The sequence below is a fragment of the Chaetodon auriga genome, chromosome 13 (assembly GCF_051107435.1).
Source record: "Chaetodon auriga isolate fChaAug3 chromosome 13, fChaAug3.hap1, whole genome shotgun sequence".
NCBI lineage: Eukaryota > Metazoa > Chordata > Actinopteri > Chaetodontiformes > Chaetodontidae > Chaetodon > Chaetodon auriga.
The window spans coordinates 19,188,516-19,248,124 of NC_135086.1; the positions used below are offsets into that span (position 1 = coordinate 19,188,516).

The following is a 59,609-nucleotide window of genomic DNA, read 5'->3' on the forward strand; positions in this document are numbered from 1 at the left end:
CCGGAGTCATTGATCAGAAATGAGAAGGGGTTTTATGTCCTTTCCATTTAACGGGTGTTGTGTTTGCTGAGCTGCTGTCCGTTGCGGTGCAAACCAGCTCATAAACAACGCTAACTGCTGGGAGTTCACGCAGTCTTCTGGCCCGTTTTACTGAGCAGCATTTGTGTCCGACTGCGCTTCCGCCATGTTGAACTGATTCAAGTTGTGAGTGACTGCTGGGACCGAAGTGACAAGCCCCAGAAATCGGACGAGATAGAGTTAGGGGGCTGTTACCGCGCCGGTGACGCAGGAAAAACACCCAGAAGCAGAGGAAAAAAACGTAGGAATTAGATCTTTCTAGTAACAGGTTTGTGTCCAGCGAAACGGTCACCGATATAGGCCACGTTTATGTAATATACGACGACACCATCGTTCAAGGCTGGACGTAGCCCGTGAATAGAGGGGGAAGTCATATCAAATTCCTGGTGAGTTGTTAGCTAACTAGCGCGATACCCTGGCTGGTGATTGTTAGCTGGCTACTGCTAGTATTAGCGTCAGCTGGTGGTGGATGCAAGGTAACATTACTGCATTTGGTTTACGTGTGTTATTCATAAGTAGTCGGATTTTTCTCTGTTAGCTACTGCCTACTGCATCTTTGACAATGTCAACGCGATTAAACTGCAATTCATGGTCTTAACAGTACGTGTAGTCTGATTAGCTTATCCCGCTAGATACACTAACTCCAAGCTAGCGCTAGCTACCCGCAAATAGTACTCGACACTGTCTACAGACTGAGAAGGAACATTTCCTTTAAACGTCTCATGTTTACAAGTTACTGGAATCTGGTTATCGTCTACACACATTTTTGTATTTCTCATGGACGCTAGTTTTATAAAAGCCACCTTGCCGTTAACATTTTATATGAGTTGTGCTTCCAGTGTCTTATTTTCAGTTTCTTTTAGCAAGTTATAACTTGGCGTTAGACGATACAGGACAGAACCCTCACTCACTAAATTTCAGGAAATAGACGACTCCCCTGTCACTAACATTCTACGCTATCTAAGATAGCTAGCTAGGTTATCGTATTTTGAATGCTGAAATGGCTGCAAAGTGACGTTAAGCTTAATGGCAGTGCTCGTTTATTACATGGAAAAACAAGTTAATTGTCGAGCCATATCAGCAAGCCGCTTGTCAAAATAGAAACGTTAACGCTAGCTAAATGCACGCAAGATAGCTAGCATTAACTAGCTAGGACAGCTAACATCAACTTTTATCTAGATTGCTCCTCGTTAGCACGTTAGCACGACCGATGTTCATTGTAAATGGCGTTACAGCAACATGGTTGGTTAACAATAACGCCGGGCAAAGTGATGTTAGATCGATATTGATTTTAGTTATTAAGCAAACTCTCTGCGTGCTTCAGCTGTTCTGTAAGATAGAAAGGGTTTGTTTGGGTAATCATAACGTCAGGCCTGATCGAATATTGAGGCCTGTGTGTCTCAGTGCAATGGGCTTTGGACGACAAGGCCGTCACTGCTCCGCTGTCTGGGCGGATCGCCTTGCAGGCTAACCGAACGTTAGTTGCCGCAGCTAGCTAGCAGCAGGCGTTAACTAACTAAACCACCAGCTGTTAACGGTTGTTGACGGCGCTAGTTTGTAATGATGGTTACGTAATGTCACCGTGTACTTTATGTGCATCTGGACTGTCTAATTTTGAAGATACTCCAAGGGAACGCACGTAATGTTACATGGCTGATTTCCCCGTCTGTTGGATATATTTTTTAATAACACTATTAGCTAGTGTTAACGTTTCAAAGCCGGTTCAGTCCAAAAGGCCGCACTTGCACCTAGCTTAGCTCCTCTCTTAATAGTGTCTGTTATTAACCTGTGTCTGACTTTTTTGACACTGTTGATAGAACATAACATGTTTTTTGTGCGTCATGAAAGTAACCCACCATATCCCCCCACTCCATTAGTAAATGGTTTGAAACTGAGTGGTTTCACAGTTAGTAGCTTATTATACATGATGTGACATTTCGTTCTCAGCATGCCAGATTTTGCCAATAATAATGACTGTAATGTAGTGTGCTGTCTGTGATGACAGCTGCAACCCAAATTGCTGATGCTGAAGCAGATGTCAAAGGCCACCTGTAAAATAGGAAATAATCAAGTTTCACTACCCTTAAATTAAGAAAAAAAACTAACGGTAGATAAACCAAACATGCGTTTTAACTGTTAACTCTTTCACCCAATTCATATCTCAATAAGGTTTGAACTAAACGGATTCATAGTCACCAGAAGTCAAATCAGCCGCTTTAGGACAGCCATGTTAAGTTATTACAAGGTACATACTTGTTAGACTGTAGTTTTTACTAGTCATTCTTGTCCAAGACAACAGAACAGCACCAGTTATGGTTCCTAAGGATGTTTATATTCTCATGTTGTGGGTCATGTCTATTTCATTTTTTCTGTAATGCGCATTCAACATTCTACTTTAATTCTGTTCTAATTTCTAGCCATTTGTTGATCTGGTAAACTATTGAGACAGTGGAGATGGGATTTAAGAGAAATTGCGATCGTAATGACTCATGAGCGCCTGTCCGTTAGAGCTTGGTTTTACAGCAGACATTGTCATTTCCAACTTCATTGAAGCTTTCAGCTGATTAAACAGCATAGATGATGTCTTACCTTTTCTTTTCTTTCTTTTTTTTGTATTTTGTCTAAGCACCATCAAGTCATGTTCCCTTAACTTTATAATGCCCTTCACGTCATTAACTTTGATCATTGGAATCACTGTGAAAGAGGGTTCTGCCTTCATTGCCAGTTTCTAAAACTTGCATAATAACCCTTTCCCATGTTGAATTGGAAAATGAGTTTTAAACAGCATTCACTCTGAGTCAACATATAGCCTAAATGTTGATTTTTATGACCGGAAGCCTGAAAGGTGTGGTGTTTATTGCTTTGACCGAGGTGCAGAATGTAATTGGAAATGAATATAGTGTATCCTGTCCTTTGACATTGAATTTGGAAATGTTGTGTTAAACTTTTCTGCTGCTGATATGAAGGCATGTGTGCTAATGCATTGGTACAAAACATCATAGCAGTTCCATCGAAGTTCGATCATTATACATTTATCCTGGCCAAAAATATCTTTTTATACATTCTGATATTGTAGTTCTTCGCGAGTTTTGAATCTATTCTTTATGGAGAGGTGTCAAAACAGGTCACATACTTATTTCACTTGATAGGCAACTATTTTGATAAGTCATTTTTCATGTTTCATTGTTCGAGTTTCAGAAATACGAAGACTTGCTGTTTTTCAACATATTTTCATAATTTTAGGTTTGTACTTTTGGTTGGACATAATAAGCATTGTGAGGGTGTGGCTTTGGATTCTGGGTAATTGTGACAGCATTTCTCACCACTTTCAGAATTTTGCAAAAATAATTAGTCGATTAATGGAGAAGATAAAGTGTTAATACATCAATAATAATCTAATGATATAATAGTAGTATAACGGTCGGGGGGCAATTTTTCTGCATTGAATACGTAAGAACTTACTTCATGCAATAAGGGGTAGTTAGGTTACTTTAGTCAGTTACTAAACTCTACTAGTTACTAAAAGGCTCATGTAGGTTTTAAACAAATCTCTAGATTAGACAAATGTATTTGGAATAGAAATTGAATACAAACAGTCTTACCTAAACTGCCTGTGTTAAACATCTTTCACAGGTTACAGACCAATTTATTGGCTTAACTTTGACCTGTAGTACTTACTGCAGTTACATGTGCACACAGTTTTCTTATGCAGCAAGGGAGTATTACATACCTCCCAATAAAGTTAGATCATCTGACTGAGCTTGTTTGAAACAGTCTGACCCCTTGGGAGTCTTGCCCCATCGAACTGTAGCATGTAGCAATGTCATCATTTCCCAGATCACAGCACTTCACTTAATGAGCACTATTTTATTATAATCGATAAAAATAATGGCCAAAACAGCAATAATTAAATAAATAAAAGAGGTTGCAATTAACAGAGCCAGTGAAGACTAAGGTAATCAGAAAAAGTATGACAGTGTTCAGAGACTGTTCTGAGGTGTCTTATTATTGTGGCAATTATCACTCTTCTCACAAATTAGTACAGTTTATCAGGCACAGATCAGAATTTGATGATATGCATTACTGATGACTAAGTCTCTATTATTTCAATACAACAGTCAAAAAACAAAGTAAATGTAAAACTTGTGTTTTCACTTCACAGTCCATCATAGATGGATTCAGGCAGGCAGTATCCTCTCACTACCTGTTCAACTTGTTCATACCGACTGTTTGCGGGCTCCCGTTAGCATGATGTGACAGAATTTCAGGATTATTATTACTTTTGGGGTGTATCAGAGTTTGCTATGTCCCAAGGGTTGGCCAAAGTTCAAGACATGCAGTCTTGCAGTTGCTGTGTCAATGAATGTAGTGACATGAGATGCAGTAAGTTTGAGATAGCATGGTTGTTGTTCGGCTTGGTGGGTTGGTGTAGAGACTGACCACTGCGGTGTTTCTGGTTTGGCAAATTTGAAAGATATAAAAAATATCTTTCAGTAATACCAGTTGACCTATAAAGCTTCTCTGTGATAATTTACAAGAGCATGAAGGTGTGAGAGACATATCAAGAATTGTGGATGTAAGATGATGCGGTTGTAATGACTCAGGAACAGATCTTTGCTGTGGCACTGGATACTCTGAATCTGATTTAAAGCAGTGACACATATCAGCCCTCCAAAGACTGACTTGAGCATCCTAGTTAATAACACATCAAATTTCTTATTGATCACAGAACTTTTGTGATGTAGCTTGCCAGAAAAAGTGTTTCCCAACAAGATGATTTAGATGGTAATTTCTGTAGAAGTTTATGACCACCTAACCTCTTTTGCTTGTGTAGTACAAGTAACTTAACCAGCCTGCTGATAATTCTGACCTTTACTCCTTCTCCCCTGCTCCAGGTTATGCAATGGTCTCAGCGGCACATCCAGATCTCCAGGTGCTTGTGTCCCTCTCTGGTGTGTTCGGGCTCTCTTCCCTCTGCTCTACAGCTGAGGTGGCTGTGATTTCCCTCCTGGCCAGCGCTCCCTAAGAGGCCAAGATTGCCAAGATCTGCCCTGTGGCGAGCATGACGGCCACCACGCGTGGCTCTCCGGTGGGGGGCAATGACAGTCAGGGCCAGGGCCAGGCACCTGATGCTCAGAGCCAACCCCCACTGCCACAGAACCAGGTCAGCATCATTTTTAACACTGGACCTTTACTTTCTGTCTGTCAATACACCCACTGTATTTAGTCCTTTGAGTATTTCTGATATTGGCTGGCTTCTGCTTTCTTGTATGTGTAATCTTGTATTTCTTTTAAATGATGATATGCATTACACATCCTTTCTGACGGTAGACACATGTAATTAAATTAACCTCTAAAGGGAGAGTGAACGGAGTGTGTTTTGATAGCTCTCTTTTTGTCAGTCCAGACACTGCAGCACAGTTTTTTTGAACAGATATTGCTCGTACCTAACCACACACAGATGCCAAAGGGGACAAAAAGGGAGGGGAAGAGGGAGCGGAAAAGAGGGAGAAAGAGAGTGAAGGCAAGGCATCAATGAACAGAGCCTCCTGAGTGATGGATAAAGGATGAGTGTGTATGTGCACGCGCGCACACACACACGTGTGTGCGGGCCTGTGTTGGTTAGAGATGAGCCGTGGTGAGACGTGAGAGGCAAGCTGCCTATGTAGGTCAGCCAAGCAGAAGGAGCCTTCACCACACACCCCCACATTTCATTTTTCTCAGTTGTGCATCTCTCTCGATTATGTGTATCCCTCTTTTACTCTCTCATCCACAGCTGCTCACACCACCACTGATGTTCATACTCACTCATTAGATGAGGAAAGAAATGAAGAAGGGAATGGTCACATCGGTGCTTAAATGCACATTTATAGATGTACATCATTGCCTTTGTTTCACAGACACTCTTCCATATAAAATTTCTTTTTGATAGTGCCGTACAGAGATACACCCACGTACTAACACATTTATAATTCTAACACAACCTTGTCAGGCCTCACTTTTTGTTTCCTCCAGGTAGATAAGGATCAAAAGAGCATTTCTTTGTATGCCAGATACTATGAGTATAATGACTTGAATGGCTCTGTGGAAAGGCCTTTCAGGAGAGACACCTGCTTCTTTATACCTACATGCATATTCACTTGGTGACTAGAACAATACAAACCCTACCCTATACAGGAAGTGGGCCTTGGCTTTCCATTGGTATATGTCACTATAGAAACAGATGTGTACTGCATAGCAGCGAGTGAGGTTCGAGGCTTGCTTTGCAGGTCAACAAGGGAGTTCCATGTGGATCTTGCACTTTATTTATTTGTTTGATTGATTAGTATCACCTACATAAAGCCAGTCCTATTTCTGATCTTTTGTTTGTATGCTCTGGGTACACCAATGATCAAAAATGCCCCAATGGGCTCCATCAAAACACTGCAGTTGCACAAGCTTGTTTGAGTGACCAGATGAGCACACAAATGAATTAAAATGCAGTTTCAGTTCATGATATGACAATAATGTCTGAAAATAGTGGTTGCTTTGCTACTCAGCATTTCTCCTCACGTGTTAAAATGATATTGTAGGTTGAAAACTGCATTTGAACTTGATGTCTGGTCATGCTGGAGATGAAACAAAGCTCTCAAAATCCCTTTTTTGTTCTTCTTCTAAGTTATAGCTAAGTCACATTTTATCATGCATTTTTTAATAGACACAAAATCAAAACAGATCAAATCAAACAGTGCGAGGCTTCTGCATGGTTGAGAGGTTTCATGCAATCCTGACAACAAAAAAGTTGGGCTGGGTAAAACATAAATAAAATAAAATGCAATGATTTGCAAATCCTTTTTACTATATTGTCAATTGACAATGGTACAAAAACAATACATTTAATGTTATACTTCACCAGCTTCAGTATTTTTTGTAAATATAGTCTTAGTCTGAATTTGATGCAGCAACATGTTTCAAACAAGTTGGGACAGCAACAAAAGACTGGGAAAGCTATATAGTTAATGCAACTATCATCTTCAAAAGGACATTTTCCCTTGGCTTTCCCATGAATGTCGAAGAATGGTCGAAATGTTCCAAGTGAATATCAAATACTGGTTTTGCTTGAAATGCTCATTCCCAGTAAATAGGTTCATTTTCAACACATCACCATAGACTTGGGTTTATTTATAAATCATTACTGAAGATTAATGCTATAAAAAGCAACCAGAAGTCATATGTGTCAGTCACATTGCATTGTCCAGGTATTTCAAATAAATGATACTGTGCAGTTGTTCATATTTTTCTGTCCCAGTACTACATAAAGGATGTACAGAGGTTTTATTTTTATATCTGTGTTGGATTCTGAAGGATTGAATCTAGTCAGCTGCAATCCTACTTGGATTTTTGTCTTTGGTCTGACATTGTATTACTGTAAAATTTTGGTTGAATGTTACATCTACATAGATCAACAGGCATTCTATGATTCTGATTGTCTGGTTTTTCTAGACATCATCTCCGAACTCATCTAATGAGAACTCTCCAGTGAGCCCACCAGATGAGCAGGGCCAGGGGGATGGACCCCCTCAGCTGGAAGAGGAGGAGCCCGCCTTTCCTCACACTGACCTAGCCAAGCTGGATGACATGATCAACAGGTATCAGTTCACTTGCCGACACCGAGGCTGCATCGTCATTCAACCCTAATTCAGCACACAAGACACAAACCCTTCGTCAGAAATATTGCTGTGCTGTGCTGTTTGTCAAAAAGCACAGGGTACCTTTGCTTGGATTTGCTTGTAAAGTTAAGAGTCAAAAGCCAAATAGCTCACAGTGAGTGAAGTCTGTACATTCAATACGTACAATACGATGATTAGCAGTTTTATGACGTTCAGACAGTTTGTGACAGACGCAAATTTTTTGAGTCAAGTAAAAACATTTTTCACAACAGTCACATACACGGACAAGGTTTTTAACAGCAGGGTAAACTGAGCTCTTTGGGGGGGGGGGGGGGGGGTAGACACAACATTGTGCCTTTTACATTTGTATGGTGGTTTGTCTGTTGACTTTCATTTCCTGTCTAACTTTCAGGCCTCGTTGGGTCGTTCCAGTTTTGCCAAAAGGGGAGTTGGAAGTCCTCTTGGAAGCTGCTATAGACCTGAGTAAAAAAGGTAGGAAAATACATTATGTTCTTTTGTGTCTATACAGATGCTCTGTAGCATTCACATCCTACAGTCGTTGCTTTAAAGGCAGCTTGAAGCCTGATCATGTAGTGCAGATTGTTCATCATCACATTTTCAAGCGTGTGGAGTATTTTTCTGATTATTTAATGAACATGATTATAGTTTGGACCATAGTCTAAAAAATAGAAAATAGTGAGTAATGGAGTGTGGTCGTCTATTACTCACCACAACCAACAGTCCAAAAGATTTTCAGTTTACAGTGACATAAAACAGAAAACAACAAGTGTTTACCTTTGAGAAGCTGGAAACAGCAAATGCTTGCGTGTAAAAAAACAAACAAAACAAAACAGAAATTTCTGTCAGTTGAATAATAATGTAATGATTGAACATTTCACCACCAAAATCAAGGCTCTTTCCATATGATTCATCACTTTGTTCTCAGGTTGTAAAAATTGACCAAAGACACATGGGTTTACACCATTTGAACATATGTTTTCCTGCAGTATGCCCATAAGAGATCAAGCCAATACAACGAAACACATAATACTTGTTCAAGTATGTTTATTTCAACAAAACATGTCTTTTAACAGATGTACATACCTACATAATAAACAAATACATCACATTTCCAATGAATGAAAGTAACGCTGTGCAGAGTTTCCAGTTGGTTCAGGTCCACGTGTCTGAGAAGATTTTCTCAAACAGGACAAACAGGAGAATATCATCTTATTAAACTGAACAGGGCTCAGAAGACAGCCCCAGTTTTAAACCCACAGCAGAATTTCTCCTGCCGAGACCATTTGTAACTTGAAACCTTTATGAATGAATCTTAATATAAAGACAGTTAAAGATACCGGATATATAATTCTCTGCATATTATATATGAATGGCGTGGTATTATGTGATGGATGTCTTTCCTTGCAGGACTGGATGTGAAGTGTGAGGCATGTCAGAGGTTTTTCAGAGATGGTCTGACCATCTCCTTCACAAAGATCCTGACAGACGAGGCTGTCAGTGGCTGGAAGTTTGAGATCCATGTGAGTTTTCATTGCTGCATTGTATTTTGGTACTGAAAAAGTTAGCCTCTGTAAAGGTCCAAAATGTAGGATTTAGTGGCATCTAGCATTGAGTTCGCAGGTTCCAAATAACTGAATTTCCATTTCTGCCAGTAGATCCCCCAAAATCCTACACGCTGGACATTTAAACCATGGAATCAGTGTGATCATTAATAATCAACCCATAATACATTTACAACTTAAGTTTTTGTGAAAGGGAATATGGCTGGTGTATGTGAGGCATATACAAGCTCAGTTTTAGAGGTAAAGACTTCCCCGATAACGGATGCACGTCTTTGAAATCTGACCCCACTTTCAGCTCCCACAGAACTGCTCTGTAGTGGTTTAAATGGAAGGGATCAAATGTGTTTTGAAAGGTTGATAAAAATCTATATTATTGTCAGGTGGCATGACTCAGCATAGTCATCTTAGCTTTATTTATTCTTTTCCATCTTTGCCCTTCTCTCATTGGACGCTTGTATTGTTCAGATTGAGTCTTGCATGTAAATTGAGTTTTTGGTTTGGTTTACAAAGAGCTGAGGGAAAGAGGCAATGCCAGCAGTGATCAATGATCTTTTTGTTGGAAGTAGCTGAGGCCGACTGTTGTGTTGTATTAGGGAGATTGATCTCTCGAACCTTTTCATGGTAAACCAGTGAGACAGACAAGGACGTAAAGAGCAAAGTGTCTTTATTTCTCCTGTTGTCCTTAAAATAATCGTTGACTTTCATGTCCTGATGCTGCTTTTGCTATTCTCATCTGGAGACCACCAGATTCTTGTAAACTACATGACTGACGTCTCTGAAAGATCTTTGGAATGCTATGATGAGTCAGTCCCATATTGATTGCTCTTATCTAGTTCTTTCAGGTCTGTGAACCGGTCAGGAGTCACGCACAAAGGGCAGTCAATATGTCATTTTATTAAACTTACAATTAGCAGGCAAACACTTAATTTGTATTTGTGTGGAAATAGTTTTCACATCAAATATGTTGATGTCAGATGCTGGTGAAGCCACCAAAATATAAGTCTGAGGACTAAAACATGAGACCTGACAAGTAGGCTTGTTTTAGTCTGTAGCCGCGGCTCAAGGCCTGCTTAACTGCAGGGTAACAGAGCAGAATCCAGGAACAATATAGCATTTCTCGTATTTCCAGGTATTGTGTATTTAATGTAAATGTATCAGGCGTAGGCTATGTGTGGAGTTTCAGGTAGAAATTAATCATTAATGTTATGAAACCAGAAGTGGATGCCAACATTCCAGAGCAAGGATTTTCCAGTTGCCCTTTAAATTCTCTTTCTCACCCACTTTTGTTTTAATAATCTGTGTCTTGTATTCAAAGGCTTAATATGTTTTTTTTTTGTTTCACAGAGGTGCATCATCAATAACACACACCGGTTGGTGGAGCTGTGTGTGGCCAAGCTCTCTCAGGACTGGTTCCCTCTACTGGAGCTGCTGGCCATGGCCACCAACCCTCACTGCAAGTTCCACATCTACAATGGCACACGGCCCTCTGAGACTGTCCCTGCTGGAGCACAGCTGGCCGACGATGAGCTCTTCGCCCGACCACCAGACCCACGCTCTCCTAAGGTGAATCACCACTGCAACAGTTGACCAAACGTGTATGCTTGATATGTTCACCAAGTTTTGAAGTCAGTCATAGACACTTTCATCCTTTCAGGTGGCCAGGTTTGAACTGTCCTGAAAACAGACTGTTTTGCATAGTGCCCTACTTTCTGCGATCAGACAAATGTTCGTATTACACTTATGATAGTTAAGATTGTTTATGAAGTTACTCATTTATTTCTCTTATATAATAAGTGGTTAGGCTATAGAAAATTAAAAATCATCTTGTCAGGGACAGTCACTCGGAAACAGGCTGTTTCTTCCTCCAGAGGACAGTTGGCCTGTCTTTCTTCCGCCCAGACAGAATCCATGGAGTGGCATTTTCGTCTCACCCTAAGGGCCTTTTATGAAACAAAGAGAATCCCTCTCTGGAGTCGCCTGATAATGAAGAATATGGCACTCAGAGTCCATAAGACACTTAGTGCTTGTCTCAGAAAGCAGATTGTATAAAAGAGAAGGTGGATACACCAGAGACTGGGAATTTTACAGTGAAAGAGTGATGAATACAGCGTGGGCATGGGGTCAGTGTGAACAGCACTGCAGCACTGCTCGCCTGTCTGCCTCTGCTGGCAGGGGCCCAGGTCTACTTAGGGTTCCACAGTCCAACTATGAAGTCAGATTTGCTCCTGTTTTGTTTTTTAGAATTGAAATCTAATCAGTAATTCCTAAATATTGAACTACATCACAAACTTTTTATTATATTCAAGTTAATTGTTGGCCTAAAAGAAGCAGCTAAATATCTGCTCAGGTAGACCAGCTGTCTGATGCCTCTCCTAGCCCCCCTCTAATACTGTGTCTCATATGAGGAGAAAAATATGCAAGAAAATATTGTTTTTCAAGTTTGTAATTGTGGGCTTAGTCGGAGGATAAAAACCAAGAAATATTTACATTTATCTGAGGAAATGAACGTCCGTTATAATCCCACCATAAAATCTCTTTTAAATGGACATGGAGGACAATTTGTGAAACCATTTCCTAGTCAACGGATTAAGGCAATTTCTTCAATGTATTTTTCTCTTGTTCTTTTTTTATCACAGGGCTGGTTGGTGGACTTAATAAACAAATTTGGCACGTTAAACGGGTTTCAAATGTTGCACGATCGCTTCATGAGCGGCCAAGCACTGAACGTCCAGATCATCGCTGCACTTATCAAGTGAGCTACTATTCAATGGAAATGCACAATTTTCTCCAACATGTCAATGGGCTTTCTTAACATTTTATGGGCTTAGTGTAATGTTGATGTTCTTACAGGTTGTGTGAGCTGACTTTGTCTTCTCTTGTGTTCCAGGCCTTTTGGCCAGTGTTATGAGTTCCTCACATTGCACACGGTAAAGAAGTACTTCCTTCCAGTCATCGAGATGGTTCCTCAGTTTCTAGAGAATCTCACAGATGAGGAGCTGAAGAAAGAGGCCAAGAATGAAGCCAAAAACGACGCACTGTCCATGATAATCAAATCTCTGAAGAATCTGGCTTCTCGCGTACCAGGGCAGGAGGAGACCGTGAAGAATTTAGAGATTTTTAGGTTAAAAATGATTCTTAGGTGAGTATCATCTCATCAGAGTAAGGACAATTTCAGTGCAATTGTCATCATACTGGACACATTTAAATTGATTTCATATTAATGAAATCATCTCTTAATTTTTGTCACCAGGTTATTGCAAATTTCTTCTTTTAATGGCAAAATGAATGCACTAAATGAAGTGAACAAGGTGATCTCCAGTGTGTCCTACTACACTCATCGACATAACCCTGAAGAGGAGGAATGGCTGACTGCAGAGCGCATGGCGGTAAGATCAGCTCAGCCCTTAACTTTTGTACTTTGCTTCAAAGATTTCTCTGTATCTAAAATCCTCTTCGGCTTTCTGTGTCTCCTTATTCTACCTCAGGAGTGGATCCAGCAGAACCACATCCTGTCCATTGTGCTGAGGGACAGTTTGCACCAGCCGCAGTATGTAGAGAAACTGGAGAAGATCCTTCGCTTTGTTATCAAAGAGAAAGCGCTTACAATGCAGGATCTGGACAACATCTGGGCTGCACAGGTACACTGCACCTCACAATATATTTAGTACAAATGGCCAGTGCAAGTTAAAAGTTACTCTAAGATCATCTGATATGACGCAAAGCAAGCTAAGCCAGCAGAGGTTGGGTGATGTTCTGGAGTTTTGTATTTACCTCACGCTACATCCCAGAGATGATGTCAGTTGTTGCTGTTCATTTTATGGTCTGATTATGTGGATATATGATATTGAGTGTTGGTGTATTTTATTTGGATCAAAACAGGCAAAATTGGATTAGGTCTCAACAGATGCCATCTCCTTCAGAATGAACAATACAGCACTGCTGCTTGAGTGATTGTGAGATGACATAACGCAACGTGGCTGAAGTGTGTGGTTCTGCGGTTTTGTCATACACTGGACAAACTTGGAGTTTTTTAGAAAGTTAAATGGAAATATCTTGGGGCTATTGTAGTTAATATTGTACATTTTGGACTGGTGTGAGTGCAGCAGTTGAACATTCAGGTATTTTTCCAGTCAAGTTTTTCATCATTACCACATTTTCAAGAAACATTGCAAACAATTACATCAGTCAAGTTTTCTTGCCCAGTTATGTTTTTAGACTGGAAATGATCCTCATCATCTGCTTTTCACCAGAAACTGAGCTGATGCTGCTAGTGTTACTGACCATGGCAGTACAGGCTGTGCCTGGATGGTGTGATCACAACACACACTACTGTAGATTTGGCTCTAGTCCTATGTACAGTGAAAATGGAGTAGGGACTTCTGGTACATCTTAACCTACTTCCAAGCTGCATGGAGAAGGGAAATGGTTTGAAGAGGTCAAAATTCCACATGTAGTATAAAGAAAGACTTAACTGTGACACTAACACTTTTCAGATTGGTCATAGGGGTCAGATGAGGACTCATCAGATGGCCCTGATAAAAAGCCAAAGCCTTCGTCTCACAAAGTGTTCTTTATACTGCAGGGGCTGCTGGAGTTTTGACCTCGCTACACCAAGAGTAGAGCAATATTACATTAATATTAAACTGTATTTTTTTGCATTTGTTTTCAGAACAACATCTCAAATAGACTAGATGGTACGAATCATGGCTCGCTTCCCTTTAACTGAAACACAACTGCAGTTGTGCATTGCAAACAAAAAGCTGGCTGCTGCAAAAAGTACATGGCCTTACTGTTGATCTCCAGTTGTGCGCATTACAACTGCAGCACATCCCTGACACTGCTCAGACATGGCAGACATTCAAGGTATTTTGTTAACCAAACAATCGGGTTGTTGTATCTGTGTATCTGCAGGCTGGTAAGCATGAGGCCATTGTGAAGAATGTCCATGACCTCCTGGCCAAGCTGGCGTGGGACTTCTCACCTGAGCAGCTTGATCATCTTTTTGACTGCTTCAAGGTGAGTAAGAGTTTTATTAAGCAGTCACTCGATCACAGATTCTAAAGGGTTTTTGTACACAATACACTGTACCATTTCATTGGGTCCTGGCTTAATCACACTGCAGCTGAATTGTTGCATCACAACAACACAGTATTGTTTGCACTCTTTAACATGTGGACTTGATTGTTGTTTTTGTGCAGGCAAGCTGGACCAATGCCAGCAAAAAGCAGCGTGAAAAACTGCTGGAGCTTATCCGCCGCTTGGCTGAGGATGATAAGGATGGGGTGATGGCCCACAAGGTCCTGAACCTGCTGTGGAACCTGGCACACAGTGATGATGTGCCTGTAGACATCATGGACCAGGCTCTTAGTGCTCACATCAAGATATTGGATTACAGTTGCTCCCAGGTACATGTCGGGCTGTTATTGATGAATATGTTTCTGGTGAATGCCATGCAAAATAACACAGGCCTCATTTGATTCAAAAAACTGAGGATGTTTAATTTTCACTCACAGGACAGAGACACACAGAAGATTCAATGGATAGATCGCTTCATAGAAGAGTTACGAACCAATGACAAATGGGTGATCCCTGCCCTGAAGCAAATCAGAGAAATCTGTAGCCTCTTTGGAGAAGCCCCTCAAAACCTTAGGTAAGGTCATGGTAAAAATGAGCTTTATATTACAACAACATAAACAGGACAATTCTAATGTTGGCAAGTGTGAATATGAAGGAGTATTTAGTAATGTTTTACAGTATTTTTTCTGATATTTCCTTTGCACATAATGCATGAACACCCCCAAGAAAAGCAATAAGATGCTTAATATTCACATATTTGACCAGCTTACATTCATTCAGCATGTCAACTCATATGCTTAGTGCCCAAGAGAGTGAATGGCCCAGCAGTTAGTTGTCATATCTTTGCAAGATAACATCAGAATTGTCCTCTGCAACTCATCCCAGTGCACTAATTAACCAACAGGACTGGGCAGTACATACAAAATTTCTACATTTTGTTGAATCCATCTCACAAAATCAAATTTCACTCTCCACTTCCTGATTGTATTTTTTTCTGTATGCTCTCAAAAAGTGTGTGGCCTCCAGGCCCCTTCAATCAAACATTACAGATACTTGGCCATTATTTCTTTATTAGGATTATTTGAGTCAAAGAATGATCATTTTTCTTTGGACCTACTATGTTTGCTTTGTTATCCTGGAATAAAGCAAACTCTAATTGTAGTTTAAAGATGGCACTGGACAGTGTTGATAGATTCAGGCCGAACTTTAACCACTCAGGTCTGTGCCTTAAGTCAACAGCCATCCAGTTGAAATGCCCACTTCTGTTTACATCTGACTAGCTAGCCATCTGTCAAGTCTGGTAGCTAGCTTGTCAAATAAGTGTTTAAAGTTACTGTTTGTGTTTATGTGAATGTTTGTTTTTTTTAAATCCTAGTCCCTTTTTACAGCAAACATTTTGACTTATCGTAATAGTAAAAACACAGGTATTACTAAAGAACCTTAGTTGGCTCCACTCTATTCAAACGTCCCAATGAGTCGTGAGATCAGGAACCAGCTTGCGCAATACCAAACTCCAGAAGCCAGTGCTGGAATTCAGGCACCGTTATTTTTATTTTTTACGATTGTGCTTTTCCCACTGTGACACATCAAAATGTCTTCAATTAAAAAGGCCTGTTGCTGTACATGATGATGAGAAGCGTAGGTTTAGCAAAATTCAAAACCTGTTCTGTTAGTCAATCATGTTCTCAGGATTTAAAGTTGTTAGGGAACTGTAGTAGTTAAAAAACAGAAATTTTGACTAGAGACTACAGTGCTAACAAACACGAGGATTAATTCAATGTTACCATGTTGAATTTGTGAAATTATTGTAAGACTGATTTGAAATGAAATCCTAATGTTCAGCATTAATCATAAATTATTTCATCATGAAGTAGTGTTTCTTTCTAGTCAATGTAGAAAATATGTAGCATACATGCCTGTTGTTTTTCAGAAAGAAAATGCCAATTAACATACAAACGAACTTAGTGGGGTAAGTTGAGAGCTAATTCCAGGGTTCTACCTATTTCTGTGTTCCGTCAAGTCTAACTTTCTCTTTGACATGTTAATGATACATGCTATATAAAATGTAAATGTCTGTCATGAATCTGCTTAAGCAATTCTTTCTTGGGTTTCATCTCAAATGACTGATTCCTCATCCAGTCTCCTCTTCAAAGTCTGGGACGTGTATTTCAGTGAAGCAAGAGACAAGACTGATATAAGATACTTATGTTCAGACTAATGGCTAAGCAATGAGCTCTACATTTAGGGTTCCGAGGAACACTAAATTATACCTTCTCTGCTCTTGTTATAAGCCTTGGCAACCCAGATGCTTATCCATCACATTCTTTGTCACACTTGACCTTCGGTTTAAGAAATTGGAAATGAGGCTTGAAGAGAAACTAGATCTTACATCAGTGGGACTAAAAGCTGTGGTTATAGGCATGTAATGAAAAATATGCATAACGCAGTAGGCTCTAATAAATAATGAGTTCTTAATGATGATAATCATTAATGATTGGCATTATGTTTATTGTTAGATGATAGGTTTATGTCATGATTTCGTTATTAAGCAGTTATAATTAGAACATTTCCTGGGGCACATAATTTTTTTAATATGAAATGCAATTTCAAGTTGGATAAAATCAAGGTGTGGTTACTAAAAGCCAAGGCCAAAACATTCATGAGGTGTGGTTACCATGATATCTCAAAAGCAGACATCTTTGGGTGAACTCTGATATGTGTAATTTCTCTGGAGGTGCTTTGTGGGAGTTTCTGTGCAGTTTTTCACTACTGAACATAAGCCGTAGTACAAACACAGAATAGTTCTTAAATCTAGACAGTAGAGCAACCAATGAAAGGTCCTTTGAGATGGAGCCCCATTCTTCCTGATGCCAGCTCCTTTCAGCGCAAATCACTTAATGCAAAATATCAGGGGTATTTCATGCCTTGAACCCACATATTCAAATTTATGCTAATACCGTTCTCCTGCATTTGATATGCATATAGATTTTTTTTAAATTCAAGAATGTAACAACACTTCAGTGTGTTTTGATAGGAGCTCTATTCAGGGCAATCTAGCCAGTGCCAATAAGCAAACTGGAGTCATAATGTAACTGATTTGACATTGGTAATTCAACCAGATTTAAGTATGTTCCAGATTCCCATGTGGCACTTTTTAGCGTGGCAGCTATGAAAACTTAATCATGGACTGTAGGCTCGTTGGGTCCTTGAGTTTAGTTTTCAAGCTAAAAACATAATTTTATGTGGAAAACAAGGCAGGAAATGCTTATTGATATGACTTCTTCTGCTGGTTATTCTATTGACACACACACACACACACACACACACACACACACACATACATACAACAATACATTAAAAGCTGCTTTCTCTATGTCTAGAAACAAATGAGAAATCAGTCATTCTATGTTTTCTTAATTAGAAGATGTGTTACTTTAGTCTTGCTTATTTCCTCACTGAATTTCTGTTTTTGTCTCTTCTTACAACCTCCACTCCTGCTGTTCTCTCTTCAGTCAAACCCAGAGAAGTCCTCATGTGTTTTACCGCCATGACCTGATCAACCAGTTGCAGCATAACCACGCTTTGGTCACCCTAGTGGCTGAGAACCTCTCAGCCTACATGGAGACCATGAGGCAGTTCTCCAAAGGTACAGTGTTGTGTGGCCGGAAATAGAACCCTGTGTTCGTCTGACATTTCATTTTCACAGGTACAGCTGTGGGCTCAGTGATGTGCACTGTCTGCGCTCTTACCATGTGTGTTTGTGTGCTTTAACAGAAGAACAAGCTGAGTTTGACCCCCAGACGGTCAGGCCAGGAAGCCGCTACAGCCATGTCCAGGAGGTACAGGAGCGACTCAACTTCCTGAGGTACAACATTGCCTGACACATGTCACAGTTGAATACGTCAAATAAACAAAGGTTTAAGAGAAGTACACCTAAAAGCTGAGATGACGAATAGGAATGGAAGAAATGCTAATATAAAAACATAATTGTCTAACATTTTCTGCTTTACAGGTTGCTGTATTTTAAGTGTGGGAAAAATGTGTTGGCTCAAATCAGCTATAATAAATTGCCATTGCGTTTCATCCAATAACTCTCATGCCCATTTGAAAACAAAGTCTGTCAGTTTTATGAAAGTAACTGTTCACCAACGGCACAGAGAAAGCTGAAAAATGTTTAAAGCAGAATATCAGTGGGAGATTATTAAAAAAAAACTATACTGTTGTGTTTCAGTTGGTACATGCACGACAGTTCCTAGTTGGTTTTCATATGTTATGATTTTGCATCTTTGTCAGCCTATGGTGATTTTTATGCACTTAAATATTGTAATATAGAGAGGAAAATGTAGAATACACAGTTTGATGTGGACCCAATTTGTCACACACACACAACCCATGGGAGCTACACAGGCCATCCACAGTGGTGCCTGCCAGCCACTGAGCTGCTCAATTGAAGTAGCTTGTTCAAGGACAACAGTGGGTAATTAGGGAGGAGCAAGTGGTACCCAGTGAATTCAGCCCCACCATCAATTATGATGCAAGTCTGGGACCAACTACATGACCTTCACAAGCACATTTCTCTAACCAACAGGCCCCCAGTGTCCACTATTGATTTTCTTTCTTTGTTCGTTTTTTTTTTTTTTTTTTTTCTTTTTGTCAGGTTCCTGCTAAAGGATGGTCAGCTATGGTTGTGTGCCCCTCAGGCCAAGCAGATCTGGAAGTGTCTGGCTGAGAATGCAGTGTTTCTCTGTGACCGTGAGGCCTGCTTCAAATGGTATTGTTTGATTCGGTTTAATTGAATTCCCCTAGATTTGTTAATCAACAAGCATCTGTTCTGAATGCTGCTTCTTTCCTGCCACCCAATAGGTACTCCAAGCTGATGGGTGATGAGCCAGACCTGGACCCGGACATCAATAAGGATTTCTTTGAGAACAACGTTCTGCAGTTGGACCCATCTCTGCTGACGGAGAATGGCATGAAGTGCTTTGAGAGGTTCTTCAAGGCTGTCAACTGCAGGGAGGGCAAGCTGGTAGCAAAGCGCAGGGCCTACATGATGGACGACCTGGAACTTATAGGCTTGGACTACCTTTGGAGGGTGAGAAGATTTGTTGCAACAGGAACACATTAACAGATATTTTAGTTTATTTGGAGGGAGGCAGCTGTTTTCTTTTGTGTTTTGTGCTATGCACTTTTATAATAGCTTGAAGAAACAAAATTGAATGGCTTGAAACCTGGTCACCTTGAGCACCACTTAAGTCCCTGGAACAAACAGATGTCTGATTTTAAAAGGTTCTGGCTCGATAATTTATTGGTTTGTGTGTGTCAGAGAGGGAGAACAATGCACTTTGTTGAGAAACACATTGAGATCTGTGGAGGCTGTGGTTCTATATGAGAGACCGGTTGGTCTGTGTGGTCTTGTATGTTGCTTTGGACAAAACCGTCAAATGCCAAATGAATATATGTAATTGGTTATGCTCACATTCCACACACACTCTGTGCTCTGACTTTTAAAACGTAGATATAATCGTGGTAATTGCATTGTTAACAAAAGAGGAGTTGACAGTGGACACAGCTGTGACTGGCACCATTCATGTGTTTTTGAGATCCTCTCTCCCCCCACCGCCATTTGTGCTTGGTTTTGTCATTCTATTCAGCTGCAAAAGGAAAAGACTGCAGTCCTGTAGTAGATAGTGCCTTGCCCCCCTTGTGTTCTGAGTGGTCAGTAATGAGGCTCCTCTTAACTTTAGTGCTTCAGACCTCTGCAGACCTGTTTGCATGAAAGTCAGACTCTCAGCTGTGATGGAGAGTCTGAGTGTGATGGAGAGCCCATATTCTCCTCTCTCCCAGGTGGTAATTCAAGGAAGTGATGACATCGCCAGCCGGGCCATAGACCTGCTGAAAGAGATCTACACCAACCTTGGACCAAAACTACAAGTTAATCAGGTACATTAACTGTTCTGCTTCTGTTTGAGCAGAAGTTTCGTCTGATTCAGTCTGTTCTCTTTTCTAGTCCACATTTATTGTTTGGTGTATTGAGAAGTTACTTGTCTTCATTGTTGTACCTGTGTTCTCTCCCTACAGGTCGAAATTCATGAAGATTTCATCCAGTCTTGTTTTGACCGTCTGAAGGCTTCCTACGACACCCTGTGTGTGTTAGATGGAGACAAGGACAGCATCAACTGTGCCCGTCAGGAAGCTATCCGCATGGTGCGGGTTCTCACTGTGCTCAAGGAGTACATCAATGAGTGTGACAGTGACTACCATGAGGAGAGGACTATACTGCCTATGTCAAGGTACAGTTGCATTTACATTGTGCTGTCATAAATGGTTATTAACATATTGCTTTACCTCACCTGGTTGAGGCTTTGACATTACAATAGACTCCAAGTCACCAAAGATGCCTCTTTGTACCATGTTCAGTTTGACAACATTACAAGAATAAACAAAATCAACATTATCACCATCTCAGACACTGCAGTACATATTTTTACACGTCACACATTGAGAGTTCATGTACATTATCTTCCTCATAATAGTATACTGCAGAACAAGACAAAGTCTATTTGCTTTATTAATTTATTGCTGTGTTCCTCCCAGTGAGATAAATAAGGTGATTTCTGTTTCACTCAAACCTCTTTCTTCTACATCTCTTCCAGAGCTTTCCGTGGGAAGCATATCACACTGATCGTCCGTTTCCCGAACCAGGGCCGTCAGGTAGACGATTTGGATATCTGGTCACACACCAATGACACAATCGGCTCGGTTCGGCGTGGCATCCTTAACAGGATCAAAGCTAATGCTGCACATACCAAGATAGAGCTGTTTATTGGTGGGGAGGTTGTTGATCCAGCTGATGACAGGAAGCTGATTGGACAGCTCAATTTGAAGGACAAAACGGTGAGAATGTTGGACTGGTGTTGTTATTTTGCCTTAAAAATATTATTTTCATTGAAGGTGCTGTGTTGCCTCCTCTGTGCTTTTGATTGTGTGTACATATAAAATGATAGCACTTCTATTTTTTGTTAATATTCATTAAAATTGCATTAATACCATTGATCCTAACCACTGTGTCCATGTCAGAAGAATTTATTTTGAAGCCAAAATGAGTGTCGAACTCCTGCACACCAGAGTTAGTTTTTTCACCTCTTATACCAGCATTAACTCACAATTGTTGGTTTTTTAATATAGCTCATCACAGCCAAGCTGACGCAGGTGAGTGCCAACATGCCCTCAAGCCCCGACAGCTCCTCGGACTCATCCACTGGCTCTCCTGGTAACCATGGCAACCACTACAGCGATGGGCCCAACCCTGAGGTGGAGAGCTGTCTTCCTGGTGTGGTGAGTCTACATTACAGACACTGTGTAAACTGAACTATCTCCATATTACCTCCAGATACTATACTTGTGCCACGATAAACAGGGCTGAATGATGTTTTGATTAAATCAATGGTGACGTGTGACAGATGTTATGTATAACAATTAGATTTTCTGGGATTTTTGGAAGATGCAGCAGTGTGTCACAGTGTGTTCAGCGGCATGTAGGCAGCAATACTCTAACACCTTATGCCCTATTTCACAGATTATGTCGCTGCATCTGCGCTACATCTCCTTCCTGTGGCAGGTGGCTGATCTGGGCTGCAACCTCAACATGCCTCTCCTTAGAGATGGAGCTCGAGTTCTCATGAAACTCATGCCCCCAGGTATACATGCAGCTGTGCTCTCAAAACTATCCAGCCAATTTACTTGATGAAAACATACACCTATACAGATTCACCCAGGCAATGCTCGCTCCATGGTCATTTTTGTGTCATTTCCGTGTCCTTAGACAACACTACAGTGGAGAATCTGCGAGCTGTGTGTTTGGATCATGCTAAGCTCGGTGAAAACAGCCTCAGTCCTTCACTCGACTCACGCTTCTTCGGCCCATCGCCCTCACAAGTGCTCTACCTCATTGAGGTGAGTCTCTTTCACAAGTTGCGATAAGTGACCTGATTTTTTTTAAGTGACCTCTTTTTTTTTTTCACATTCTCTGCTTGACGTCCCTTTCAGTCTGTGTAGTGTACCATTGTGAGTTTATTTAGTGTATGAACAGCAGTACTTCATCTTCATTAGCAATCGTAACATAATATATGAATATGTGGCATGATGGACAAGGAATCAAACGTTTTAACCATGTGCTACATTTCAGAGTTCCAGCTAAGATGCCAAGATAAACCACTAATCCTGTAGTATGAGACAGGTCCATGGTTGATTTCACACTGTTCTTGCCCATGTTCCAGGTTGTTTATGCTTTGCTGATGCCAGCCAGTGCCACTCTGGGTGAGGATGCCAGCGACTTCCAGTACAACTTCTTGAAGAGTGGTGGGCTACCCCTGGTGCTGAGCATGCTCACCAGGAACAATTTCCTCCCATCGGCGGACATGGAGACTAGGCGTGGGGCTTACCTCAATGCACTGAAGATCGCAAAGCTCCTCCTCACTGCTGTAGGCTTTGGGCATGTTAAGGCTGTGGCCGAGGCCTGCCAGCCCAACGCAGAGGGAAACATTCCCGTCTCACCGGTTAGGCCACACACAACACACACAGAAACATACCTGTGTGACTGCTTCCTCGATGGTTGACTGCCAAATCTGACATGGCTTCATCTTTCTCATCACCTGCTCTGCCTTTTCTATAGATTAATCAGGCCACTCATGACCAGGCCCTGGTCCTCCAGAGCGCCCTGCAAAACATCCCTAACCCTGCCTCAGAATGCATGCTGCGCAACGTAGCCATCCGCCTGGCCCAGCAGATTTCTGATGAAGTAACAGAAAATGTAAGTAATTTAATGGTAATTTAATGGATAGTTTTTGTGGGCACTGATCTAGTAATTTAAGGATAAATATCTAAATAGTTTTCAATACTTAATGTAGTGTTGGTCGTACATAAAGATGAGAACTGTAAGAAATATATGTTCTAGTTGAGTAGATCTGTTTTTGTTGAGTCATCCTGTCTGTGTTAATGGATATATGGGACCATTTTTTTCACCAGAATTTCTTCCAGGCATCAAAGTACATCCCAGACATCTGTGTGATCCGAGCGGTCCAGAAAATAGTGTGGGCATCAGGCTGTGGTACAGTGCAGCTCGTCTTCAGTTCAAACGAAGAAATCAGCAAGATATATGAAAAGGTAAGCTGCCTTTGAATTGTTTAAAGTCTTGTTGAATCTTGTCCAATTATTTTAGAAAACAACACAAATCTAATAAATTGAATAGAAAGCAGGAACTCCATTAGAGTGACAGCACAGACTTTATTCCATTACGGAAGTCTGTGCTGCACTTCACTCTATAATAGATGCAGACTGTTGGAGGGGAGGGCGGGCGGGGCAGTAAAAACTCAGTCCCCAAGGGTCTCAAGCTTTAAGTAAGGTGCAACCAAATGACAAAGAGCTTGTTAGGCCTAATGGACTTTCAAGGGATTAGCAGTGCAATGCAATGCTATATGTATTTTTACATCTTTGTCTGCATCTTTTGTTTTCTTGATAGACAAATGCAGCTAAGGAGCCAGATGGGGAAGATGAGCAGGTGTGTTGCGAGGCCCTGGAAGTGATGACACTTTGTTTTGCCCTCATGCCCACGGCTCTGGACACGCTCAGTAAAGAAAAGGCTTGGCAGACCTTTATCATAGACTTGCTGCTACACTGTCACAGCAAGTAAGTACACCAGGATGTGTGCCAACCAATTGCCATTTCTGGCCTTTTATAGTTCTGACGGAATTTCACGTGGGTGATGTTTGTCATTTGTATTTAACAGATCTGTGCGTCAAATGGCCCAGGAGCAGTTTTTCCTCATGGCAACTAGGTGCTGTATGGGCCATCGCCCTCTCCTCTTCTTTATCACCCTCCTCTTCACTGTGCTGGGGGTGAGTGGCTATATGCCCCGTGTTCTTAGAGACTAACACTTATCTTTCATCCTTTTTATTGTATACGTTATAAAGCACCAAAACAGTTACAGACATGTTAACAGTTAACTGCTTATGAGACCCTAATTTTATATTGTCCATGTTTAGAGTACAGCCAAGGAGCGAGCCAAACATGCTGGAGACTACTTCACTTTACTTAGACATCTGCTGAACTATGCCTATAACAGCAACATCAACCTGCCAAATGCTGAGGTGCTCCTCAACAATGAGATCGACTGGCTGAAACGGATAAGGGTAAAACATGTTCATGCCCTTTTATTTTTGTATATCCAATTATTATGTGTTATGCCCCCTAAAAAAGCCAGTTTGAGTTTTATTGTTTGTCCCTCATAATTGAGTGTGGGCCTGAGCTGATGGCACACAAAATGTTTGTTTTTACTAGGATGAGGTTAAGAGGACAGGGGAGACTGGTGTGGAGGAGACCATCCTGGAGGGCCACCTCGGAGTCACCAAAGAGCTTTTAGCCTTCCAGACACCAGAAAAGAAATATTATATCGGCTGTGAGAAAGGAGGAGCGAACCTCATTAAGGTACAAGAAACAGACCATACCTGAAACAGTTAATAAAAAGAGAAGAAAACCACCCACACTGTCATTCTGTCTCCTTTCCAAAAACATTACTAAAAGACCATTTCTCTTTTTTCTTGATTAGGAGCTGATTGATGACTTCATCTTCCCAGCATCTAATGTGTACTTGCAGTACATGAAGAGTGGGGAGTTCCCCACAGAGCAAGCCATTCCAGTTTGCAGCACCCCTGCTTCCATCAACGCCGGCTTTGAGCTCCTGGTAGCACTGGCTGTGGGCTGTGTCCGCAACCTCAAGCAAATAGTGGACACCCTGACTGATATGTACTACTTAGGTAGGAAGACACCAGCGTGGAGATTTCACCAATGCATTTCACTTATTGTTATGAAATTACATCATGCATGTGTTGTGCCTTACTTCATTTTCCAGGTTGTGAGACACTGACAGAGTGGGAGTACTTGCCTCCAGTGGGGCCACGGCCCAACAAAGGCTTTGTAGGTTTGAAGAACGCCGGGGCCACCTGTTATATGAACTCTGTCATTCAGCAGCTGTACATGATCCCTCCAATCCGCAATGGCATCCTAGCCATTGAGGGCACAGGCACTGATGTGGATGATGACATGTCAGGGGATGAGAAGCAGGAGAACGAGGTACAGTGAGAATTTGTTGGAATACAAATCATCTGATCAAAATGTGCCCATTACTCTTTAGTCTTGATTCCTGGATGAAGTAAAAAGTAAAGACCAGTTGTGCATGTGGAGACATGTTATGTCTCATCGGTACATTCTGTCACCACAGAGTAACGTGGACCCTCGTGATGAGGTGTTCAGCTACCATCATCAGTTTGATGACAAACCTTCCAGTAAGTCCGAGGACAGGAAAGAGTACAACATTGGGGTACTCCGTCATCTGCAAGTCATTTTTGGACACCTGGCTGCATCCAGACTGCAGTACTATGTTCCAAGAGGATTCTGGAAACAATTCAGGTATTTCAAAGACATAACAGTCATTTTTGACTGGATCTGCATTTTGCCTGTTCTGTATTTGCTGATGTCTACTTTTCTCTGTTGTAGGTTATGGGGTGAGCCAGTGAACTTGCGGGAGCAGCATGATGCTCTGGAGTTTTTCAACTCTTTGGTGGACAGTCTGGATGAAGCTCTAAAAGCCCTGGGCCACCCTGCCATGCTCAGCAAGGTACTGGGAGGGTCCTTTGCTGACCAGAAGATCTGTCAGGGATGCCCCCACAGGTGAGTACTGTCCTCTTCCTCATGCTTTGTTGCGGGAAATATTTCAGTAATTTCAGAAATACAAACTTGAGACCACCTTGGGTTCTTGTTACCTAATCACTTGTTGTGTCATCAGGTATGAGTGTGAAGAGTCGTTCACAACACTCAATGTAGACATCAGAAATCACCAGAACCTGTTGGACTCCATGGAGCAGTATGTTAAAGGAGATCTGCTTGAGGGGGCCAATGCCTACCACTGTGAGAAGTGTAATAAGAAGGTGAGAATGGAGCACCCGTCTGGTCAACAGCCAGTGTTGGACTGTGATTGTAAAGAGGTAACCTGTAATGTTTGCTCCTCTTGTCAGGTGGACACAGTGAAGCGCCTGCTGATTAAGAAGCTGCCACCTGTCCTGGCCATCCAGCTGAAACGCTTTGACTATGATTGGGAGAGGGAGTGTGCCATCAAGTTTAATGACTACTTTGAGTTCCCCAGGGAGCTGGACATGGAGCCATACACTGTAGCTGGTGTGGCAAAGCTGGAGGGCGATGACGTCAACCCGGAGAACCAGGTGATCCAACAGAACGAGCCCTCTGAACCCACACCTCCAGGCAGCTCGAAGTATCGTCTGGTGGGAGTGCTGGTCCACTCAGGCCAGGCCAGCGGCGGACACTACTATTCCTACATAATCCAGAGGAACGGGGGTGACGGCGAGAAGAATCGCTGGTATAAGTTCGATGATGGTGATGTGACTGAGTGCAAGATGGACGATGAGGAGGAGATGAAGAACCAGTGCTTTGGAGGAGAGTACATGGGCGAGGTGTTCGATCATATGATGAAAAGGATGTCGTACCGGAGGCAGAAGCGCTGGTGGAACGCCTACATCCTATTCTATGAGCGTATGGACTCACTGGACAAGGACAGCGAGCTTGTCAAATACATCTCGGAGTTGACCATCTCCTCCACCAAGCCGCATCAGGTCAAGATGCCTGGTGTCATCGAGTGCAGCGTCCGCAAGCAGAACGTCCAATTCATGCACAACCGAATGCAATACAGCCTGGAATATTTCCAGTTCATTAAGAAACTTCTGACCTGTAACAGTGTCTATTTAAACCCTCCTCCAGGTACGCATCATTTTTATGTGTGCTGCAAAGATTTTTTTAAATGTAAAAGTAATTCAGTGAACCTTGTGCATTATTGTATATTAAAAGATAGAAAAAAACTCAGAGCAGGTAGCCACTTAAGCTCAACTCAAACCACGGGTGGGTTGTTTTAGAAGCACTGTATAAACTCTGGAAACATAAACTGCAACAAAGACCTACACAAAAGCTGGCTGTTGCAGCAGATTCTGCTTTGGTAAATGACTGTTGTGTTGTGTTTTTGTTCCACAACATGGGTAAACACATCAGAGATCGACAAAATACCTGATAAGGAATGGCTGACGCTACAAATGTACAGTTCAGCTCCTGTGTGTACAGGATTGGGAGTGACACAATGTGAGGCATGTGATATGTTACAGCTGCTCAGTATTACGTCATTCCTCCAGTCATGATGCTGCAATTCCAATAACGGAGGGCTCCTTCTGTCTTTTGAGCAGTTTTGAAGTCCTTGTCATGTATCTGCTGTGCATTTCAAAGCCTCTTAAAGAAACAGCAGCTGGCATGATCATTGTATTATAATCTCTGGCTTGCTTATCTAAATAATTATATTTCATAGTGATACTAATATACAGCATCCCTCTGGAAAGAACTAGTGGTCAGTAGTGTTTAGCGTGGGCTACCGAGAAATGCACTGCCTCTGTAATGCATTATTAATGGAGCCAGAGACCCATAATGTTCCACAGGAAAATAAATATTTGAGGGCAGTCTGTACAGAAGCACTTGACTGGGACAGAATGATTCAGATCTTGAAGAACATGAAGTATATGAATGGATAGTAGGTTTTGTTTGCTACTTTGCAATGATTTTTAAAAACAAACTTTTTGTGTGCAAGATTTGAAGACAGTCCACCCACTGACCCATTGACATTTGGATGTTTGATTTGACATATTGATTGGCCCGACAAACTTGACCCTTTTTTCTAGCTTGCTCTGAGCCTAAACACTGCTGCTTCTCTTTCTCAGCTCACTGCTTTCCACTTGCCCTGTTACCATCCACATATATTTAATGTTTATGGGTTGAACTAGGATGAGATGCCATTTCTGGTGCTCAGTATCTTTAGCATCGCTATTTCTAATGTGATGTATATAAAGTAGTTTCTGTTGGTAGGAAGAGATGCTTATTTGTGTTGAGTCTGTATTACAGCACGTTGGACTTGGAATGAAATAATTACTGTGAGGTTAAAGAGCTGGCTGTCAGCTTCAATTTGAAGATGAGTAATTGTATAAATGGTGTAAGACAAATTAGTGACATTGAACGTTTAATTTCAACTTCAGTGTTGTGGATGACACAAGCAAAACAAAGGAAAGTGTGTCACTTCCCCTACTGCTAGCAGATTACAATGTACGTTAATGTATGTTGTGGTGTACACTGTACATATCCGCGTTTAAGGAATTTGCTTTGTGTATTTCTCTGTCATTATTATTGATGTCAAATCATTGCTTATAAGTGACAGAATGCGTGTTTGGTCGTAGTTCAGCAGTTTCATCCAACAATGAGGAAATGTAGCTGTATACTTTGGTCTCTGGGTGTAGCTTTAGAGTTTTCTCCAGTACCATAACATAAGCTGGCAACAATCTAAGCAAATTACCAGGAAGATTTCACCTGTGTTTTATTAATCACTGCTCTCTTTTTATCAGGACAAGACCATCTTCTGCCAGAGGCAGAGGAGATTGCTATGATAAGTGCTCAGCTGGCTGCCAGGTTTCTCTTCAGCACAGGTTTTCACACCAAGAAAGTAGTACGGGGTCCTGCCAGTGACTGGTAAGCTCCATCTGTCTGTTTTGAGGTTTCCTCTCTTTCTTATCCTTCTCTCTAAATATTCTCCTTGTCCTTCCCTCCAGGTACGATGCCCTCTGCATCCTGCTGAGACACAGTAAGAATGTACGCTATTGGTTTGCACACAACGTTCTGTTTGCGTACCCCAACCGGTTCTCGGAATACCTGCTTGAGTGCCCGAGCGCTGAGGTCCGTGGGGCCTTTGCCAAGCTCATCGTCTTCATCGCTCACTTCTCCCTGCAAGACGGCCCCTGCCCCTCCCCCACCGCCTCGCCTGGACCCTCCGCTCAGGTTGGTGCTGGAGTCTAGCTGACCTCTGTGGAAAGTGTGCTTTTATAAGGACTTTCTGGAATACACTTGAAGCTGTTTGAATCACATATTTCCTGGAAGATACTTTAAGCAGCTTGTGTCGCGTTATCGCTGACGGGGTTCGTGTCTCATGCTGTTGACTGATGTAACCCTGTGGTGGTTTGTCTGTTTCCTTGTGTGTGTATCAGGGCTGTGATAACCTCAGTCTAAGTGACCACCTGTTGAGAGCTGTACTCAACTTGCTCAGAAGAGAGGTCTCTGAACACGGCCGTCACCTGCAGCAGTACTTCAACCTCTTTGTTATGTATGCCAATCTGGGTAAGCATCACGCAGCCGTCACACTGCTGTCATGTACATCTGCTCCTTAGTGAATTGTACAAGCAAGGTTTATGCAAAATATGAGTGATAATTAGATAGGGACTGAAAATTCTGCTGTTTCCCCCTTCACTACTCCTACCACACACAGGCTTGGCTGAAAAGACACAGCTATTGAAGCTGAATGTCCCTGCCACTTTCATGTTGGTCGCTCTGGATGAGGGTCCCGGCCCTCCCATTAAGTACCAGTACGCTGAGCTGGGCAAGCTCTACACTGTGGTCTCCCAGCTGGTTCGTTGCTGTGATGTCTCCTCACGCATGCAGTCCTCCATCAATGGTGAGTGCTTTACTCTTCAGCCACAGACAACATGACATGAACTGAGCTCAAGCGAGCCAGTAATTAATCACAAAATAGCCTGGGATGGTTCGGGGTGCGGAGAGTTGGAGCCCGATGAGGATTTTCATCCTTGCTCAGGATCTAGTGACTGACAATGCAGCCACTCTGAGCCTCTGTGTTGTGTAGGCAGAGCTTGGAGCTGAGGGCTTTCAGAGATCAAGAATAAAAGACATGTACAACCCTGAATCAAAAGAAGCTGGAACTCTGTGAAACAGTCTCAAGTGACAACCTACATTTCAAATTCGAGTTCTCTAAATTTCTCCTCCTCTACCCTCTCCAGGTAACCCTCCTCTCCCTAACCCGTATGGTGACACCAACCTGACAGCCCCAGTGATGCCTGTGCAGCAGCTGGTGGCAGAGATCCTGTTTGTGAGGACCAGCTACGTGAAGAAGATCATCGAGGACTGCAGCAACTCTGAGGAGACCGTGAAGCTGCTTCGCTTCAGCTGCTGGGAGAACCCTCAGTTCTCCTCCACTGTGCTCAGTGAGCTGCTCTGGCAGGTAAATCCCTCGTGCTTCTTGAGACAAACGCGACATCCATAATTCTGTAGGTGGAACATTTGTGTCCTCTAGACCCCATGTTCAGGTTATTTATGTGCTGTGTGCAGGTTGCGTACTCCTACACCTATGAGCTGAGGCCTTACCTGGACTTGCTGCTACAAATCCTGCTCATTGAGGACTCCTGGCAGACACACAGGTCAGACCGATTGCTTTGTGTGTAAATTATGAGTGCTGCATTGTTTTGAATGTGATCATAGTTTGAATTTCTCCTTTCACTGTTTGATCATGTAGGATCCACAATGTGCTCAAGGGCATTCCCGACGACCGAGATGGGCTTTTTGACACCATCCAGCGCTCCAAGAACCACTACCAGAAACGGGCCTACCAGTGCATTAAGTGCATGGTGGCTCTCTTTAGCAACTGCTCTGTGGCTTACCAGATCCTACAGGTACATTTATCTCTCTGTTCTGTTCTCCTATTGTCAGACCAACTTATTTTAAGTTAATTACGCATTAAGAAAAGGGAACTGTGCCTACTGTGTTCATGGGTACACATACAGCATGCTCATCAGCATGTTCTCCTTGTGCATACAGAGTAACGGTGACCTGAAGCGAAAGTGGACGTGGGCAGTGGAGTGGTTAGGGGACGAGCTGGAGAGGAGGCCATACACAGGGAACCCCCAGTACACCTACAACAACTGGTCCCCTCCAGTTCAGAGCAACGAGACATCCAACGGATATTTCCTGGAGCGGTCACACAGTGCACGTATGACTCTGGCCAAAGCCTGTGAACTTTGTCCTGAGGAGGTAATGACATTGACACTCTACCGTTCACGCACACACACGCACACACACTTACACACACTTACACTCACACACTTGCCTAATGTCACATTAACATTATCTTCCAATCTTAGGGAGCCAAACCATAATAGTATCGAAAGTTGTAGGACACTGCACTTGGACTTATGTGTGATGCAGAGTAAAGAAGAAGCGTCTGAAGTTTAGAACAGCTGTTCAAAACCACTGCAGTCCTGTCACCAGTGTGGGAGGGGGTCTTTATGAGACTAAAAATACAATACTAAAGAAGGTCACACGAATATTGAAAATGACCTCAAAACATTACAGTAAAACATAGTGGAGGTAGCTGTGGAAGCATATTATAACAGGGGTGTACAGTGGTGAAGGTAACAGAAAAACCCCACAGAAATACTGTATGACTGAGCCAGAGCAGCCAGAACACCCTGATCACTTCAACACAACATCCCACTGAATGGCATAACACAACCAGCTTTTAACTGGGTGTATATATGGAACAGCACCGAAGGGATCCATTGAGTACAAGAATGACCAGAATATTTAATACCAACGATTATATTGATCGATTCAAGGTTTTCTCTATCTGATGTCGCTCTGAATTTAAAAAATCTGACATTTAGTAGATGTAATGGTTAACTGGTTAACTCATTGGACCCATTTAGTGTTTCCAACATGCCATTGAATGTAAATGCCCTCTCTGAGCTACCACTGTGACATGTTTTACTATGCTGAATTGTATGAATTCATGGCTGCAGTTCACAATGCATACAAATATCATTTTTGTCCTCACTTAAAATAAGTTACTTGTATTTTTATGTTGAAAAATCCAGTAAAATGACACACTTCTCCTGTAATATTCCATACACAGCTCAAGTGTACTCAGGGAATCCCAGGGAAGGTCAGTATTCCAGGCACCACAACATAAAGGAAGGAAATGGAACAAAATTTAAATATCAGCAGAGAAACAATGAACAGTTGTCAATGCATAGGCCTGCAACACAGTTAACACTTGTTTAGGTAGAATCTTTGAGTTTCCTGTAGCTTGAATAGTCCATGACAGAGGATAGAAACATTGACATGTTGAGTCCCCATAGTTTTTCCCACTACATCAGTTTTGTTTTGGGACTCCTGATTTGTATTTATGTGATACAAAATGTTAAATAATAGTTCAGCACAGGAGTTTAAAGTAAGGCTGTGTTCATACAAACTGCCAGAATGATTTATAGACAGTCAGTTAATTAGCACTGTGAGTTGTCAGCACTTTGATTTCCAGTATATAACCCTTTGACATGTGTATTATTGTTTTTCTATCTCTTACACTCAGCACAGAATTCTGTACGTCGATGCTGTGTTAGCGAGACAGATAATGCCCATAGATAAATGACAAAGTGAAAAATTGCCACCCTGTTGTTCAAAGGTAGAGTGAGAGGAGAGGTAGACAGGCTGCCTGTGAGATGCTACACAGTGTAACCAGCAAGAGAAATCCTGTTCTACAGCTGCACACAGTGAACAGATCTTTGTTCTCTTGCTGTCCTGTTGCCAGTCCCAGTGATTCGCCAAAGCAACATCACTGACGTAGCCAGTCCTCCATCTCAACCTAGAGCTCTTTTGCCAGTTTTTGCTTCCTGCCCAACCTAAACTGTGATGCCGACAGCTACCTGCATCTGATTGAAAGCTCTTAGTCTCTGTGTTCAGGAGCAGTTACAGTATTTAAACTGTGACACCAGGACTGTACTGTGCATTTAGCAGCATTTTGTATCCCATCATGCTATTACAGACCATCAGTATTTCTAGGCATTGTGGTAGTTACCTGCTAACTTTGAAAAGGCTGAATTTACTTGCTTGGTAGTTGGGAGAACCACTCCTTTCAATAATTGGGACAGTTCATTCTCTGGTCGACGTTGTCAGTCACTTTTTATTGGCATCAAATCAGATGTAGTTTAAAATCCAGTAGCCTGTAGAGAGTGGCACAGTTTTGATATCCCATCTGTAGAGAGATAAAGGCTAATAGCTGTACTGAAAAAGACAGAGTAGACGAGGTTGATTGTTGTGATGGCATTTTATTAGTGCATGAGTTTAACGTGCTAGACCTTTGTGTTACTAGCCCGACAGGCTCTGTTGTTTTTCTACTTGTGGCTACATGTTTGAATTATGTTCATTTACACACTTGCACATAACTGTAATTTACCTTGTCACACAGATTGCTGGAGTTATTTCTTACTGTCATATTTCACACTGACATTAACCTCCACAGTAGAGTGAGGGGTCATGAGCACTTTCTGTTCGCTCTTTTTCTGAGAATCAGCAGCAGCTCTGGTGCTGAGAGGATGCTTTGAGGTGTAGAGTCCACCCACACACATTATCAAATCTCATATAAACCTCATTTTACTTGATAACAGAAGGAAATTTGACTTTCCCACACAACACTACTCATTATGTCACACTGACATGCAGAAGCTTAACATTGCAGCCACTGTTTTGTTCAAATAAACTAGCAATTTCTGCTCTGTGTTTATTTCTGTGTTTACTCTAATTTACTTTGAAAGTTGAAGCTAATTTGTGGTAACGTTTATCTCAATGTCTGCCAGGAGCCAGATGAACAGGAAGCACCTGATGATCAAGACTCCTCCCCACCTGAGGACACCTCTCTGTACCCACATTCTCCTGGAACCACCCAGTTTCAGCAGGTAGTGTCTACGTCCAGCCCCGTAAAAAGGATTAGAAGGAGGAGTCAAGGATGAGCAGCCATGTTTGATGATAATGAAGGAACATATCACCCAGTGTAGTGATGTAGTTCCCGCCCACTGATTTTTGTCCACTTTCTCCTCCTCAACAGAACAACCACCCCCACGGGCAGCCGTACACCGGGCCCGCCGCTCAGCACATGAACAACCCCCAGCGTCCTGGTCCTGCCTCTGCCCCGACTCCAGGCCCCGCCCAGACCCCCGCCCCTGCCCCTGGTCCCACTCCTGGTCCAGGCCCGCGAGCACAAGAGAACTGGGAGAGCACCGAGGAGGTCGCCCCCGCCCCCACCTCGACCCCGGCGCCTGCCCCGCCTAAGGAGTAACATCCCCTCGCCCTCTGCTGTGCCTCGAGCCTCCATCGTCCCGCTCTCCTTCCTCTCATCCTTCGGTCAACAGGGCTCCTCGCCGGGCCCCTCTCTCTCTTTCTCTCTCTCTCTGGCCCCAGGGCAGGGCAGAGCCAGGCCTCCCCCGCCATCGGCCAGCGGGAGGTGCTCTTCCCTGGCCTGGGGCTGCCTGACCGTGTGACAGGGGCCTGCTGGCGGCTGCAGAGGCGAGGGAGCGGACAAGAGTTCTAATAAAGAAAAGAAATTTACCCAGAGCCGACGATGCTGATGCGCTTGTCTCCGAGACGAAATGGTGTACATAGTATGTTAATGTTTTTGACTGTTCAGATCCCCCAGTAGCATAACTCTGTGTGGTTTGCTGTTGGGAGATGTTGCAGATATTATGGAAAACAAAATGGATATTATAAATAAGAAAAATGCCCAAAAAAAAAAAAAAAAAAAAAAAAAAAAACTGTAAGAAGACAACAACTCCTCTTTGTTTTATCACCCATGCTCAGCAGTAAAGTTTGTTCTACCATCGGACGGTTACTGGTCATTCAACTGTAGAAGGACGCATTGTTATTATCATAATTATATTATTATTCTTAAGCTCCTTGGCAACCTTATGACCGATGCCAAATCAACTCACGAGCTGTGGTTGGTTTTAGTGTGAGTTGTGGAATGGTTGGGTGGACTTTTACGGTGTTCGGTTGACGTGAAAAAGCAGTGATGCAACATTGTTCTGAAACTCATTGCCTTCTTTTTTTCTTTTCTTTCTTTCTTTCTTTTTTTTTTTGGTTTGTTTGTTCTGGTTATTAATTCAATCCTTTTTGAAGCTCTAGTTAATATGCTGTAACATTTAGCATGGCTTCTCACCAGAATAGTGTAGCCCAAGGGAAGACTTGTGATCATAACAACCTAAAGCTGTTCTTAATCCACATCTCCAGAGGGGTTTTCTTACCCTTAGGTTTTTTTGTTGTTCTTCTTTTTTCTACTCATCTACCCTATCTACAATGAGGGCGATATTTTGAACCAATGTATGAATAAGTGGCTTTTCAATTGCACATTATAATCCTCCAACTTCACATTTGGCAGTCAGTTTCGGTGGGATAGACGGCTTAGCTTTCATCTTTAGGAATTCTGAAAAATGAACACACATATGCAACAGAATTGCTGCACTGGGCTATCTGGTGTATAATAGACTGTGTGGTTTGCTTCTGTCTCTTCAATAGAGCCTAGTTGTAGACAGACTTGTGCCCATCGGCTTCCTCTCTGCCACGGGGCCGGTCAGGTTTGGCGCCTCGCCGCCGTTCGGGATGCAGCGGTCCCGGACGGCAGTGAGACCCTCGCCTCTTCGCTCCGTGTAGAACAGGTTCCACAGCAGGGTTGTACCGTAAGAATAGCGGCTGGTAAGTCATGTTGCAACTTGAGCTAACTTGTAATTCTGTAGGAGTAAAAGGTAAACATCAGTAAATACTGTATTTAATTGGTAACTTGAATGCATGTATTTTTTTGATTTTTTTTTTTTTTTGTCTAAAACATACCAAATACTCCTGCAAATGAAAATATTCTGCCCATCGTATTATATTTAAATATTTTGCTCTTATTTTATAGAATTTATTTTGTTGTATTTCACTAAAAATAGAATTTGATTTAAGAGGAACATTTTTGTCCTTGTGTTATTTTTAAAGAAGATATTGACTGTACAGAGTTCTGCGCCCTGTTTTTTGCCGACTTTTGTTTTGGCCATGGTGTGACGTTGAATTCTGGAGCTACAGTCGCGATGTGGACTTTCACTTTGTGAGGTTTTTTGTGCACAGAAATATAACAAAAAAAAAAAGCATTGCGCCCTTAGCAAATAAAGAACATGGAATCTTGCCTGTGTCTCATTTTTAGTCGTGGACATCATCAGCGAGCATCGCTGACGTTCATCCAGACACAATCCAGCTATATGAACTCTTCAGTGCTGTGCTGTTTGATACCAGCTGGTGACGTGATTAGTTTGGTTGACTCTGCATCAGTGAAGACAGTGAGTAGACTCCATGAGGGTAATTTAACTTTCAGTGGTCACATGACTCTTGATCCCTCTTTAAGGGACTCCATTGACTTCAGTTTCCATGTAATCTACACTGGGTTATTGAACTATGACTTAGCCTACCCTATTAAACATGGGGTGGACAAAATAATAGAGACAGCTGCCAGTATACCACCACAAACTACACCCTCCAAAATGATGAAAAGCTGAATTAGCATCTTTAAAATTGCTTAAACAAATGAAAACCTTCATAAAATTAATTGTATACTGAATGCCAAGAGGGGAAATTTGGGTGTTTCAGTAGCATAAGGAGCACTGAAGGTAGGATTTACTGCTGGCTTGCCATTTTGGGATGAAAAGATAGTAGAAAGAGCTCAGATACTGGTAATAATAATGACTTGTGTGTCAAGTGTTCCAGTAAGGCATGACTGTGTAACAACAATATTAGGTCCCTGAAACAGAAGCAGCTAAATGGAACTCAGCCATCATTAATTTAATTACACCTGTGCTGCTGCTCCTTTCGGCCTATCTATGCATTCATAGTCTAACTGATCATTTTAATGCCACAATTTCTAATGTAAACATCTGTCCCACATTTGACCTTGTGTGTGTGTGTGTGTGTGTGTGTGTGTGTGTGTGTGTGTGTGTGTGTGTGTGTGTGTGTGTGTGTGTGTGTGTGTGTGTGTGTGTGTGTGTGTGTGTGTGTGTGTGCATGCGCCAAGAAATGAAGCAAAAGAGCAAACTCTTTTGGAACAGATTTTATTATCAAGAGCGTCACATTTAATTCTCCTTCTCCTGCACGGTCTTTGTTCCACGCAGTCTGCCTGTGCGTCGGGCAGCAATAAGACCGACCTTGCGACCAGCAGGTGCATCCCTCCTGATTGTTGAGGGTTTGCCAATATGCTGATGGTTACCACCACCGAAGGGATGCTCAACAGGCTGTGTGGAGAGGAAAAAAAAAGGACATCAGTCTGAGGAACCAAGATTTGTCATGTCACCCCTCTGTCTTTAACATGCTGATTCAGTGTCAGCATGAACGTGCATTAAAGGACAACAACATCTAACCTGCTGAATACTTTGCGAGAGAGTCACAAACAAGCTATACTGAAAATGTCTTCAACACATATACAGCAGAGTGCCTTTCAACACCAGTTAAAGGATAAAAAATGATTAGCTTAGTGTAGCAGCTTTAGAGACATAATTGTGTCCTTTCATTTTTACTCTAAGCACCTCTATTTGATGTGATGGATTTCTTTAAATGCTGATGCTCAGAGAGGTTAAGCCAACACAATCCAATTAGGAAGATATTGTTTCTCATGTCAGTGTCACCTTGTTGGACAAAGCAGTTACTGAACTACATTCTACAGGACCAGCAGTCTGACCCACCCTCTGAACCGCCTCTTATCTACAGAAGTGCTCCATTTAATATTGCAAAGTCTGAAAAACTAACTTGTTGAGACAGGTTGGGAAACCAGTTACTATACTTCGAGAGCTTCTGGGGAACCAGGCAGAAACGACTAGACGTTAAAGCTCAATCATCACCTTGTAGAACTAAAAACCATGCTGTCTGCAGCTCTCTCTCCTCTTTCAGTATATACAACATGAAATGAACGTGAATTATTTAAGTCCCTCTGTATTAAACCTTTCCCTGGGTTCTGTAAACATGACCTCCAAAGTAAGGCTGTTAAACGAGAACAACGCATTACAAATCGAAATTCACCTATTCACAATGTAGCCATCCCAACAGCATCCATACCTTCACCCAGTAAATTACACGCGTTATCTGTCGCTAACTCAGACCTCGACAGTCTAATTCTCAGCACACAAACTGTGGGTGCATGAAACAGGTTTTACCCGGTCTGCATCACAGGTAACATAATTGCCGTATGTTCGCAGTCACTTACGTTCATAGCCACACCACGGACACGTGGCCAGCAGTTCCTCTTGGCCTTGTACTTGTGGTAGGCACGTCCAGCCTTCAGGATGGGCTTGTCAATACGGCCACCTCCAGCAACCACACCTGAAACACACCGGGCAGAGCTGGTCAAAAGGTGCACTGGTGCAAACACATTCTTCAGTTCACAAATGCCAGACTGGCTGTGTATATACACACAGCCCCTTGCACTACAGATGACAAAGAGGGTCATAGAGGCAATGAGGAAACATGAGCTCCATCAGACATTAAGGGTCCTTACCAACTACAGCTCTGTTGGCAGAGGAGATGACTTTCTTGGAGCCTGAGGGCAGCTTGACTCTGGACTTCCTGGTCTCAGGGTTGTGAGAGATGACTGTGGCGTAGTTTCCTGAGGCGCGGGCCAGCTTGCCTCTGTCGCCGGGCTTCTCCTCCAGGCAGCAGATGATGGTTCCCTCAGGCATTGTGCCAACGGGCAGGACATTGCCAATGTTTAGCTGAGCTGTGGGATGACACACAGTCAGGCTCAGCTTCACACTCAAACATCATACACTGCAGTCCAACAACTACGAACCCAATTCCAGCAGTGCATTTAAAGAACAACCTATTTTGTTAACAGCAGTGTTTTGATGCCACTTCTTACAGACTGACAAATCTAAAATTAGGCCCATACATACAAGACTGAGGCAGCATAAACGCACACAGAACCAACAGAATGATGGCAGACACACCACAGACTGTTATCATCTGTGATGACCCAGTCATGCTACAGATTCCATGTCTACAGAGGGCTTTACGTTAGTGCTAGGCTGCGCGTGGACCAACACACTACTGTCAAACACTGATTGTAAGTTGTTCATCAGTTTCATGCAAGAAGAACCCTTCAATGTATATTAATCTTCTTACCCTTCTTGCCACAGTAGATGAACTGTCCGGTGTGGATGCCCTCAGCAGCGATGAAGAGCTCTGTCCTCTTCTTGAAGCGGTATGGGTCACGGAAGGCCACTTTGGCCAGGGGAGCACCACGGCCGGGGTCATGGATGATGTCCTGAGAGGCAAGACCACCAGAGGAAATCAATGTCACAATGCACACTCACCAACAACCGGCATTAACTTGATGTGCTCTCAGCGGCAGACTCTTCCTTTACCTTCACAATCCCCTTGATGTAACCATGGCGTTCAGCGAAGTCAACGTGACGGAGTCTAGCGGCACCTTTCCTGTGCTTGACGTGGGCTTTGAACACGGAGCCCGCACCTTTTCTCTGTCCCCTGATCACACGTCCCATCGTGTACTGAAACAGACGACAGCGAGCGTTATTTACCAGCTTGACATGTGTATGCTAACTCTGAGGCCTCCAGCTAATGCTACCGTAAGTTAACTTTTAAACACATTCACTTTCTTGCGTTAAGTCGCGTAAACTGCCACGTTAGAAAAAGACTAAAAGGCAGTCGGTAGCGACCATCACCTCACATGTTCTTGACAAAATCTTCTAAAGTTGTTAGCTAACTATTAGCCTAGCCAGCTAGCTGTCGTAATTTACTGTATGTTAATACACCTGAACCTATGGTTTTGACAGTCACAGAGTAACTTGCTGTCAATTTTAGCAGTTGTCTACACACTAAATTATTTCTATCTTCTCTCCACGGCTCATATCAAACACCAGATCCGTCCTGTCTATAGCGGCTGCCGGCCTTTTAGCCGTTTCATACCGCTGGTACAGCGCCATGTCATCAATGAGCTACAAAGAACCAACAAAATGCTTTATAACACAGGTCTGTCGTTAAAATACTCAGTAGGTCTTATTCTTATACATCTGCTGCACATTTAGAAGTATTGGTTTACAGTGGATGAACAAACAAAATCATGATTTAGAGCAGATTTAAGGAAGGGAATCAAACGGTAGCTGTCCTACCTAAACTCCGTTGACGGAAAGAGGAAGTGCAAGGGAAAAACGGAGGTTTTCTTCCGGAGAAATCACCGAGGGGGATTATGGGAAGTGGAGGAGGATAAGTAAGTCTGCGTACGAGGGTATGAGTGTGGTTTGTTCAGAGTCATCCATGGATGTAGTTCATGAGCGGTAGAGAGTAACCTGTTAGCTCAGCTAATAGGCAGCTTTTGCTCCCTGAACATCAGTTAATGAAATGTTTACATTTCAATCGTCAGTTAGGCTTAATTTAGAATTTAATCGATGCTGGCAAACGTTGAACAAGCAGTTTATACTGAAATCAGCTGACCCCGCACCTTCCTGGTTCCAGACCCATGCAGCTTCGGGCTCTGCAGCCCTGTCTCCCCTCCCCGTACACCCCTACCAATGAACCAGCCACTGCAACTGATGGCAGAGGTGAGCGGCATTGTGTTGATGACATGTCAGCTGGCAGAACTGCAGGAGCTCCATGAGATTTTTTTTTTTTTTTTTCCGACTTAACAATAAAAGGGAAAGGAAATTATATTATTTTCGGTGATAATAACAAAGACAATGCTGGACAGTCTGAAGCATTGTATCAACCAATGATTAAACCAGTGTTAAATAATATCTTCAAGTCAATAGGTAAAGGTTTGTCTCCATGGCCCCAACACAGCCTGAAATGTGGTCGTTTATTGACATCTAGTGGTGATGATACGCAACTGCAGACAAATTGGGTCAATATTTTGCAGTGTGTGTGTTTATTTTTTGCCATGGTGCATGAAGTTATTTTAGTCAACAAAATGGTATCTGCAACTTTATATTATGATGTTATTAGAAATGGTATTACATTATAAAATATATAGTATTATATGTACACTCTGCAGAGCCAGGACTCTCTTCAAGTGATAGAGGTTTGGCAGGGAGGAGTGTGTAAGTGGAGAAAGAGGTGAAAGAAAATGCTAGCAGTACCAATGCAGCAGATGAAGATGCAGCAAATGAAAGAGGGTGCACAGAAAGAGACAAAGTGAGGATGACTCCAGGTTTGTGGCCAGCAAAAATAACTGATATGGACAGTTGGCCACAAGAGCTTAAGACCCAGAAATGGCACACGGTTCAGAGGGAAGGCCATTCCCAGATTACTTGCAGTACATTAAGGCAGCCAATGGAAGAGAAAGGCTGAAGAGAGACTTGCATTGTATGTATTATAAATTCCTCCAAACCATGAGGGGAATCAGGCACTCAGAGACTGTCACATGACGTGCAGGAATTTGTAACAATCTGTAATGGCAGTTGTTGGCATTGACGGTTAGTTGCATAAGCAGATACAAACAAAAACTGAGAAAACTGAGCTCTCTTGCAGAGAATCCAAGAGGTAACACTCCACCTGGCATCAAGGAATACACTGTCAGGGGTGAAACCAAAGACCTATCAGTGACATCCACTGTGGTAGCTTCCTTAGCACAAAAAAAGACTGAAGAGGTTTGAAAGGAACTCTAAAGGAAAGAGAGGATGCTATTTACTATTCAGTCATTTGTGATGCTACACCAGGCATTTCCCATACTGAGAAGAATGTTGTGCTCACAAACCATGAGCTCTAACAAAGAGACAGATGACTGGGAGATCACTGATTGCTTTCTTGAATGCAAGGACTTTAAAAAAAAGACAGGAAGTGAGATCGGGGGCATATGTTCCACACCACTGCAAAAACTATAGAGGGATTTTGGGCTGCTCTGAAGGATGGCCAGGCTAGTGAGGATAAAGTCACTTCTGTGTGCCAATCATTGATCATGAAGTATTCCAGAGGTCTTACAGCTGTATAATGGTGCCACTTCCCCCAACTTGTCTCCTCTTTGTCTCCTGTATACTGTTTGTAAGATGCAGCTGCAAAGCATTTTTGCAGACTTGTGCATTGCTTTACATATATTTTGCACACGACTGGGGCACCCTGGTAGCTCATCTGGTCCAGTCCTTACTCCAGTGGCCCAAGTTCGATTGTGGTCTGAGGCCCTTTGTACCAGTCATTCCCTCTCTCTGTTCCTGCTTTTCTTGTCTCCCTGTGGCTGATGCTGGTGTAGAAGAGAGCTTTTTAGTAAATTAAAACAGATAATTCGAGGTCCAGTTTGTCTGTAAAACAGAATAAAATCTTGTTTATTGATTAAGATCTGTGGTATGATGTTGATATTGTTGCTGTTTGGCAGATTATGGTTGTGTGGATTATCTTGATTCTCAGTGGTAAACTAGTAGTTGGGTAAAATGTGTAGTTGTAGGTTTGGCATCGGGGGAAGCCATAGCATCAAAGAGGGAAACAGGAAATGACATTTTACCATTCCTGTCTTTATATGAGAGGTTTTTATATCAAATAGCTCATTTAAATCATCAGCTGACCTTGTGTTTAATGTATGAATCAAACCCTTTTTTTTCCGTTACTGTTTTCTTTACCATGTCTCTACCTCTAGGGGGAGGCCTTGCTTAAGTTTTCACTAACTGTAATAAGACTTGAAGCAGGGTTCAAACTGCAGCCCTTTTCTCTGACTCTTCTGATGTCACTGCAAATTTGTCATCTTTTAACATATATTTTGGGGCTGGACTCGACAGTCAACTGCACAGTGGACCATGTTAGACGCTAAACCTGTTCAACATTAACAAGTTAGCGTTGTCATTGTGAGCATGTTAGCATACTAATGTTAGTATTTAGCTCAAAGCACCACTGTATCTAAGTACAGCCTCGCAGAGCTGCAATCATAATTTCAGATTGTTACAGGCATACACTAAAATCTGTACAAAGATTTAAAGACGCTTGGGAGCTGAGTTGCTCTGCATGAAGAAAATGTTACAGCTTTTACTTGAAGGACACTTGAAAGTTGCGAATACATCTGAAAATACATATTATTTTCTTTTCTCATTTCCATAATGGTGTCCCTGAGAAATTCAACCTGCACGTCTGTCTTTAAGATGGTATCCTTGTCCTCCAGCAGTGAGTGTGACACCAGGTTTGTTGATGATGGTTTGAGACGATGTTCAGTGTTTTATCATCTCTGAGGTTTAATGAGTTTGGCTCAGAGTTTGTGTGTGTCTTCTCACCACAGAAGAAGAAAAGGTGTTGAGCAACAGATGGTTCCACTCCTGAGATCAGAGCATCCCACTGGAGGAACAATACGGCTGTGATTAATGAGAGCACACGCACACACGCACACACACGCACGCACACACACGCACACACACACACACACACACACGGCTGACACTGCAGGTGATAAATATGTGGTTCAGGTATGATGCGGCATTGTTTTATACAGTCCCACTGGTATAACATGCATAAATACTGCACACACACACACGCACACATGTGTGTGTGCGCGCGCACACACACACACACACACACACACACACACACACACACACACCTGTTCGGCTCATTATTCCCTTCTTTTGAACACACACCTCTGCACGTTTGGTATTCCTGTGAGGACACAGACTTCAGTCTGATAAAGATGCTCTAGTTGATCAGAATCAGCAGATATTTGTTTAATGACTCAGACTCAGTGTTAAAGCTTTTAAAAGTCAACTTTGTGCTTTTTAAAAAATGATATTATTCAGATTCTTCTGCTGTTCAAGGTTTAGGCTGTAACAGCATTTGGTCCAAATGGCCCGATTTCAGAGCTCACTTCCTCAACAAAACACAAAAAAGTGCTCATCAAACATGCAGTTTCGGTCATTTTTTTGTATAACATATTTCATGCACTAAGGCATTTCAAGGTGCTTTACGTTATGCATTAAATCCATAAAAGAGACACAACCTTTAAAACGGTAAATAAAAAAGACATGAATACGTGATGGAAGGGCGAGGTGAGTCACACTGAATATTTAATGTTTGAGGTGGTCAAAGTTGGAGCGAGTCTGATATTCTTTGGAAGTTTGCTCCAGCTCTGTGGTGCAAAGTGATTAAATGCTGCCTCTCCATGTTTAGTTTGCACTCTGGGCAAAGTTAGCAGCCTGATGACCTGAGAGGCAGAGAAGGTTCATATGGCAAAAAATAGTCAGTCAGAGAGAGTCACTGACAGATTTAAAGACAAGCAGCAGTATCAAACTGAGGAAGCCAGTGAAGAGACCTGAGCACTTTGCCTTTCTTGGTCTTTTTAGGGCACTAGCAGCAGATCTCTGAATGAGCTGAAGTTGTCTCAGAGTTTTTTTTGGAAAGGCCTGCCTTAGATCTGCTAATCCCCACAAGAGAGACATGAGTAGAAGGAAAAGTCAAGAGGATTTTCATTTCAGGATCCAACATGAGGCCGAACGCTTTTAGAAAAGCTGTTTTTACCTCCTTCATGCGAAGATGTGAAACGTGAACAGACAGATAGCACTTTTATTTATGTTATTTTAGTATTATCTGCACAGCAAGGTGAAATAAAGGATTAAAGGCCATAATCAGTGTTGAGAAAATGAGAATTTGTATATAACATATGCATCAGTGAACATAATTCACTGTTTTCAGTGTTTCAGCTCCACCACACAACCATCTCAGGCCTCTCCTACAAGCATTTTTGTCACCAGAAATGAGAAGAATTTAAGAAATGCTTCTCTGGTTTCATAACAAGCTTGTTAGTCCACAAGCTTTTCACTGTCATTTTATCAAAACAATAATTGTGCTTCACACGGTTTCTCCATGGCGCTGTTTTGGAGCCCAGTGGAACTCCAGATTGCACTGTTGCAGATTTCAGCATGACTCCTAATGGCATTGTCAATCATGGCGGGACTCCTGATTGGGCTGTGGAGCACAGTGGGACTCCAGATGGTGCAGTCATGCACAGTGACACTTCTGATGGTGCTGTTGTCGAGCACGGTGGGACGACAGATGATGCTGTAGAGCGTAAGGTGACTCCTGATGATGCTCTTTTCAAGCGTAGTCAGTCTCCAGATGGCGCTGTTGATCGTGGTGATACTCCAAATGATGCTGTTAAGGACTGTGGGACTCCACATGCAGGCTGGTATGTTTATTGTTAACAGCTAGCAGTACAAAAAAGTGTGTTGGCATGCAGCCGGCTAATGCAACAAAGATTTGTTCTGAATGAAAACAAATGTTTGACTATTGAATTATCTCGTTTTTTTCATGAATAAGAATATATTGATGCAGGTTGAAGCAGCAGAATCAGCCAGTTATTTGTCAACAGAGACGTACTAAAACAGCAGACACAACAAGTGTGTGATGTGTTGAGTTCTGTGCCGCTGGCATCACTGACTGGAGCTTATAAAAAGTGACCTTTGACCTCTGATTGTAGGTGTTGTTCTATGTTCTTATGGAGACATTTGCAGCACCTTTTTCTGGTCACATTTTCTACTTGTTTAGTTGGACAGTTTTTAGATGCAGTAAAGCTGCACTAATCAATATTCGTAAATTAGCAGTGAATACAATGAGCTGTGTGAACAGGGCCGCTACAGGGAATTATCGCTTGACACAGCAGTTCCTCTTTGCTGAACATGGTTTTTTATCTTATTTCAGATCTTTGTTTTGTTTTCACACCCCATAGTTTTTCTGTTTTTATTCAGTCTCAGCACTCTTACAATAGAAAAGCTCTAAAACTGGCTCTGCACTAGCTGTTCAGCACCAATCAAAGTTAAATAGACAAAGTTATTGTTGAGTGGGTGGAGACCAAAAATAGAGCTAAAAGATAAGTTAATACTGGACATAAATAGACACAAACATTACTCCAGTAGTATGATTGATCTGCTTGATGTACAGACTTTGCTCATATGTTAGCCATATAAACATTGTAAAGTGATAATGTTGTGTTTACAGGTGGTTTGTGTTCCATCCAAGTGATCAAAAAATCAGTTTTTGTAGATTTAAAGACACAAAACAATGTTAGCGACAACATTTAATGTATTAGTAGATTAATGGTGGAAATGCTTTGTTCACTAAATGTTGCTCTGGAAGAAAGACAGTTTCTGGATTCAGAGAAAAACGTCCATCAGGCCTGCTGGTCCTCAGTGTCTGCTGCTCATCGTCTGTATGTTTAACTGTTGACGGGGTCTGTCATGGTTACACGCTGTGCTACAGTATATCCTCTCAGTATATATCATCTGCTGAGTCTTCTGGGTAATGTCTGTACTTCCCTGCGATGCTGAAAATAATCTTTGTTTCCACACAAAGAGGAACACCAGACTCAAGTTTAAGCTTGAAGACACCAGAGAGGGAGGAGCGGCTCTGGGACTGGGTGGAGGTGACCTTTGACCTCTGACCTCCCAGTGGTGGAATAACCTTTGAACTCTGTAAGAAGGAAAATGCAGAGAGCTGCAGATGTGACAACAGAGCTCCATTCTGCTGTCCAACAACAAAACACAGCACCGCGCATGTGTGTGTGTGTGTGTGTGTATGTGTGTGTTAGCCTCCTCATCATTAATACACTTAGTTTGTCAGATCTGGGACAAAACAGAACAATAGAGCTGAAACACTAATAACACACCCAGACTGTTCTGTATATTTTACTGTTCTTTCGGAGGGGAAAAAGCGTGTTTCCTGTCCCATTTCTCTCACATTTCGCTCTGCTCCTCCCCTGCTGCTGCACTTATGGAACAGTGTTAAAGACAAAAGTAGTGAAACAGAAATGTAAGCACAATTAATCTGTGACTTGAGCTCGTGGAAAGCCAAATACTTGTAAAACTTGACATTCCCATCCGCATCAGCTGTGCCAGTGAATGTCAGGACGCTAACACGCTCCGCTAAGATGGTGAACAGACATTATACAGCTAAACACCAACATTAGTACTGTCATTGTGAGCGTGTTAGCATGCTGAGGTTAGCATTTAGCCCACAGGCAAGGGGTGAGTGGCTGTAGACTCTTAGTGTTGTGTTTGTCTGGACTCGAGTACCACTTTGTTTGTCCAAGAGTCCGTCTCCCTTTTGTTTATCTTGAGCTGGTGCGTGAAGACAGACATGCACCTGCACGGCACAGTCCAACTACCTGATGAACAGGTGGCAGTAACCTGCCAACATATGGCACAATGCACCAACAAATGCAGAGAGGAAGACTGTAAACTAGTAAACATGAACACAAGCAATGCTGGAGTGAAAATGCTTGCAAATCTGTTATGAGGAAGGAAATGCACTCAGCAGATTTGTTAGATCTTCAAGCATGTGTGTTGTTTACATGAAAAGTCCACAGGACACTTTTCATTACAGCCTCACCGGCTGAAGATACCGGCCCTCTGGATTCTCAGCTCATTGGTCCGTTGAGTACACGGTCGAGGCTCCCAGTGAGGACACTGAGGTCATGTCCTTTCTATTTTTCATGGGAATTTAAGGGTTTCAGGAATCTGTAGGGACATCAAGCTTTTATTTTACAGGCCAGTTCTGACAGGATTTAACAGCATTTAGATATTTATGTTGAGAAATAAAATTCTGAGAAAATATGGCTGAACAAACAGCACATGACGCTCAGAAAGCAAGTTGAACTTAAGTGTGTGTGTGTGTGTGTGTGTGTGTGTGTGTGTGTGTGTATTTTTGCATTGCTACACAATCACAAAACACCCCCTCAGTCTCTCCCATGGTCACCATGGGAACTGTGGACAGGAAGGACAAATCTAATTTCATTAGACGTGGTATTTATACACACACACAGTCTGTACATCCTGATACATATTTGACATTTGACCTCTGTGTTTGTCTGCCTGTCTGTGTTTCTCTTTGAACTCTCGTAGTACAGCTGATTTAGTGGAACTACTTTTCTTCCAGCAGGGCGTATTGATACGATGCTTGGCAGGCAGTGCGGGAGCGTGTTTGTCTGCGGGAGAAAAGTTAGGATATGAGTCTCTTCTGTTTATTTCTGTCCGTGTTTCAGATGTCAGTTATCGTGAGAAGTGTCATGATGTCAGAACAACTTTAATGAGTACCTGTTTGTGGTGGGCTTGACGAATCGTATGTTTTATTTGATCGTTTCGATCATGTCTTTCATTATTTTCCTGACATTTTAGATTCATGCTCCTAACTTAGAGATTCTACTCTGTGTGTTTATACATATCTATAAAGCTGGGTCAGAGCTGCTCAGAGCTGTTCTACCTCTGATTGGCCCATGGGCCAACCGCAGGCCAGCACACCAAATAAGAGGTGAGCTTCCAGCAGAGTACATTTGTCAGTGTGTGTCTCTTTTCTCTGACAGTTTTAGTTGAAAGTCTGAAAATGCTCACTCCACTTTGTTCATCAGCTCGCCAGATGACAGCAGAGTCTCTTCCTGTGTCTGCGTCTGGGCCCAACAACTAATTTTGTCTCATATTCATGTTCCTACAAGAGACTGTCTGTCTCTCTCTGTCTGTCTGTCTTTTTCTAGGTCCCTCGCCCCTGGACAGAACAGATGTTTTGCTCCAGAGGCATTGTGGGTCTGTGTTGCTGTGGCGATGCCTGCAGTTACGCCAGCTGTTCTACTTCCTGATGTCAACACCGCTACGGGCAACCACGATGAAAACAACAACAACAACAACAACAACATAGTTTCCATCAACATAGTCTCCACCATGGTGAGGAGTAGGCTAAACCATGCATTAGCATAAATACAGGAAGCTCAGTGTATTTGGTGTGTGTGTGTGTGTGTGTGTGTGTGTGTGTGTCTGTTCTCTCTCTGCTCCCTGCAGCATTCACACACTCTGACTACAGAAAGCTGTTTATGTTGGAAATAGAAACCAGCTGCAGTTTTCAGAGTTTCCCTCCGATGGTGCTGAACGGACAGGAAGTGACCTCACTACAGCTCTGGTTTCTGATTGGAGGTCATTCCTGCGGCTCTCCTCTTACAGGATGTCCCATCCCTGCTATTCTGTCTCACTTCCTGTTTGTTTATTTTAACCAGGAAAATAAATAGCAGAATGAGAATTCTGGACACACACACACACACACACACACACACACACACACACACACACACACACACACACACACCGTGCATGCAGCTGTCAGCTGCTTGAGAAAAGACTTCCTTGTTGTTTGGGAGAGAGATGAATGAACAGTAGAGCCGTTGTCAGGACAACACGCAGCAAACATCACATTTAATGTTGGAGATGATTTAGTCCAAATGGTGAAGTTTTAAAAATTACACACTCTGCTGAGAGTGTAAACAAAAGCCACCATAAATCAAACCAAAGCAAATGTATACTGTGATTCAAGCCTGTGGGCTTCACAAAGCTGACAACAGAAGATGCTTTGTTGGCTCAACATGTGTACGTTCAGTGGGGTTTTTCTCTGTTGATCTGCACAAATATAAAGAATGACTTGTTGAGCGCTGACGATGCAAGAAGACACTGTGAAGCCTTTCCTCAATTGACGGTTAGCTAAAGCCCTCCCCTGAACAGCGGCTGTCGAGTCACAGCTTATGTAACAAAAACCTACCATATCTAAGCACAACAGGTCTGTCAAGCTTTGGATTTCTCCACATGTTGAAGCGATGTGTGTGGAGCAGCAGTGAGACAGTACTCTGCATTTACTCAGCTTGGAGGATGGGGTCTTCAAGCCCTTCCAAAACCAAAGCTAACAACAGCAAAAGTCAAGGGACATGTCAGGAACTAACCTCATTTTTATACAAAACCTAACTAATAGACCATAATATTACCTCCAATAAAAGCACAACCTGTAAAATATGTTTATGTTTGTACCAAAGAGATTACTTCTAACATGTTAGTGAGTTTTAGAGGTGTTGGTACAACTAGAGAGCCAAGTAAATATCCCAATTAACTATAACTATAACTACTGCTTTAATGATATTTGGAGAAGGTACATACAGTAGACTTCAGCATGTCCTCAGTGTTCAGGCCTTAGTTGGCGATGTCACAGTGACCCTCTTTCTGATGTCCAATCAGGAGGAAGCAGAGGCGTGTGCGTCTGTCCAGGATGTTATTTTTTCTCACTGACAGCGGTGAAGGACTCCACTCTTATTTTGACACGAGGTCAGCATTCAGTGCTTTTATTTTGACGTGCGGACACAGGAGAGGCCTTGACAGAGGTGAACTTCCCAGGAAGAGGGAGAGACGGAAACAGAAGATGAGCCAACATCTGTAGCCATGGGCAACGGGTGCCAAAATCTCCCCAACGATGGCTGACCAGCAGAGTGCCTCATTGTCAAAAAGCAAAGAGGAAGTCCAGTGCAGCCTATGGTTACTGAGGTATTTACAACCAAAACCAGCTGAGAGGAAGCAGCAGTCAGTGTGATGACCTTTGACCCCTGACTGTATCTGACTAATGCAATTTTTTTCCAACCACAGACACATTTCCTTAAACTTTCTTAGGGAAACTAAAAACCCCACCACACCCAACTGGACACCACTAATCTACAACCAGTCAGTGGCGTTTGACCACATAAATTACAGATATATCCAGACTGTGTATTCACATGGAACAAAAGTGTCGGCTGAATGAATGTAAACATTTAGAATGAAAAATCCTCCTTTATCTGAACCTGAATGAAAATATCAGCCTGTTTTCCTGCTGTTTAGTTTACATTTTAAATGAGTTCATTAGAAGTTAAAAATCAGACGTAGCAAAACTGCGTGAGCACTGAGACCGAGAGCAGTGCTTCATTAAAACACAAAGACACAGCTTGGTGTGGCCATGTTGTTTCATGTGCAGATGAGACATGAAAGGCGCTCAAAAACCGAAGCTTGTAGTAATGTGAGATGGGATTTTACTTTATTCATTGCAGTAATTATTTCATCTTAAACAGTAGAAATATAGAATCTTACTGTTACGAAATAATCTAACAGGAACATGTGTTTCATTTAAATATGGGATAAATAGTGTGTGTGTGCGTGTGTGTGTCTCATGTGACAGCCATGTTGCATTCGGGTCACCATGTGATTCCTGAAGGACAAACAGTAGAAAGAGGTCATTTCACTGTTGTATTGCTTCAACACAGTCTGTCCCCAGTCACGGGTTTCAAGCCTGGAGGTACGTGGACCACATGACAGGAAGAGATGTACAGATGACAGCACATACATATCAACAACGAGACTGATTCTGTCTCTGATTTAGATCTGGAAGTAAGGATCAAAGTTCTTTACAAGTTATTCTGATTCCAAGAACTCAATTCAGGGTGTCTACACAGATGAAATGGGGTTGGAGGGTCTGATCTACAAACTGCATCAGTGAGGATGGCTGATGATGGAGACTGCAGATGCTGTAGGGGTGGAGATGACTATCCAGTGGGTTGGTTCTGCTGCTATCACTGGGATCCATCTACACATATAGCAGGTAGAGCAGATGACAAGGTCCCTGAAATGCTCATCACCGCTCACCACAGAGCCAAGGTCTGTTTTCCAGGGGACACGTCATTAAAGGGTGGAGTCCCATTTTTTCAAGTTAATCAACGCTGTCATGTCCACAGTGGACGCTGCAATCACTCCTCTTTTTTCATGACGTTCCATGAAAGTGACCCGTGATCGACGAAAACGCAGAGCTACCAGTTTTAGAAACATGCAGATAGTAAACAACAACACTTCCTGCTTCCTGTTTTCAACTGACTGTCAATGTTGGTTTCTTTTAACCGTGACCAAGATCTTTCCTGAACTTCTCACTTCCTCACCCTAACCGAGTGTTTCTTCTGCCTAAACCTTACCAACCCTTGAGCACCGTGACAAAGTTTTAGCGGGCACTGGCAAATGATTGTTTTTTGCTGATGGGGGGCGTCAGGTCAGAAGCTGCTTCTTTGTGTCGATCTGGAGAGCAGATACAAATCAGCTGTTTTGTAGCAGGCCGAACGCCTGAACTGAGCCACGGTGGAATGAGCCAGGAACATTTTATTCATTCTAAACTGATGTCACTTCCTCTGAGTAGACCAGTTTCCATGATTGATTACAGCTGTGTGCGTCAGATGACACTATGTGTCAAAGCATAATGAGACACGGAGCAGTCCAATCGCAAAGAGTCACGTCGGGAGGAAGAGCTCCACTTCCAGCAGAGCCTGTAAATGAATCATCAACAGTTGGGAAGCTGTGGGAGACGACACAGCTGGTAACGTGAGTGCGTTTTGCAGTTAAAGCCTCAGTAACACGTCACACAGCAGTCTTTGTCTTAATGCTGAGATCATCATTTTCCATCCTAAATAATGGTCCGGGATGAAGGGCTGAAGGAGAGGAGCCCCTCAGTGAAAAGAAGCCCTGATTTGTCAAAGTGAAGGTCAAAGGTTTTTTATTGTTCCTTCACAGGTTTTCACAGCAGCTAATTTCATGCACTGTCTTCCAGTCCCATACTCCACACTGACAGCGTGAACGACGTGCTGTGTAACGATGCTGACAGAGCATTGTTCTGTCGCTTCATTCATATCCTGCACTGTTCTGTATTACCTGTAATCTTCATCAAACTGCATGTCACCTGTTATGATCAGAAAATGAAGACGTCACACTGGTTTCTAATGTTCTCTGGCTCTGACTTCTGGCTTCATTCTACCCAAATGGAGAATGTCCTCCATCTGCCCGTGTCTCTGTCTCATGCTGGCGCGCGCACGCACGCACACACACACACACACACACACACACACACACACACAGAGGAGCTTAATTAAGGATGATATTAGTGTGAACCCATTATATGGACCTTCCCCCCACACACACCCACACCCACCACAGGAGATCACAGATATGAAGCCAACAGCTGGATCCAACACACACACACGCACACACACACAGTCAGAGCTTTTCCGGTCTGGCAGGAGACCACAGTGGGACAAGGTCTTGTGTGTGTGTGTGTGTGTGTGTGTGTGTGTGTGTGTGTGTGTGTGTGTGTGTGTGCGCGCGCGTAGTTGTCAGAGATAAGCAAGTCAGGACCTCAGAGAGATAAATCCAGGATGAAGCCCACTCCACTCACTCACACACACACACACACACACACACACACACACACACACACACACACACACACACTCGTGTTTTCATCACTTTTGCGGACATTACATTCAATTGCATTCATTTTCTGGAGATTTCCCCTAACCATAACCGCTACTTACCGAGCCCTAACCCTGACCCTAACCTTACCCTAACTTTAACCCAAGTGTTCACCCTAAAACGTAATTATTTACATTACTGGGATGATATATGTCTATGTCCCCACAATGTAAGTCATACCTGGAAATACACACACCTACACACACAGACACAGACACACACACACACACACACACACACACACACACACACACACACACACACAGGCACTAATGGCAGTTTGAGCCAATCAAATCGTCTCTCAGCGTTCAGCTCGTTCACAGACGATCAGTTTCCCTCCAGGAGAGATTTTGACTGTGGCTCATTAACATAATTAATTGATGCTCATTAGTTTAATGAAGCTGCAGGTTAACAGAACAAAACCCTCAGTGTTCCTTTAAGACTCTGACGCAGCAGAAGAATTCACTGGACACCTCAAGTCTCATCACCTCCACAAACAAACAAACACACATGCAAACAGTCAGTGACAAATTAACAGTGTTCCAAACAGTTTGATGAAGAGGAGCTGACAGCCTGTCAGTCATATGAGCATCACTGTGACTGTGGAAACAGCAAACAGATTCAGGCGAAACACATGATTGTATATATAATATTACTTCATGGGCTCAGGAACACTTTGTAGAACCATTATTGGTAAACTCGGTTTGTCCCTGCAAATGCAAGTTAAGACTCCACCATGCTGTCCTGGCTGTGTGTGTGTGCTCCCTGTGCCCTGTTCAGGTGTGCTACATGTGATTGCTGAATGAGGTACACCTGACTGGGACTGATGAGCTTAAATGCCCCATCAGGAGAGAGGGCTCTGCCATGGAGACTGCTGGTCTGGCTGCATGCTGTGTTTAGACCTTGTCTTTTGATAGCCTTGAGTTATCTGTCTTTGTGTCAATAATTCTCATGATTTGGTGGTTTTAAAGGTGTCTTTTTGTGGTAGGGCCACCTACGGGTATTTACGGGTATCGGTATGGGCCTGAGGTCATGTGACATGGACTGATGCAAAGTCAAAGTGTGCTGTGGTCTGATGAGTCCTCATTTCAGATTGTTTTTGGAAACCTTGACCATTGTGGCCTCTGGACTGGAGAGGAAAAGGAACATCCACATTGTTACAAGCTCAAAGTTCAACAGCCAGCATCTGTGATGATATGAGGATGTGTTAGTGTCCATTTCATGGTTAACGTGGACATCTGTGAAGGCACCATTCTTGCTGAGAGGTACATACAGGTTCTGGAGCGACAGTCTCCCAGCCAGACGTCTTTTTCAGAGACGTCCCTCCTCATTCTAGCAAGATGTCGATGTCAAAGGTGCAGGCACTCGACTGACCTGCTTGCAGTCCACACCTGTCGACAAAGGAGGCACTGAACTCGCAACTGAGGTTGTGTATAAAGCAAGAATGGGAAAGAATTTCACCTTCAAACCTTGAAAAAATGAAAAAGGCTTACTGAGTGTTTAAAAGGTGATGCAGCACAGTGGTTAACACGCCCTTGTCCCAACTCTTTTCGAACATGTTGCAGGCATCAAATTCAGAATGATTGTATATTAACAATCAATATTCTATCAGTTTGAATATTAAATGTCTTGTGTTTGTACTGTATGGTTGAAAGAGTTTTACAAATCATTGCTTTTTTCTTTTGGGATCACAGTTGTAGCATTGCACATGGTATTCAGTAATTTCTTCTCCTGAAGCTCTCAAGAGCCAGTGCAAGCTAGACGAACAGTTGTAATGTGATTTATAGGTTAGATTTCCATGCAGGAAGCAGAGAGCCCTCATTTAACTGATCTGATGTGTAGACTAATAATACTCTGGGAATGTTTTTATTTATTAGACAGCTAGCGGTGACTGCTGCTCCCTCCATTGTTTCCAATGTAAACATGATGGCAGCAGTGAGGAGACACAGCGCGGCTGCTGCTCCAGAGAACGTGAAGTTTTTAAACTCGCCCACGTGCAAACCACAGAAACCACTGTGAGGGAAAGACGACAGGAGCTAACTTTAGTTAACTTCGGTGTTATAAACCTTATCTCCAGCAAACAACAAACATGTCAATGAGGAGAAAAGGGTCTTGGAGCTACATCGGCTTCAAAGTCTGATTATCCAGTCTGAGATAACCAACTTGTGATATTAGCTTAATCTACCCATGTGTCATGATGTGTCACATAATGCTAAACATGTCCTCTGTTCTAAGACACGTGATGAGGTTAGAATAGGTGGATATTAGCAACTTGTAGTGAATGGTAGAGGCCCTTTATAGGATTGAACTGGGTGGATCTGTGCCCTGCTGCCACCCAATCAAACTGCAGAACACCAGCATTGCCAGACAGATCTGAGCTTCTGTGTAAAATTCATCAAATACACAACAGCTTGTTTGGACATACAGTCACTGTGTCACATTCATACTTGTCATGTTGATGAATCTTCATCATGACTCTTCCTGCTGAACAGCAGCATCAGAGTCAGACTGCACTGACTGACCCTCAGAGACAAGAACGGACTGTCCGCGGGAAGTTCACTTCCTGTGGAGCACAATGGCTGTTGTTCCAGACAGGATGTGACATCATTCTGAAGGACCTTGGGACGGGAAGGAACTGCTGTGGGTGAAACTGTCTCCTCTTGTAAAGTAGAGGACAGAGCTTTATATCTGTCCATCCAGCTTCTGATCCACATCCGCATGACCGTTGCAACTGAGGCCAGAGAACGTAGATGTGAACGTAGATGCACGTTATCAGGTTGAGTTGTATATGTAATGCATGCGTGGTGACATTCTTTCATTCACTGTGCGAATAAGAGGAACAATCACAATGAGTGGAATGTTATGGGATTTTACAGTTTTGTATGGGACTGAATGGAACCAAAATGGACAATATTAGATAAAAAAGGATGCTGTGAAGTAAAGGATATTGGTAAAAGCATAGCAGTAAAATGCTTTTCTAAAATTAAGACACTATAATGAAATATTAAGGGCTACAGGCTAATAGAAATAAAATCAACATGAAATCATCAAACATGAAAGTGTATGAACATTGCACAACCAAAACATCTGTGTATTTTTGCTAAATTTTGACAGTGAAAACTGCACCACTTTACATCAAACATCAAAAGTACAGCAAGACATCTTTTAGTAACACATATACAAAATAACCAACTGAATGGTGATTCTTCTGTTTTTATCTTATGTTCTGGTTGTCATTCAAAAAGAAGAAAACTTATTCTCTGTATCACTGAACTGACACACTGGACACATTCTTCCAGACTGACACACCAACCTTTTGGTCAGTGCTAAAATAGCAGATCTATGCTTCTTACATTCATTGTCAGAAACATGGAGCAAACACACGCGGTCCCAACTGACCAATCCCAGCTCTCCCGCTCTCCATGGGGTATCTCTGCAGCTCTGATGTGTTGTTACAGGTTTGAGCTGCTGAGTCTCCACAGCAGCCTGACACAAGAACATAAATCCAGCTGTGTTTAGTTAAAGTTTGAATGCTCGGGCATAGTCTGCTCATCCTGACCACAGAAGACTGGAAATAACCCCGAGTGAATACAAACATGAAGACAGAAACACACCAGACTCCAGACTCATCACACAGTACCTTAGACTGACAAAGGTTTGTTCAAACAGTGAGTATGCACGATGAGAAAAGACCGTAGCTCCTTTCAAAGATGCATCTCTTTATGCCCATTTTGGACATGGAATACATAACATTACTGACTCCAGATATCCATTGAAGTGACAGCTTTTTCTCATTCAGACATGACAGCACATCTACAAAGTATTTTATGCTTGCTGTATCTGTGATGGATTTGGAAATTTTTGCCACATTTTATTTGGATGCCCAAACAGCAGTGATGCTAAATGTAGTCAATTAAAGCAATAAATTCCTCAGTGCTCGTTATTTCGACCCAGTAAGCTGAATCCTCCTGCTCGCGGAGCACCAGTACTCTGCCTTTCCTTGTGTTTCCCTGTGTTTTTTTCCTGTCCCTTTGTGTCATGTTAGTCTCTCCTTGTGTGTGTGTGTGTGTGTGTGTGTGTGTGTGTGTGTGTGTGTGTGTGTGTGTGTGAGTGAGTGAGTGTGTGTGTGTGTCCGGACTGGGCGGTCCTCTGCAGTCATGGCTCACCTACGCCTGATCTCCTGCCAATCAGCCACCACAGCTGCAGTCAATCCATAATCACCAGCCACGGGATAAAAACTCCGGTCTCTTCACCAGTCCCTGCCAGATTGTTGCATTAACTAGCCTGGGAACACTTCTCAGCCAATCAGCTCTCCTTGTGCTTTGTTTGTGCTTGAGTTTGTTTGCCTTGCCTGTTTCTGAGTTACTAAGTCCTTGTTTCTCAAACTGCCAAGTCTGCCTAGCTCCAGTCAACCCATTTCCTCAGCAATTAGCAAACGCTGACTGGGTTACCTCTGCAGTACGAAGTTCCACAAAAAACAACATGAAATACAGCATCCACCCTAATACTCTCGCTTCAAATGATTCTTAATATTCACATAGTGTCCCTCAAAATGACATCAGTCAAACATCGCCTCAGCCTGCGGCAGCACCACCCCAGCCTGTAGCTATTACTTTCTTAGCCAAAGCATCGTGTTAAGTGACAAAAATAAACTCGACCGTCATCTGTTTGCTCTCAGCAGCTCAGGTTCTGGATGTTTTCTGTCAGACTTCCCTTTAAAGTTATTGTTCTGTTAGAGAGCAAATTATGTTGATTGTTTTCCAATATCCCACAGTGCACAAGCATTGATTTACAGGATTTTAATTCAGGACTAATCCCTACTTGCTCACATGCTGGTTGCAAAGTATTTTACTGGATAAATAGACCCATAAAATCTGCCTGAATGAAAAGCAAAAATATAAGGAGAGTCATGCTTGGTCCTTTTGTGCAGCTATTTAACAATATATACCAAACAATATACAAAAAATCAGTTTCTTTGTGTTTTTATATCAGAATGCAATCATATTTTCTTCCTAACACGTGTCCTTCATAAGTTTACACCAACTAATTTCAACCAAAAATATCATGACATCCATCCAGGCACATTGTCAGAATCCCATTTGTAATTTAGGCACCTGTGATCAATAAGTCTCAAATCAGCTTAAACTGATGCACCTGCCTTGTGATTTCTCTTCATAGCACACATGAGGGTTTAGTCTGGAATAGATATGGACCAACAGAAAAAACCAAGCTTTTTGGAAGATGAGATGACGGCCATGGTAGAGATTGAAGCCCGGTGACACGTATTACTCTGTGGACTAAATAGTGGGCTGATAAACACAGTGGTGTTGGTGATGGTCGGAAAGATAGAACAGCCACACGTAACTACAGCATTAAGGAAAGTGGGGGCCTGACACACCTGAGCCCGTCCAAATGGACCAGCACGTTGTGGCAGTCGTTGGAGAAAGTGCATATTGTTCATAGAGCTCATGCAAAGTTCACCACAGGCTTGGACACATATGCATCCCAAACTGCAACTCCCAGCATAACCAGCAGGAAAATCAGACTGTGCTTAGATATAAAATCATTTCAACGTCAGAGGTTTTAAAAATAACTTCGACGTGGTTCTCTGCTGAAGTCATACTTTAGATCAAAAATGATCATCAGCCTGTTTGGTAAATGAAGTGTTTATTATTGTAACCATGATGATGAAGGCCCCCTAACCTTAACAAAGTACTTATTTTAACTAAACCATGATCTTTCCTGAACTGAACCCAGTTGTTTTTGTGCCTAAATCCAAGCAAACCTTAATCAAACTGTTGATAATAACGGTGATTTGGAAGGCGCAGACAAATGATGTCGTCCTGCTGACAGAGCTCAGCACTCATTCTGCACGTTAAACACAAACAGGGTGCTTTGCTATTTAACCTGGAGGATTTGTTGAAAGCCGTCTCTGGTCCTTCTCGTGCACCACTTGACCACAAATAAACACATGAGTGTGTGTTTTTTTCCTGCAAATCTTCTGTCCAAATAAAGTAACGAACATTTATGTCATGAACGCCTGAATGACAAACAAAAATCACTTGAATCTATAGGTGTAGCCAGCAATGTTTCCATGTTAATTCAAGTCCGCCAATGAGCTCAGATGTCTCCCACAAGAAAAGAAACATCTGAGCTCTTTGGTTGACTTGAATAAACACATATATGCTGTGTTTTTTTTTTTTTTTTTAAATCTCATTTTAGCTGAGGAGAGACTTGAGTGCTGCTGAACAGTCTCAGGCTGTGTGTGCAGCCATTTCCTCACTCAGCAGCCTGTGTGTGTACGTGTGTGTGTGTGTGTGTGTGTGTGTGTGTGTGTGTGTGTGTGTCCGAAGGCATCTTCTTCAGTAACAGCTTGTGTTGCCTGTGGGACAACACACACACACACACACACACAC

The 59,609-nt window shown here is 42.5% G+C and overlaps 2 protein-coding genes across 8 annotated transcripts; one reads left to right on the forward strand and one right to left on the reverse strand.

The window, feature by feature from the left end:
* The first annotated feature begins 222 nt into the window (after window positions 1-222).
* Window positions 223-36,308, forward strand: usp9 (ubiquitin specific peptidase 9). 6 transcript variants are annotated; one of them, XM_076746240.1, is made up of 47 exons: window positions 223-464; window positions 4,974-5,242; window positions 7,561-7,706; window positions 8,140-8,219; window positions 9,156-9,268; window positions 10,655-10,873; window positions 11,947-12,062; window positions 12,198-12,449; window positions 12,561-12,696; window positions 12,796-12,948; window positions 14,222-14,326; window positions 14,509-14,715; window positions 14,824-14,960; window positions 17,899-18,032; window positions 18,161-18,251; window positions 19,044-19,157; window positions 19,250-19,478; window positions 20,231-20,326; window positions 20,465-20,676; window positions 21,040-21,280; window positions 21,572-21,721; window positions 21,963-22,083; window positions 22,209-22,339; window positions 22,663-22,941; window positions 23,058-23,195; window positions 23,411-23,548; window positions 23,904-24,070; window positions 24,171-24,279; window positions 24,427-24,573; window positions 24,722-24,868; window positions 24,990-25,197; window positions 25,293-25,513; window positions 25,662-25,849; window positions 25,937-26,110; window positions 26,226-26,367; window positions 26,455-27,211; window positions 28,885-29,008; window positions 29,089-29,314; window positions 29,521-29,650; window positions 29,799-29,984; window positions 30,325-30,545; window positions 30,653-30,741; window positions 30,837-30,993; window positions 31,139-31,351; window positions 32,232-32,261; window positions 33,952-34,050; window positions 34,200-36,308. In XM_076746240.1, exons 2-47 carry the CDS (start codon window positions 5,141-5,143, stop codon window positions 34,428-34,430), a joined length of 7,806 nt encoding a protein of 2,601 aa, XP_076602355.1. In that variant the 5' UTR covers window positions 223-464; window positions 4,974-5,140; the 3' UTR covers window positions 34,431-36,308. The 6 variants fall into 6 exon arrangements, with proteins under 6 accessions (XP_076602355.1, XP_076602357.1, XP_076602350.1 ...); XM_076746235.1 differs by lacking the exon at window positions 223-464 and adding an exon at window positions 16,317-16,355 and having other exon boundaries at window positions 5,016-5,242; XM_076746238.1 differs by lacking the exon at window positions 223-464 and adding an exon at window positions 16,317-16,355 and having other exon boundaries at window positions 5,016-5,242; window positions 23,423-23,548.
* A 900-nt stretch (window positions 36,309-37,208) lies between these two features.
* rpl8 (ribosomal protein L8) lies at window positions 37,209-40,335 on the reverse strand. 2 transcript variants are annotated; one of them, XM_076747535.1, is made up of 6 exons: window positions 40,291-40,335; window positions 39,526-39,669; window positions 39,284-39,425; window positions 38,661-38,879; window positions 38,370-38,485; window positions 37,209-37,404 (listed from the first exon to the last, which is right to left on the reverse strand). In XM_076747535.1, the coding sequence occupies exons 2-6, from the start codon at window positions 39,661-39,663 to the stop codon at window positions 37,246-37,248; spliced, it is 774 nt and encodes a 257-aa protein (XP_076603650.1). In that variant the 5' UTR covers window positions 39,664-39,669; window positions 40,291-40,335; the 3' UTR covers window positions 37,209-37,245. The 2 variants fall into 2 exon arrangements, with proteins under 2 accessions (XP_076603650.1, XP_076603651.1); XM_076747536.1 differs by having other exon boundaries at window positions 40,282-40,301.
* Between the last annotated feature and the right edge of the window lie 19,274 nt (window positions 40,336-59,609).

Bases quoted from the DNA above. Each gene is read 5' to 3' on its own strand.
- usp9 (XM_076746235.1), top strand. From the start codon at position 5,141: ATGACGGCCACCACGCGTGGCTCTCCGGTGGGGGGCAATGACAGTCAG. The intron at 25,850-25,936 runs GTATTTCAAAGA...TCTCTGTTGTAG, and splicing joins GGATTCTGGAAACAATTCAG to GTTATGGGGTGAGCCAGTGA. The intron at 30,994-31,138 runs GTACATTTATCT...TTGTGCATACAG, and splicing joins TGGCTTACCAGATCCTACAG to AGTAACGGTGACCTGAAGCG.
- rpl8 (XM_076747535.1), bottom strand. From the start codon at position 39,663: ATGGGACGTGTGATCAGGGGACAGAGAAAAGGTGCGGGCTCCGTGTTC. The intron at 39,426-39,525 runs GTAAAGGAAGAG...CTTGCCTCTCAG, and splicing joins ACATCAAGGGGATTGTGAAG to GACATCATCCATGACCCCGG. The intron at 37,405-38,369 runs GTAAGTGACTGC...CTCTCCACACAG, and splicing joins TCCGTGGTGTGGCTATGAAC to CCTGTTGAGCATCCCTTCGG.